This window comes from Etheostoma spectabile, unplaced genomic scaffold, assembly GCF_008692095.1.
Source record: "Etheostoma spectabile isolate EspeVRDwgs_2016 unplaced genomic scaffold, UIUC_Espe_1.0 scaffold00019106, whole genome shotgun sequence".
Taxonomy (NCBI): domain Eukaryota; kingdom Metazoa; phylum Chordata; class Actinopteri; order Perciformes; family Percidae; genus Etheostoma; species Etheostoma spectabile.
This window is the reverse complement of record NW_022604676.1, coordinates 21450-93538: the sequence shown is the minus strand read 5'-3', so window position 1 is coordinate 93538 and position 72089 is coordinate 21450. Positions and strand designations below refer to the sequence as shown.

General features: G+C 43.2%; 10 non-coding genes and 1 pseudogene across 10 annotated transcripts; 7 read left to right on the top strand and 4 right to left on the bottom strand.

Annotated features, from left to right (window-relative positions):
• Window positions 1-33087: 33087 nt before the first annotated feature.
• LOC116683770 (5S ribosomal RNA) lies at window positions 33088-33206 on the bottom strand. The gene has a single exon (XR_004330703.1). It is a non-coding gene; the product is annotated as a 5S ribosomal RNA (ribosomal RNA).
• A 5750-nt stretch (window positions 33207-38956) lies between these two features.
• LOC116683771 (uncharacterized) lies at window positions 38957-39065 on the top strand (annotated as a pseudogene).
• Window positions 39066-43855: 4790 nt separating this feature from the next.
• Window positions 43856-43927, top strand: trnaq-cug (transfer RNA glutamine (anticodon CUG)). Its single transcript has one exon. It is a non-coding gene; the product is annotated as a tRNA-Gln (tRNA).
• An 819-nt stretch (window positions 43928-44746) lies between these two features.
• On the top strand, window positions 44747-44818 carry trnaa-ugc (transfer RNA alanine (anticodon UGC)). The gene has a single exon. It is a non-coding gene; the product is annotated as a tRNA-Ala (tRNA).
• Window positions 44819-45804: 986 nt separating this feature from the next.
• Window positions 45805-45892, bottom strand: trnay-gua (transfer RNA tyrosine (anticodon GUA)). The gene is given in 2 exon segments: window positions 45805-45840; window positions 45856-45892. It is a non-coding gene; the product is annotated as a tRNA-Tyr (tRNA).
• Window positions 45893-46467: 575 nt separating this feature from the next.
• trnal-uag (transfer RNA leucine (anticodon UAG)) lies at window positions 46468-46549 on the bottom strand. The gene has a single exon. It is a non-coding gene; the product is annotated as a tRNA-Leu (tRNA).
• Window positions 46550-48862: 2313 nt separating this feature from the next.
• Window positions 48863-48934, bottom strand: trnac-gca (transfer RNA cysteine (anticodon GCA)). The gene has a single exon. It is a non-coding gene; the product is annotated as a tRNA-Cys (tRNA).
• Window positions 48935-53967: 5033 nt separating this feature from the next.
• trnac-gca (transfer RNA cysteine (anticodon GCA)) lies at window positions 53968-54039 on the top strand. The gene has a single exon. It is a non-coding gene; the product is annotated as a tRNA-Cys (tRNA).
• Window positions 54040-58607: 4568 nt separating this feature from the next.
• Window positions 58608-58689, top strand: trnas-uga (transfer RNA serine (anticodon UGA)). The gene has a single exon. It is a non-coding gene; the product is annotated as a tRNA-Ser (tRNA).
• Window positions 58690-62433: 3744 nt separating this feature from the next.
• trnaq-uug (transfer RNA glutamine (anticodon UUG)) lies at window positions 62434-62505 on the top strand. Its single transcript has one exon. It is a non-coding gene; the product is annotated as a tRNA-Gln (tRNA).
• An 8518-nt stretch (window positions 62506-71023) lies between these two features.
• trnat-agu (transfer RNA threonine (anticodon AGU)) lies at window positions 71024-71097 on the top strand. Its single transcript has one exon. It is a non-coding gene; the product is annotated as a tRNA-Thr (tRNA).
• Window positions 71098-72089: the final 992 nt, after the last annotated feature.

Sequence of the window (72089 nt, the reverse complement as noted above, 5' to 3'; positions counted from 1 at the left end):
TAGTGGCAATTACACACTACGTCAAAATATAAAATGCAGCATAGGAAGAAAAAACACCTGCTATTGTTGGTGAAGGAAGTCCATGTCCTTTTTCAACTGCTTGATTTGTCTTTTCAGCAAGCCTTTTTATCTTTGCCTTTTGGAGCAGCACGGAGGCTGTTGGAGACATATCGATGGCTGGAAATAAGAGAAATAAACTTAAGTGCATCCAAAAATCAAACATTAAACATGTCCTCTTTCAGTGAACTGCTGTTTAATAAACCTGGTGATTTTAAACCAGCTGTGTGTGAATACAAATGTTCCAACACGATTTTCACAGAAAATTTCAGAAATTTTAAACTTCTCAGTGAATTATTTTAGACCATATTTATTATTTATAATAGTTCCCTCAGAAAAACAGCATTGACTTATTGTGATCATTCAGTCTACACGATTATGCAGACATAAATTCATGCTTTCCTTACAGAAAACACAGTCCATTTAATTTATGATAACTCCATCACTGCATAACTCAGACAATCTTAATATTTGGTATTTGGTTACTTGTGATGCTATGTATATATAAAAACTAACAATATTTGACACATTTATTTCACACTTATTTAGTTTTTGATGTCTGGATTTGGTACAATTATAAATTATAAGGCACTTGGAGCAGAACTGTGGCAAACAGGCACGGAGCAGCTCTGCTAGAGTGTGTTAGGTCGCATGCGCTTCTTGCCTTGCCCTGCGCACTCACTATGTAACGTTACAGATTAAAAGTTAGCACAACTATCTAACTCCAAATGCCATGAACTGTGCTTAACGTTATATGATCAATATATGGACATTTAAGAATTGTGTATTTAAGAAAACAATATGGGAAATAGCCTGGAAGCTCAAATATTGTTCAATGCTATCCAGACCTGTAAATTAGTAAATGAAATTCCATATTTTTCCATAACGTTACTGTTTAGAAATCTTAGTGAGCAGCGAGGGCTAGCTACAATTACAGTGGGCTACATGCCAACAGGTTAACGTTATCAAACTCACCTGTACTCAGAGATTGGTGTTCACAGTCTGTGTCATCGCTGGTTTCAAATAAAATACTGCATTTATCCCTCTCAAAACCTTGACACTTCTTGTTTGCGGGGTAATCCTCATCGCTGGTAACTTTGGCATTAATGTTTTTGCTAACGGCAGGGTTCTCCGGGTTTTGCTGCCCATGTGTACTTCACCGATGTTAGCATCATCCATGCTGCTGATGGTAACGTCAGGTGCAGCCGTTTCTCTCGTCGACCGCGTTGGTGTCCCTAGTTTATTATCCATTTTAATGCTTTGCCAGATCTTGTAAAATGTATTTTCTTTGCCGACATGGTTAGTTAGAAATATCAGTACAGATACTCTGCAGCTAGCTAGTTTGAAACCTCTGATTTTAGCAATATTGCTAACGCTCCCTGGTTACGCTTAGACCCGCCCTACTCTGCCTCTGATTGGCTAGTAGTCATTACCTTCGGTTTGTTAGGTTGGTGTCTTTCTCTAGCTGTCACTCTGGTTCAGAGTCCGATATGCATGAGGAGTGAAATAGTTTGGTACGTTTAGAGCCAATCAGAGGCACAGAAAGGGCGGGTAAGAGCCATACCGGTGGCGGGCGGGCTGTGGGCATTTAGGCGCACTTTTGGCTGTAACAGGTCTGGTCTGAATAACTTTTCCGTGTTGAAGGTAGCTGATTGAAAAGAAAACACCATAAGCACCTAATAAAATGGCTAAAGAAAAGACAACTTCTAAACAGAAGATGAAATGCAACATTTGCCACCACAAAATTAAGATGAAGCCTTGCAGTCGTGGAGACCTCTATGAATGGTAGGTAGGCCTAACTAATATGGGCATATAGGCCTAAAGGTCTGATATTACTATAGAATTTTTTTTTGTTACTATAGCTTATTGGCCTAGTTTTCTTTTTTTACTGTATATAGCATTTATTTAACAGTATATTTATTAGACTATATGTTTTACTGTTTACTTAGGTATCTATGAATTTCTTTACTGATGCTTTTAAAGTGACCGGCCACTTTTCTAAGTAATTTCCCCTATTTAATTTACTTCATTAAGGTTTCAGTAAATCCTTAGCCTACATAATTTTAAGCCTGGAACCAAGTCAACCAACTACAAGATGAATAGTGGCCATACTACATTTCATTTAGCGCTAAAATGTTGTAAATGGAAAATAGCAAAGATGACGTTACAAGACTGTGTAGCTTACATAACTCTGGTAGACTTCAGTGTAGCATTTAGGAGTATAATATTAGTAAAAAGCATTCATTTTCATGTTACTTGTTACCCTGAAGTACCCAAAGGTTCCAGTCCATGCTTTAGGAAGCACCGACAAAAGACTGAACAAAACAATGACAATACAAATGTTGCCTTATGTTCAATTTTAAGTTTCCTACTCAAAATTTTTATTCTTAAAAAAATGGTCTTGCATTGAAGCAAAACAATTAAACAGAGATCATAACAATTATGGTATATCTTTGAATTCCATTGGATCTCAAGTTGTGCTATGTTCCATAGGGTATGTCAACAGAGGGCCAAACATAGAGCCGTTGTCAGAAAATCCATCCGACACCGGTCAATATTTAGCCAATCCAAGATATCCCTTTTCAACTGGATGCGATTTGTGTACAGGTATGGAAATCAAATTTAAGTTCAAGATTAAATGCTATACACCTACATGAATAATCAAAGTGCCTGTAATTTAGATAATATATTACGCTAAAACCAGTGGTAGGCTACAGGATACAGAAGTCAATATACATAATTTTATTGCTGCATATTCTAAAGGTGACATCTCTTTGAAAATCACAGTGAATTGTTGCATCCAAAGAGATACTGGCACTTTATATGCATTGGATAAATTGAACACACCTTCTGGGTTCTGTTGGGAAATCCTTCTATAAACTGACAACTGACTCCATGATGTATTAACACAGCGTTATTCTTGTGGTCAACAGATGAAATGCGTTTCCGAGCAGTTACACGTGCACGGACCTGATGGAGACTTGTCTAGTACAGAGGTCCCCCAAAAGGCACTTAGACAATATTGTGCTCAGGGTTATATTGGTTCCCTTGTGGGGCCTGATTGGTCAGCTATACTGTTGCTGGGTTACACTCTCTGCTCTGCCTCTTCCCTTTTTCTTCTTATTATTTTCAGTTATCATTTACCTCACCAGACAGCTATGTTCACTCCTTAGTTTGTATGTCCTGTTCTCTGAGTTATCAGACCGTCCTGAACTTCAGTGTCCTTGGCCTCACCATCTCCTCCTCCCGTGCTCACTGTAGCATATCTGACTAAGATAGCCCTGCCTGTTCTTTCCCTCCTTAGCTGTAACCCAGCTGCAAAGCATAATGTATAATATGTCACACATACACACACTCTTATTTAGTCTTTGGTTAATTCAGTATATACTGTAAGCCAGCTTTTACGTGGCCGTTCCTGAGTGCCCTGTTCATCACCACCTCAGTCATTGTATTATTTTCCCACAAATTCCCCCTTTTCGCACCTACTAGGTGCGAACACCTTTTACACTAACTGCAGTGCCTCAACGTCCTCCCCGTCCTCTGGCATGGTGAGTAATGGCAGCATCCCAGCGGAATAGGGAGGCGGCGCTTTTTCTTTGGACAAGGCAGTGGTGATGAGCCGGGATGTCATGGTCCGCAGGCAGGGCACACAGCAACACCCACAGGTAACTAGAATAGCGAGAAAAACAGCAATAGATGTCAAACAAGCAGTGATAAGATTCTTCCATTTGCCAAAAAAGGTTGTCATCCACCCCTCCAATGGATTTGATACACCTGAGGCGTCATGCATCTCCTGGGAAGGGCTCGAAGTTGGTTCAAAGCCCTGGTGACCTTCCCATCCGGGGCAGTGTTGTTAGGGATGACCGTACAGCACATCTCTCCGAACATGGAACAGACTCCTCCTTTTTCAGCCAACAGCATGTCCAGCGCCATCCTATTCTGGAGCGCCATGAGGGACGTTGGGGCCGTCTGCTCGGCCAGGCCTTCGATGGCATCCCTAGTTGCATTGCTCAAGCGTAAAACATTATAATGCACAAAATTTATCCTATCTACATTTTTGCTGGGAGTGACGGGGAAGATGGCTGAAAGCAGTGGTATATTCTCAAATCCTGCGGCTATTTGATCTGCCAATTTGTATTCATTCGGGACACCCCTAGGAACTCCTATGCTGTCTATATAGGTTGGGGTTCCCGCCCATGGATCAAAAGCCGGGCCTTGCATACTACGGGCCCTGCGCCTTCTCTTTACGGTCAGTTGCACAGCCTTATGGTGGGTATAGTGGACTCTACTCCCCACCAAAGATATGGGCATAGCTAATCTAACCATAGCACAAACTCCTGACGTTTGATTTGGGAACTTTATCTGGGAGTACAACCTAAGACCACCACAATAGTAGAATAGTCCTATTCTAGCCACTGGGCCTAGGGCTGTTTTGTTTTGTACAGTTGTATTACACCAGTCTGGGGGTATATCACCTAGTTTGATTGTGGGCTTGCTTGATCCGGTGAGATTGAAACAGTGATATCTTGCACCCTCCCCCTTTATGGCGGTAAAATACCCTGGTTTTTCAAAGCCTGGGGGAAAGAGGGATGCTAGGGTAGTACAATTGCGGGAAGCTGTCTTAGAGTGTGTGAAGTTCAACATGCATGCATATCCTGCTGGGTCCTCATTAGGAAACAACGGGGCCGGGTTAGTGAACATGACTGGTCTAGCTGTGGCACAGGCCACGCACCCTTCCATGTGTTGTTCTTTGGCATTCTGTATTAGCCACCTGATCCATAAATTGTCCTGGCCTGCACCTGCTGATAACTCTAACACATCTTCCACCCTCATTTTAGAGAAGTCCTGCACTATTACGTCTTCCTCCTTCAGAGGGGGTTTTACTGTAGTCTCTGCCATGTCAGTGTCATTCTGTGTGTGCGTGAGGGGATCCAAAATATTTATCTGCAGGGGGGTTATCTGGTCACTTCCTGCTATCCATACACCTATGGCTAACATCCACACATCCTGACCGTTCCTGCTCCCAATTGCTCTATTTACTGACAGGGTTATGGGATTTTTCGTGGGGTCTGAACTATAGTCCCGCTGTATAGATAATATCTCCCATTCATCTTGTTGTACCCACCAATCTCTTTTGTCTGTCAACCTCGCCCATGGTTTCCACCCTCCTGTTGTCCAACCCGCGTCATACCAGCTGTTACAGAGACTACCTTTCACCTGTCCGGAAGCGCTCCTTTCACAGTCCTCTACCTTTTGATAGTCGTCACAGATGTACACATCTGTGTTTTTGTAGAAACTATATACCCCCCGCAGTCTATAGCCTGACACAAATCAAAGGTAAATGACGTGGTTGAGTCTCTCACATAGGGGAGAGTCAATCTGGCACCGCACCTTGGGGATGGGCCCTTAGTGTGTTGCTTCACTACTGCCCAAACTGCTCTTCTTTCTCTCGTCTAGTTTCATTTCCTTTGTTACTGAGAGGTGGTTGGACACTACCGGGTAATTGTTCTTTGTGGTCTCGGTCCCCATACGCATGTTCCAACCCCAGAACTAATGCTGCAACTCCCACTACTACTACTACTGCTAGGACAACTGTTGTCTTTTTCCCAAACCCCATTGCCTTCCAAGTTATGGATGTACTATGTGGGGGCTGTTCCCCGCCAAAACATCTCTTCCATCTATACATTTTGGATTGCTTTTCTAATTTCTGCCAATGGGCGGCTAGGAGGTGCGGCTGGGGCACAATGTGTCAGGTGGTGCCAAGGTGCTCCTTTTTTACCTTTAACCTGGACCGAGTGTGAAGTAACCTCCCTTACTTCGTAAGGCCCGGACCACCTGGGGTCAGTCCACTTCCTCTTGTGAACTTTGACCCTGACCCAGTCGCCTACCTTGACAGGTAGTGTTGCTTCCTCCTGCGGTTTCCTGTTCGCCAACTGGACCTGCGTAGAAAGGGCTGAAACCAGAGATGTTAGCTTTCTCATATAGTCTGTCATTTCTATTTGCTGAACATCTAACATTGGCATGTGGCCTCCATCTAGTGGAGGTCCTGGCATTTTTCTCCCTGTCATTATTTCATGTGGGGTCAAATGTGTTTCTCGTCCTTCTGAGGACCTCATAGCCATGAGGGCCAATGGAGCGCTTCTACCCATGTTAACTTGCTTCCTGCACATGCCTTAGCTATCTTAGCCTTCAATGTCTGGTTTGCTCTTTCCACCATTCCCTGTGACTGTGGATGATAAACTGATCCGAAGGCATGAGTGATTCCCAGGGCCTGTTCTACTTCTCTTAGTAGTTTGTTGTTAAAATGTGTGCCATTATCTGACCTTATTCGCCTGGGGACCCCATACCTCGGGATGAGTTCAGTTTTGAGCCATTTCACCACTGTTTTTGCGTCCTCTTTTCCGGTGGGAATGGCTTCTACCCACCTAGAGAACCTGTCTACCATCACCAGAAGATACCTTTTTCCCCCTACCACATTTTCTGCGCCCATATCAGTATAATCTATACTGATATCTTGAAAACAAGCTGTGGGGACTGGGTACGCTCCTTTTAGTGTGGTGTATGGTTTCTGAACATTATGCTCTCCACACACCCTGCATTCCTGACAAAAATGTGTCACCATGTCCCTCAAATTGGGGTGCCACCACAGCTCAGACAGATTCAGGAGAGTCTGTTTTCTTCCTTCATGTGTTGGTCTGTGTGCCTCAGGTAGCAACATTCTGCACATCTCGGCTGATGCTGCTATCTTTCCTTGATGAGACCTCCATATCCCATCTTTGTCTTTTGTGGCGCCGCTCCGCTGCCACTGATTCCATTCATAGCTCCTGACTGTATCCAGCCTTGATGAGTGGTACATCAGTACATGTCTGTCTCCCCCTTTTTTTGAAATAAAATGGCATTGAGAAAGCCATTGTTTTCAGAAACATCCATATGAAATGGGAGTGAGTAGTCTGGGGAGGTGAGTGTCTCTGCCCTTGCTAGGGCACTTTTGAGGTCAGAGAAGGCGGCCTCGGCCTCTGTTGTCCATAGGAGGGGGGCGGTGAGACAGCGATGAGTTCTGTTGGTATAGTCAGGGATATGTGAGCGGCTGTATCCTGTGAGGCCCAGAAAAGACAGCATGTCTGCAACTGTGAGGGGCTTCTGACTGTTGGGGGTTCTGTGAGACTGTCATTTGTTTAGCTTTGCTGGGCTTGGGCTTGTTTAATTCTTCCAGTTGTTTCTTTAACAATTGAGTTTGTAGTCTTTTTAATTCATCTTCTTGTTGCTCTGCTCCTTTTTGGTGTTTTGACAGGAAATGACGCACATTCTCGCCCCATGTTGCATCGGTCATTGTTTGCAGGCCTACTACTCCTCCTAACTGTGTCTGAACTGCTGTGGGTAATCCCCCTAGTACCCCATGGCGGAACAGCGCCACTGTGGCGGCGGACTGGTCCCACGGTTCCCTCATAGCACGCTGCCAAATCTTTTTTGCTCTATCTGCATAGGCATCAAAATTTTCATCACTTAGTCTTTTTAAATCATGCCATGCTGCATGATCCCCAACTGTGGGATACATGCGGTGCAGCTCAGCCCAAATGCCAGGGGTTACTGCTGATGCAGGCACTGATGCGGGAACAGTGGGTCCAGCTCCCCCTCTGGTGAGGGCAGCACTAGCTTCATCTGCTCCCATTACTCTACCCAATACTGCTCTGAGATCTCCCAAACACAGCTGCACTCCTGCTGTAAGACTATTGAAAGCTGTGAGGAAATGCTCAGCCCCTCCTGTCAGGGAGGGGAGTTTTGCACACAGAGAATCTAAGTCACCAAAACTGTAAGGGGTGTACATCAACAGTCCTCCTCCTCCTCCTACTGGGCGGAGTGGGCATTGTAGCCCGCCTCTGGGTGTTGGGCGCGTCTGCTCTCCCTCACTGAGCTCATTTACTGTTAGACGCAGCTGCTCTTGCTGCTTTTTTATCTCTCTGAACTCTTTGTTAAGTTTTTCCCTTATTCTAGTTGATCTTCGCAGCATAACTTCGTCAGGGTCCTCGTTGGTAAATTTACCTTTAAATGTGCCTGCTACAAAAACGTCTTGAGGACTTTGTGATCTAGATCTGGGCCTGCGTTTATGTCGTTTTTTAGTCCTTTCCCTAGAGCTGGAGCTTCTGTCTGTTTGCTCACTTTCCCTGCTGCTGTCTGACTGTTCGCTATCTTCCTTACTTCCTGAGTCTTGTGGGGTACTATGGTGAGGTGGACTGGGTCCTTTTACTGACATGTGAAAATGCTCTGGATTTTGTTGGCAAAAAGACGCTGAATATGGGGTACTAGCTTTGCTTGGGCCGGCTGGGACTGTAGCCGCTGGTTGTGGTGGGGCCGCCGCTGCTCCCCCTGACGCTGACTGTACCATTAAATTTAGATAACATTCTAAATCCTGTACGCGGCCCTCTAATGCCGGTATCAATGGGTCCTGTGGTACGTCTATTTGTAATGCATTTGGCTGTAAATGGGCAGTTACCACTGGGGCTTGGACTGTGGGTTTTGATGCCGTTGGACCTGTATACGGCGGCGGTGGAGCGGAAATTCTTAGGTTTCTTATATCTGGATAAAAAGGGTTTGTTGGCGGGGGCGCCTCAGCGGGCAGCGGGTTTTCTCTGCGCTAGCGGTTTTATTCTGTTCGGCTTCTGTCTCAGTTTTTGGTGAACTTTTGTCATCTTGTTTTGTCAATCCCAATTGTTTCTGTATTGCATTTGTCATTTTCAACCCCACCCCATATTTCTCTTTCTGCGCTTCATACTCCTTCTGCTTTGGTTTAGTCAATTTAAACCATTTCTTTTCTTTTCCTCCTCTGCCTGCCTTTCCGCATACTCCAACTTACTTTTTTCATACTTCACTATTTCATTCACTTTCTCCGGGGACGGCGCCCCTTCTCCCTCAATCCATCCTCCTCTCTCCCATTCTTTCACAGTCTCTTTTGCTACTTTCTCCTCTCCTTTACTGCCATACTTTTTCACTGCCCCTACTAACACTTACCATAAGGGGTCGTCATTTTACAACAAATAAGCAGTGAGAAAAAATCCAACAAGCCAAACCACAACAAAAATCACACATGCAACAACGAACAACTTTTTCATTAAGACTCCATCTAGAGCCTTTTTATGTACATCTCTATAATCTTTACAACTTAAAAAGTGACCTCTCACTCCTTCGCACAAATACACTCGCGGTGGACTCGTAATATTACAATGACAATCTGTTAACTGCAACTCTTTTTCAGGATGTTCACACAGAACCAAGGGTGGCAATTCACAATCACTCATCTGAACTATCTGTCCTTAGCAGTCTCCTACCTCGTCAACCATCTGGACGTATTTCCTCTGACTATTTGTCCCTTTTCTCTCCTACCGCCACCCGTATTATTCAACAATTCTCTTACAACTCTCTAGTTGTTTTTCTCTGTTTAATCACATCACATGCCCCAACATTTCATCTGTTTATATCCCTTTAATTACAGCACATTCAATCAATACTTTTCGCTTAAAACAACACTTACGACAGTTGAAATGTGATCACATCAATTTAGTTTTCAGCCAATAACAGAATTTTGATTTTAAACAGGCTTCTGCTTACCTTTTTGTTGAGAGCTCTCAGTGATCACACCAACGAATCGCAGTATCGCCGCTCAGTCCCCTTCACGGGCTGCGGGATGTCAGTCCGGTGGCTGAGCTGAACCGGACCGTGGACACAATGCCAAGGTCCAGTTGGATTCCCCTGTCCAATTACGTTATCACGTCGGGGGTCACCAAATTTGTTGGGGAAATCCTTCTATAAACTGACAACTGACTCCATGATGTATTAACACAGCGTTTATTCTTGTGGTCAACAGATGAAATGCGTTTCCGAGCAGTTACACGTGCACGGACCTGATGGAGACTTGTCTAGTACAGAGGTCCCCCAAAAGGCACTTAGACAATATTGTGCTCGGGTTATATTGGTTCCCCTTGTGGGGCCTGATTGGTCAGCTATACTGTTGCTGGTTACACTCTCTGCTCTGCCTCTTCCTTTTTCTTCTTATTATTTTCAGTTATCATTTACCTCACCAGACAGCTATGTTCACTCCTTAGTTTGTATGTCCTGTTCTCTGAGTTATCAGACCGTCCTGAACTTCAGTGTCCTTGGCCTCACCATCTCCTCCTCCCGTGCTCACTGTAGCATATCTGACTAAGATAGCCCTGCCTGTTCTTTCCCTCCTTAGCTGTAACCCAGCTGCAAAGCATAATGTATAATATGTCACACATACACACACTCTTATTTAGTCTTTGGTTAATTCAGTATATACTGTAAGCCAGCTTTTACGTGGCCGTTCCTGAGTGCCCTGTTCATCACCACCTCAGTCATTGTATTATTTTCCCACAGTTCCATTAATGTAAGCTACTTTATAGTTAGTGGCAAATGGCGAAGCACATGTTAATTGTTGTCAGGCAGTGGATGGACACTACGTCTAATTTTTATTAGTATTACTCCCATTTTACATATCTTGAATCACTCTCATGCCCATAAGAATGCTGTGCCAGGTGTAATTACTGAAGTATTGTTTGCATAAGGCCACAACATTTTCACCATTAATTTTGTGTATTTCCAGGTTTGCACAAGGCCTACGATTAAGACAAGTTGACATGATAACTGATGACATTGCTGCAAGCACAACTACACTGTCAAAGATGGCAAAAAAGCTACAAGATGTCTGTGTTGAGGCAAGGGAGAGAAGAAAAAGAAGAAAAGGACAGAGGCTGGGAGGGCAGAACGAGATTGTGGTTATCGATGAAAGCCACTTCAGACACAAAAGAAAGGTTAATGTAAACACCATACAGCTAAACATTCTATGGGAATTCTCACAACAAGCCCAATACTTTCCAGCCATTCTATTCAAGTGACAGAACTTGCAATTCTTGCCATTTCAAGGTATGTCAGTGTATTTGTTTTTTTTCTTTTGCTTGACTTGGCATTGACAGCTATCAGGAGGAGGATTTTTCAGGAGGACTATGTCCTCTCGTATATACTGAATGCTTTGATTACTATAGGCTTTGCTTTTACCCACAAAGTTATAATAATATATAAAGGAATCAGAATGAATGAAACAGTTGCAAAACATAAACAATTACGTGCTACTTACCTACATGCCAGCTGTAAGGTTATTCAGCATTCTGTCCGGCGTTATAAATGAACAATTATTAGTTTTAAACTTTTTTATTAATCACAAATTGTGTGGCATGGTGTTATAACTTTATAATTACCAAACTTTTGATTTCATATTAACTGTCATTTAATTACATTTTGTTCTCTGTAACTGTGATGGATTACAGATATACAGTTGAACAACATAAAAAAACAACAAAAACAGAAAATCAGAATTTCCAGAATAGGTCATAATGACAAGTTATTGTCCATGTATAGATTTATCTTTAGGTTTCATCACTGCATGGCTGTAAGGAGATGAGGTAATTGCTACCACAAATAAAGTTATTCCCCAGGGTTACAAATAGTCACAGCCAATTATAAAAGACTGTATTGAAATCACCACCGGAAAGCATCTGTGGATGCAGTGGTGGGGGGTGAATCCAAACTTATGGGGATAGAATATTTTTATAACTCAGAAAAGTAAAACAATTGTCAGCATTCTGTGTTTCAATGGTCAAATAATTACAGTAAATATTAGTTATACATCACCATGCGAATAATTGCCGTTTCTAACGTGTCCAATTTTTAATATTTTGACAGTACGGACGTGGAAGAATGGCTGGTGGGTGAAAAAGGAAGAAGTGGGTGTTTGGGATGCTTGGCGTGAAGCACAGAGGACAGAGGACCATGCCTGTTCTCCGCCTGGTGGCAAGACGGACCAAACGAGAACTGGTCCCATTGATTCTTCACCACGTTTGTACTGGATCCACAATATTAAGTGATGAGTGGCGGGCCTACCGTCAGGCTCTGCCGGCATTTGGATACAAGCATTACACAGTTAACCACAGTGTGGCATATGTCAATGCTGAAACGGGCTGCCACACTCAACACATTAAGAGGGCCTGGAGGAGCTACAAGGAGACAATTGGTAGACTCCGAGGGAATCGCACGGAGGATCTGCTCAGAGACCATTTGATTGTGATCGAGTGGAATGAATGGTTGGGTAAAAAACACCATAATGGTCCACTAGGACGCCTGCTCCTATATAATATAATAATATATTATATCTTATATAAATAGAAATAATTGTGTCAAGTTTCTGGAGCTTGTAATGTTAATCGCTTTGTGTCTTTTATTGTTATTGTGGTCTCTAAAGTACCCCTACCCCACTATATAGATTATTGTGTTTTGTATGCTAATTCTTTGTACTAACTTGTTTTAGTAATCCCTTTGTTCTTGTCTACCCGTGTTTATCTGCGGTACATTGTTGCATGACAATTACTTTCTTCACAAATTGGTTCAATTTACTGATCCGACTGTATTATCACTGCACAAATAATCACAGTTTTATGGACCACTAATAAAAAATTGAAGTGTACCAAATAAAGTAACTTGATGCTTTATACACTTATTTATAATTAACTAATTATTATAAACCACCCACCAGTTGCGACTTTTAATAGGCATTCCAATAATTCTTATTGACATTTTATAAAGTATTAACTATTTAACAAGGTATTATAGTCATCTGTTGCAACTTTATAATAACATCCAGACACTGTTTATAGATTGTTTATAAAGTATTTATTAACTATTTAACAAGGTATTATAGTCATCTGTTGCAACTTTATAATAACCATCCAGACCCTGTTTATAGACGGTTTACACAACTAGTAACCATTAATAAAGTATTAATTATCGATCTAAATAATGTTTATAGATGGTTTATAAATTATTTATTAACTATTTAACAAGGTATTATAGTCATCTGTTGCAACTTTATAATAACCATCCAGACACTGTTTATAGATGGTTTACACAACTAGTAACCATTAATAAAGTATTAATTATCAATCTAAATAATGTTTATAGATGGTTTATAAAGTATTTATTAACTATTTAACAAGGTATTATAGTCATCTGTTGCAACTTTATAATAACCATCCAGACACTGTTTATAGACGGTTTACACAACAACTAGTAACCATTAACAAAGCACTTCTAATAATTAGTAATCATTATTAATTATAATTTAATGGTTTGTTAACAGTAAAGTGACTGTTTCCTAACAGTTAAATGATAATTAACTAAAGATTAAGTAACTATATATTTACCATCTATAAATGATGGTTATTATAAAGTGTTACCAGAGAAAGGTCTTCAGCCTCGATTTAAAAGAACAGAGTAGCAGCGGATCTACAGGTTTCTGGGAGTTTATTCCAGATATGAGGAGCATAGAAACTGAAAGCTGCTTCACCCTGTTTAGTTCTGACTCTGGGGACAGAAAGTAGACCTGTCCCAGATGACCTGAGAGGTCTGGGGGGTTCATAGTGTAGTAGCAGATCAGAAATATATTTTGGACCTGGGCACCCAGATAGCTCAGTTGGTAGAGCGGGTGCCCATGTTTAGAGGTTTACTCCTCGACGCAGCCGGCCCGGGTTCGAATCCGGCCTGCGGCCCTTTGCTGCATGTCACTCCCCCTCTCTCTCCCCTTTCACAAAACTTCACCTGTCCTGTCCATTAAAGGCCTAAAAATGCCCAAAAAAAAAATAATCTTAGAAATATATTTTGGACCTAAACCGTTAAGTGATTTATAAACTAGCAAGAGTACTTTGAAATCAATTCTTTGAGACACAGGAAGCCAGTGTAAAGACTTCAGAACTGGAGTGATGTGATCCAGTCTCTTGGTCTTAGTGAGGACTCGAGCAGCAGCGTTCTGAATCAGCTGCAGCTGTCTGATTGATTTTTTAGGGAGACCTGTAAAGACACCGTTACAGTAGTCAAGTCTACTGAAGATAAAGGCATGGACAAGTTTTTCCAAATCCTGTTGACACATAAGTCCTTTAACCCTTGTTATATTCTTAAGGTGATAGTAGGCTGACTTTGTAATTGTCTTAATGTGGCTGTTGAAGTTCAGGTCTGAGTCCATGACTACACCAAGATTTCTGGCTTTGTCTGTTGTTTTTAACATTGTTGTTTGAAGCTGAGCGCAGACTTTTAATCGTTCCTCTCTTGCTCCAAAAACAACCACCTCAGTTTTTCCTTCATTTAATTTCAGAAAGTTCTGGCACATCCAGCCATTAATTTGTTCGATGCACTTAGTCAGTTTTTGTATTGGACTATAGTCCCCTGGCGATAAGGTTATGTAAATTTGTGTGTCGTCCGCATAACTATGGTAACTTATTTTGTTGTTCTCCATAATCTGGGCCAGTGGGAGCATGTAGATGTTAAACAGAAGAGGCCCCAGAATAGAGCCTTGGGGAACTCCACACGTCATATTTGTATGCTCGGATGTATGATTACCTATTGTCACAAAGTAATCCCTATTCTGCAAGTAGGTTTCAAACCAGTTTAGTACTGAGCCAGAAAGTCCTACCCAGTTTTCCAATCGGTTTAGTAATATGTCGTGGTCAACCGTGTCAAACGCAGCACTGAGATCAAGTAGTACTAAGATTGAAATTTTGCCACTATCTGTGTTAAGGTGGATGTCATTAAAAACTTTGACGAGAGCCGTCTTAGTGCTGTGGTGTGGTCGGAAACCCGACTGAAAGGTATCAAAACTGTTGTTTAGTGACAGGAAATGGCTAAGTTGTAGAAAAACCGCTTTTTCAATGATTTTACTTAAAAACGGAAGGTTTGCTATCTGCCTATAGTTGCTCATTATTAATGTGTCTAGATTGTTCTTTTTTAATAGAGGCTTGATTACTGCAGTTTACAGATTACTGCGGCCTGTGGAAAGATTCCTGACAGAAGAGACGTGTTCACAATCTGTAGAAGATCAGAAGCCAAACAAGTCAAAACACTTTTGAAAACACCCGTTGGTAGAATATCAAGGCAACAGGCGGAGGATTTCAGATGTTGTATAATGTCCTCCAGGTTTTCATGGTTGATTATATGAAATTTTGTCATATTGGAAATAGTTTTGCTTGAACACTGTGACAACACATATCCTGAACTTGATATGGAGGCACTGACTGTTTGTCTAATCTTCTGAATTTTGTCTTTGAAGAAGGAGGCAAAGTCATTGCAGGCCTTGGTAGATAAAAGTTCAGATGCTACTGGCACTGGAGGGTTTGTTAATCTATCGACAGTAGCAAACAAAGCACGTGAATTATTATTGTTTCTAGAGATAATATCAGAGAAAAAGGACTGCCTTGCATTCCTCAGTTCCAAATTATAAATGCGAAGTCTCTCTTTATAGGTGTTATAATAGACCAGGAGATTTGTTTTTCGCCACCTTCGTTCAGCTTTCCTACACTCTCTTTTTTCTGTTCTCACCAGTAGGACATTTCTCCATGGAGATCTTTTCTTACCAGAGACAACTTTGACCTTAGCGGGAGCAATGGCATCAATAACATTTGTAATTTTACAGTTGAAATTATCTACAAGCTCAGTGACTGAGAGGCCAGAGAGGGCTGGTGTGGAGAAGAAAAGCTGTATAAATGTGTCACTGGTGTTTTCAGTGATATACCGTTTTCTGATTATCTTTGTTTGGACACTTTTGGGCACAGAAATAGTGCCGTTAAAGAAAACACAGGAATGATCTGAGAGAGCAACGTCAGTCACCAAAACCTTGGAAATGTTCTGACCCTTGGAGACAATCAAGTCAAGAGTGTGTCCCTTATTGTGAGTGGGCTCTGTCACATGCTGAGTCAGTCCATAGTTCTCAAAAACACAACACAGTTCTTTGGTCCCCCTGTCCTGGGGGTTGTCAACATGAATGTTAAAATCACCCGCAATGATTACACAATCAAAGTTAATACAGATTATAGACAGCAGTTCAGTGAAGTCATCAATGAAGGTTGCACAATATTTAGGTGGCCTGTAGATATTTAGAAATATTGCTTGAGGGGAAGATCTTAATTGAAGAGCAACATATTCAAAAGAAACAAAATTTCCATAACATATTTTCGTACAGTGGAATGAGTCATTAAACAAAATAGCGACTCCACCTCCTTTCTTATTCACTCTATTCTCACTCATAAAACTGAAGTTAGGAGGAGCTGACTCGATGAGAACAGCAGCACTGTTATTATGGTCTAACCAGGTTTCAGTTAAAAACATAAAATCTAGATTGTGCTTAATAATAAAATCATTGATTAAAAATGATTTTCCTGCCAAAGACCTGACGTTTAGTAAAGCTAGTGTTAGTGGGTTTTCATTTTTTGGGACAGGCTGTAGCTGACGAGGAATGGATGCTAAATTTGCTAAGTTTGCAGTTAAGTGCTTATTCACCATTCTTTTCCTATTAGCTATCACAACATAAATTGAGGAAGAATTGAATCCACAGCGCCCGGGCTTGTCTTGGAAAAAGTCATTAGTATCACTAGTCCTGCAGCCAAGGCCCGGCACATATCAAATGGTGCTTGCTAGATTTTGCACACAAGCGTGCGTCCTTATCAGTCTGGGGGGAAGGAGTTTTCTGACATCCTGGTAGTGGTGCTTGGCGTTTTACTTTTGCCCGGGGTTGAGGCATGGGGGTAGGAAGGGGTGTATAATTGATGGGGGAAATAAGGGAAAGGGTGTGTGGAGACATCAGTAGAGACAGCGATGAATCCTCAGAAGGTTTGGGGTTGGGAAGGTTTGAGGGGTGCTGGACGGGTGAAGAGGGGAGTGGAGGTTTTGTGTCTCTGCTCTCTGGTCTCCCATGGTCAAATCTTTGCACAGGTGGGGGCTGTGCTGGTTCACTGCCGCACTTTGTTGTGTCTTCCTTTTGTTTTGATTTGTCTTGTCTCGTGTCCTTGGCAGAGGGAGCAGATGTGTAGCGCAGAAAGTAAAGCAGATTAGAGGTGAACAGCTTTACTCCTGGGTTGTTAAGGGAAAGTCTATCTGCTTTAAAAAGATGTCTGCGCTCCCAGAAAATGTTAAAATTGTCAATGAACTGCAGAGAATGGACGGTACATTCAGTTGAAAGCCATTTGTTTAGTGCCAACAGTCGGCTGAATCTCTCATCTCCTCTTCTGACTGACGGTATAGGGCCACTGATGAACACATTTGCGTTTAGGGGGGTGACTGTGTCCAGCAGTTCCTTAAAGTCCAGTTTCTGCAATTCAGACTGTTGCTTTACAACATCACGTGACCCGATATGCAGTATAATGTTCTTCACAGTTGGGTGTGCTGCCACGATATTTGGGATTTTTTGGGTCAAGTCAGACACCGTGTCTTTGGGAAAACAGAGTATTTTGGTGTTTTTACTGTTTTTTAAATCTTTTACAGCAGAGTCACCCACAATCAGTTGTTAGCTTTTTACTTTTTGAATTGCACTCAGTCCTTACCCTGCTGTGTGGTGATGAGACGCAGTCCCGGTCATCAGATGTCTGTCCAGCGTCCTGCAGCAGAGGAGCAAATCTGTTATCCAGTTGCACACCAGGTTGTTGGGGGGGCATTTTGTTGCTTATTTTCCCTTTTGCAGCTGTCCACGGCTGTGTCCTACTAGGTAGAGGGGTTGAAGAGGCGCTCTGCCCGGATGATAATGCAGGCCAGCCGGTCATATCACAAATCTCAGGGCACTGTGCCCTGCCCGTTAGTCGTCCTCCCATTTCCCAGGAAAATGATTTAGTCTTAGGCTTCGCACCAGACGAGTTCCAGGGAGGACTGCCACTTGTTGATTTATTACCAGTTCCACCCTCCTGTTTCTTTGTAATCTTGTTGGTGCTAATTAGCCGTGTGTTAGCATGCTTCTGTCCATTGTTATGGGTCCATGGTAAAGTGGTGTCATTTCCACAAGATCCGTTAACTCCCACGTTTTTTTCTAGTAGGTGAACCTTGGCTTCCAGAAGTGCAATCTTCTGAAGGAGTTTGTAGTAGTCGTCCACGGAGAAAGGAGGCATCTTGCTGCTAATTAGCTTTAGCTACAATCACTGTAGGACAGTCTTAAGCTATTGGTAGGCCACGCTCACGCAGAAAAATGTTAAAATATGGCAATAGCCTACTATGTCTACCAAAAATGTATAGTCCAGTGTTTTTGAAGTGTTCAAGAGCCGCTGCTCATAGTTTCTCTCAGAGCAAAAGCACGATTATCAGCAAAAATATGCAAGCAGAGGCAGGAGCAAGCAGCAAAGCGTCTGCACTGTAAGAAGCAGGAATAAACAGGATAAAACTCTAATAGATCCAAGGGATATTAATGATGCTTTTAAGGATTACTATCAGAAATTATATGACTCTAAAGGAAAGTTAGACCAAGAGGAACTAGACAAGTTTTTGGATAGATTACATATCCCGGTCATTGCAGAGGAGAGTAGAGTAGACTTAAATATAGAAATAAATAAAGAGGAATTGGTACAAGCCATTAATGGAATGAAACCTGGTAAACAACCAGGACCCGATGGTATCCCCATCGACCTTTACAAAAAATTTAAGGACAAATTGCTCTCTCCCCTTTTAGAAATGTTCATGGAGTCATTTAAAAATGGCACATTGCCTCCATCTTTAAATCAGGCTCTAATTATTCAGCTGCCAAAACCGGGTAAACCTCCTAATAAATGTGAAAACTTGAGACCCATCAGTCTACTTAATTCTGATCTCAAAATCATCTGTAAACTTTTGGCATTACTAATCCAAAGAATCTTACCAGATATTATAAACAATTCAATTCAATTCAATTTTATTTATAGTATCAATTCATAACAAGAGTTATCTCAAGACACTTTACAGATAGACCACACTCCAGAATTTACAAGGACCCAACAGTTCTAGTAGTTTCCTCCAGAGCAAGCAACAGTGCGACAGTGGCGAGGAAAAACTTCCTTTTAGGCAGAAACCTCGGTCAGACCCAGGCTCTTGGTTGACGGGCCGGTTGGGGTTAGAATGAAGAGTGGCAATAACAAAAATAGAAAAAATTAGTAGTTTGTAGCAGTTCTTTGTAGTAGTTCATGGCATAGCAGGACGCTGTGCGGCATTACAAGGCACAGCAGGACGTAGCAGGACGTAGCAGGACGTAGCAGGGCACTGCAGTGTAGCAGTTGAACATGGCATCACAGAACGTGTAGCGGGACCATGGCGACAGCTGCTACCCTGATTTCGGAGCTTCTCTGATCCAAGGGAACATGCTGGGGAAAAAAGAACATAAGGACTCCGGGGAATGACTCCCCAGAGCTAGGTTAGTAACAAGCATTTCTGGTAAACAAAGATCAAAATGGGTTTGTAGTTGGGAGGCAAGGATATCACAATATTAGAAGGGTCCTGAATATTATTTGGTCCAAAAAGAATGCTAATGACACAGCTCTTCTTTCAATAGACACGGAGAAAGCTTTTGATAGAATCAAATGGCCCTATCTTTTTAGCATATTGGAAAAACTGAATTGCGGTAACAACTTTATTAAATGGGTTAAAATGTTATATAGTAATCCAACTGCAGAAATAGTATCAAACAAAATATTCTCAAAGGCGATCCAAATTAGGAAGGGTTGTCGCCAGGGATGCCCTCTCTCTCCCTTACTATTTACACTAGCAATCGAGCCCTTGGCGTCAGCTATTCGTCTCCATCCACGAATCTCTGGGATCACGGTGGGACCCACAGAGCACAGAATTTCTCTATTCGCTGACGATGTTATTTTATATCTAACAGATCTGGAAAATTCAATCCCGGCGGTGATGGAAGTGATCCAGGAATTTGGGAGAATCTCAGGCTACAAAGTAAATAATACAAAATCCTCTATTATGGTATTACATATTGGTGAAAGGATTAACCCCATTAGTGAGATTAAGCAATTTAAAGTAGTGGAACATTTTGTATATTTGGGTGTTCAGATTTTCCCAGAACTACAACAGGTGATCAAATCCAATTACAAACTCATAATGAAAACAATAGCTGCGTCAATCGACAGCTGGACATCTCTACCTATTTCTATACTGGGAAGAGTTAATGTCCTGAAAATGAATATACTTCCAAAGCTATTGTACCTTTTCCAAAGCATCCCTCTGCCGTCCCCTCCTGAATTATTCAACTGGTTGAAAAAAATCATCTTAGGTTTTGTGTGGAAAAACGGAAGATCAAGGCTTCGCCTCTCGTTGCATTATTTACCATTTGATAGAGGGGGATTAAAGTGCCCCAACTTTAAACTTTACTATTGGGCCACTCAATTAAGGACTATTATGTTCTATTTTACAGATAAATTTAAGCCTCACTTGGTAGAAATGGAGTCTCACAATCTAAGTTTAGCTCTCCCACTGTTCATATACTGACACACCGAAGAAGATACAGAAACACACTACTAATCCTCCCATCCTGAAGAACATGATAAAAATTTGGCAGGATGTAAGAAAATACCTCGGGGTGACAAACGATATATCCCAATTTAGCCCTATATGGGGTAATCAGTTATTTGCTCCAGGTAGAGCTGATTGAACCTTTAAACTATGGGCACTGCAAGGTTTAAAAAGTATTGGTGACCTTTACTCATCAAATTCTGATATATTTCTGTCATTTCGAGAGCTACAAACCAAATTTAAGCTGGATAAAAAGCATTATTTCAAATTTCTCCAGAGAAGAAGCTTTGTTAAAGCAAATCACAACAGTCTTAATAAGCCCCCTCTTACGATACTCGAAAAGTTAATGATTCGGAATGAATCAAGGGAAGGCATCATTTCAGATTTTTATAATGTGCTGATCTCTAACTCACTAGAGAACTCAAATAATAAGCTTATAAACTGGAATTTGGACCTATCAGCAAACATCAGTGAACAGGACTGGGAAAGGGCTTGCACTAAAGCTCATACAATATCCATAAATAGCCGCTTTAGAATTCTAAGATATCAATGGCTAATGCGTATATTTGTTACGCCTGTACAATTAAATAAATACAATAATAACACCCCAGATCTTTGTGTAAAATGTAATTCTAAAGGGACTTTAATACATTGCATGTGGGAATGCAAACACATCAAAGCATTTTGGACAGAGGTGAAAAATTATAATTGAAAAAATTATTTTACTTTTTACTATTTCACTGGATCCTAAATTGTTCCTGTTAGCCCTATACCCTGGAGAACAAGACTTTAGTAAATCAGAACGTACTTTTATAGATATAAGCTCGTTGGCAGCAAAAAAATGTATTGCTTTGGCCTGGAAAAATGTCAGTAGGCCTAGTGCCACACAATGGCTTAAACAAATGTTAGAAAGAATAACATGTATTAGGAAATCCAAACGTTACCTTTTCAAAAGGATTTGGGGACCTTTTATTAATTTTGTTAAGGACGTAGACCTGACAGAAGATTTGTACAAAGTACAAAGAGAACTTATTCTGATATTTACATGTTTGTGTTTCCAAATGAAAAATCTCAATAAAATATATATTGGTAAAAAAAAAAATTGGTACTACTTGTTGCACTTTTATCCCAGATAATGACAAAGATGCAGGAATCATTCAGCAAGCCATCCTCAATTTGACTGCTCTTAGAGATGCTGCTGAGGCAGATAATGTGGTTAAAGGAGATTTCCTCTCCTGGTTGACTTCAGGACCATGGTATGGATTATTGCTTAAAATTGTTACTCCCCTTGTAGCAGTACTGGTAATAATCTTCATAGTGCTAGGATGTGTAATGCCTTGTGTTCATACTCTGATACAACGTACTATGTCTCAAGCATTGACTAACTATGCACATGTTTCATACCAACAACTCTCTGCCAATTCTGACCAGTATAAATGTGGTCCAATGCAAAACGATGATGTATTAAACCACCTGTAAACAATACTTTTGAACTTATCTTGGCCAAAAGGGCGACCGCTCCTAAGGGAGGGTCGAGAAGGAATTTTCCCCTTTCAACAGAAAGGTTTTCGCCTTCTCCCTGATAAGAGTACAACCTTCCTGTGAGTACATGTGATGATGTGATTATTGAAAAACATATTCTGGAGTTAATTACTGATGTGTTTGTTAAATGTACAACAGGAGGGAAATGATAGAGAATTCATTTTTATAAAGTCTTTTATTTCTTATTTCTCTGTAGTAGTGTCTTAAAGTAGTGTAACTTTCATGCTTATTATATGCACATTTAACAAACTGTGTTTCTCTAGTTGCTGCTGTCTATCATACGTCTCGCTGCTGTATATCATAGAGGTAGTAACTGTCTTAGTTTTGAGGTCACTCAAAGTACACGTCCCCAAGCGGCCTGCACTTTGCCCTGGTTCTCTTAGCGTAGGCATAATACAAATAACAGCTGCCATCCTTGTAACAACAACTGTGAATCCTTGCGTGTGTGTGTGTTTTAATAAAAAGACTGAGCCACAGAGAAATTGTTGCTCTTGTGTGTTCTTCCCTCTTGTAACAGTCTATTAACTGCTCATTGCAGTCTGCGTCTCGTTTTCTTGCTTGACCGTCTTTGATTTAATAAGTTTAAGTGTCCTGAACCTGACACACCCCACAGGACTGGTTACGACCATTGCACAGAAAAAGTTGACTTGGCTCACTTCTGCGCCTCATCCCACTTAGGCTGTGTCTCAAATCGCGCACTTCTGTACTAAATACTAACTATTTGAGTACATAGTGCGTTCACATTGTCGAAGTGCGTCAAATGCAGTGCACTTAAAATACCCGGATGGTGCACTCAAAACGTCCAGACAGTTGAGTGTAGATCGCTGGACACTTTCCACACTCAACGGTCGCCATCTTGGCTACGTAGCGGAAGGGGCGGAGCAAAAAACTGTTGCACAACTTTCGATAATGACGGCCGAAGAAGCGATGGACAACCCCACGGAGCAATACAAATGTAAGTTGAAATGTTATAGCTATACTAATGACATTTAAGCCACCTGTATATGTATATTAGTTTTATGTTACACTTGAGGATTATTTTTCATCGCGAATTATAATGTTTATTGGTACCGTAATTTGACGTGCTAGCAAACTAATATTAGCTAGATAACAGCGGCACAGTTTAAGCATACATGGCAAATTATTTATAAGCTAACGTTACATGTGTTCTGGTAAATCGTTTGTGTTAAACTATCGTCCCACTGTAGACGATTTCAGCGTTAGATGTATGATCTTGTAAATATAGCTACATACAACTGCAAGCGTTAGCAGTAACGTTACAGTACGTTAATTAATGGATGATAACAGTGGTGTTTCTGCCCTGATCGGATTTATGTCATCGTTAGGGACAGACGAGGACACGAGGTCCCTCATTCAGTGGAGGACGGAGAACGCCTCCAGCTTCACAGGGAAGCGGAATGCAGCCCTGAATGGATACGAGTAAGTAAATGTATATCATATCTTGCTGTCGTTATACATTGATCTATGGACCTATATTTTACATTGCTAGCTACATAAAATTTGTATTTTTGTTAGGGCTTACATTGAAAGTCGAGGGCTGCAGGCAAGGGTTACCCCCGTTTTCCTAAAAAAAAAGTGGGAAAACCTTAAACAAAAATACAAGGTTGGTTAACTGTTACACTCATTGTGAATCAGGCCCAATATTGGGAACATTGAATTTTAGGAAAAAATATGTAGTTGACGTTTGATCTTAAACTGGAGTGTTTTCCGTTGTCCATAGGATCTGAAGTGCCCCAGAACTGGGGTCAGCACTGAGGGGGGCGAGGCAACCGCTGCGTCCTGGAAGTGGTATACTGTGATGGATGAGGCAATTGGGGGCAGGCCGTCAGTTACACCGCCTGTCCTCATTGCCTCATCTTGCCAGGACGTGGCGGCTGTCGAGCCCCCCTCAGTGGTGACCCCAGAGCGGGACCTAGCCACGGCTTCTGCGGCATCCACTCCGAAACGGAGGAGGGTGGATGTTGCACAGGCCCTCAAAGACCTCCAAGAAAAGGAGGAGATTTTTGAGAGAGACATGCAGAAAATGGAGGCACAGGCAAGAGAGAGAGAGGAGAGGTGGCATCAGGAAGCAGTGGAGAGAGAGGAAGCAAGAGATGAGAGAGAGGAGAGGCGACACCGGGAGGCAGTGGAGAGAGAGAAAGCAAGAGATGAGAGAGAGGAGAGGCGACACCGGGAGGCAGTGGAGAGAGAAGAACGGCATTTCAGAGAAATAAGGGAGAGGGATGATAGGAGAGAAAGGGAGGTGAGGGAGAGAGAGGAGAGAAGAGACAGGGAGGTAGGCATGAGGGAGGAGCGTTTTTTGTCTGTGCTCGAAAAACTTCTGAATAAATAAATAAGTATGTGATCTGTCATTACTGTTGCTGATTAGTGATCTGTTATATGTACAGTAGGTAGGCAGCTGAATAGTATTGATGTCAGCCACGGTACACAATCTACTTTATCACATGGGGAAATACTAACAATGAAACTTACATACACTACAGCAAATCCTTTATCACTACATTTATACTAAATAATGAAAACACATGCATTTGGATTGCTTAAATGTGATTTTTTTTTAACAGATTACATTACACAAATGAACAGCAGCAGAATATATATTTACAATAATCAACAAATACAACAACAGCAGAACAACAATACATTTACTATAATCATGAACTACAAATACAACAGCAGAACAACAATACATTTACTATAATCATGAACTACAAACACAACAGCAGAACAACAATACATTTACAATAATTACATCAAAGCATAATTATGGTCAGGCACCAGGCACATCATGGCCATCCTTTGCCTGTCTTCAGCTCCACAGATGGCGCCTTGAAGAGCTGGCTGTGGGTGGTCCTCTGCTTCTCCCTCCGCATCAGCTTCTGGTTCCAACAGGTCCCCATTGGTCAGGCAGATGTTGTGGAGGACTGTGCAGCAGGCAATGACCTCCGGGACATAGAGGACATCCACTTCCAGTGCCTTCAAAAATATCGACCTCCATCTGGTCTTCAGAATACCAAAGGCCCTCTCAACAACACACCTTGCTCTTGAAAGGTGAGCGTTGAAGCGGACCTGGAGGTTATTGTGGACAGGCTGCCTAAAGGGCGTCATGAGGGCGATGGGTTGCCTGAGGCAGGGGTAGCCACCGTCCCCGATGAGGCAGAAACCAGGAGGAGGGTACCGGTGCTGGTAGTACAGGGGGCTGTGCTTTAAAACCCTCGCGTCATGAGCCGACCCGGGGAAGCCAACAAACACATCAATGAACTTTGCTGTGTGGTCACACACAGCCTGAAGTTGAACTGAATAAAAAATCTTTCTGTTCAGGTAACAGGCTGCGTCCTCTGCTGGGGGGGTCACACGGACGTGGCAGCCGTCGATGCTGCCCACAACCCTGTGGAAGGCCGCTGACCCGGCCAACCTAGCAAAGCCTGCTCCTATTTCAGGCAAGTCGTCTTCTGTTGGAAGTCGAACGACCTTGGGGAGGACAGAGAGGATTTTTCGGCTTGTCTTATGGACAACACGATGCACCGTGGCCCGGGGCATGGCAAAGGCCCTGGCTACCACACGGTAGGAGCTAGCACTGGCGAGCCAAAACAGGAAGACCAGGGCCTCAATGGCAGGTCCCCAGCCATGGTCACACGCTGTGCCGAGGATGGCCATCAAACCGTGGAAAGATCTTCTCGAGAGTCTGAAGTCCACCCTCATGTCGCTCTCCCCGTCAAAATACAGTGCCAGCAATGGCACTGTATTGTTCACCTGACAATACTGCCTGGGGTTTGGTGCCTGTAGAAGTAACACCTTCTTTTAAAATAAAAACTTTACAGAATGTGTTAAATGTTGTGTTCTTTACCGTTGCGTTTTGCTTGACTTTAGCAAGTATTCATGAAATGAACAATGAATAAAACAATGGGATCTATTTAAATGTCTATTGGGTTGCCGCTGCTTGTACTGTAGTATTGTCACTGTAATTATTAGATTAATAAGTCATTTATCAAGCTAAAACAAACAAAATTCACTAGTTCCACCTTCTGAAATGTGAAATCCACACGTGGAAATATCTGTCATACAGCAGCTCAAAGCAAATACATCAGTACAACAAGTAGAAAAAATGGAAATAGTTATGATTATAATTGTAATAAATCAAACATTTATACAAACACCCATATATAAACATATTCTTTAACTTAACATTATATGTCAGTTTTAGAAACATAGAATTACTCCACTTTTGCTGAAAGAAGTCATACAGGCTAGTTTGGGGTATTTCTAATATTTTTTTAACAGCAAAACTATGAACATCAACATACCGGCATGTTTTCCGTTAAAAGGAGGCGGATGATACGACGGCGGCGTCGCAATCCTCTCATCCTCGCGAAAAAAAGAGGGCAGATACAGGCAATAAACACAATCAAATTCATCTTCATGAACAATGCAGAAATGTATTTTTCGCGGGTGACAATAGGTGGCGGGAATGCTCAGTTTGTGTGGAAATAACTATTTCACAGAAGAAGAAGGAGGAGGAGGGTGGAGCTGTGATCGTCAGTTCCGGTAAGTACATCAGTGAAGTGCGCGATTTGAGACAACACTCAACAGTCAAATTTTACGCACTATGCAAGTAAGTACGTAGTGTACAAAGTGCACTTCAGTTAGTGCACTAAGGGAAGTGCGCGATTTGAGACACAGCCTTAGTCTCTTGGACACATAAAATGTCAAAAGACAAAGAGTCCAATAAGGCGCAACACTTTGCCGGGGAGCACAGACCGTTCGCGTTTAGGGAAGTTAAAAAAAACATGATGGGGGACCAGTCAGTGTGCTTAATGTTACCTCGTACCTGTTAAAACCCAGCTTTCTACAGCCCATCAAACCCCTACACAATTGCCTAACAGTTTTCATGAGCTCGATAGTTGCCATCTCCTCCTCCGACACAACAGTCACATGCACCGTCAAACCTTTCTCATACCGTCTTGAAGGAGCCATCGGCGCTGCCGCGCTCCCACCACCAAAAACCGATGTACGCACAGCTGCTGTCACAGCCACAGACGGAGCCGCCACAGATGGAGCCGCCGAAACAAGCTGTCCTCCATCCCGTATCGTCTCCGCCACTGTCTGCCGCTGCTCCGCTGCTGCCGCTGCATGCTGCCATCTGCTCCCCTTGTCACCACCTCTCTCCCTTGTTACTGCCTCTTCAACATCACCACACTCACCGCCAGGTATCTGCGCCAGGACAGCCCGCGCGCTCCGCTTCTGCAGAGCTGCCGTCCTCAATGAAAAGCCGCTCCCTTGCATCCTCTCACCGACAGCAGGCAGCGTTTCATCCACCAGCCATGCAGACCCTCCACTCATATCCTCGCACGCATCAAAGCTGTTACGCCGTAATGTAGCAGGTGTCCCTCCATCTTGTCCAAACTCTGCAGACACTCTGCATCTTCTCCTCCCCAGTCCGTTCAAAGCTGCCTGCTCCTTGCCTCGCATGCCATCCTCCATCTTGCTCTCAGATGTACTTGTGGCACTCTGCGCACAAGCAAATAGAAGAAACAAAGTTTCCCCCTCACAGCCAAAAAAGCTGCGGGGGGCTATAAAACAAAAAACAAAAAGCGCACCTCAGTCGGCAGACAAAAAGACGGCTATGTTCATTAAACAAAAGAAATAAACCAGCAATAAATCACAAGACAAACGCTTCCACACGAAACTCCACTCCGCTCCTCTCACTCCTAACGCTCTAAAGCCTTGCACACTCTCCAAACTCACGCGTTCAGGGTGGTATGGCCGTAAGCAAGTGCAGAGGGCGAAATCCAGCTATTTCTAGATGTGAAAACCTAAAGGTTCTCAAAACTGTTGAAGAAAGCTTGGGGTTGAGAAATACTGAAGTACATGTAATCAAACCATTAGTTCACGCATACATTTTGCCGTAGCTTGCTAGTAGTTCAACTACATTCACCTTGGAATCAAGGAGTTGACTTGCTTTTTGCTCTTTTTTGCACTATAATTAACACTTCTGAATTTTTAAGACTTCCTTGATTTGTTTTGTTTCACATTGATTCATTTATTTAGCCTGTTGCTACACTTATAAATACTTTCATGTATTTCCATGTTTCTATTTGTCACTACTAGGGATGAGCGAGTACAGCATTATCTGTATCTGTATCTGTTTACCACATGAATTATCTGTATCCGTATCTGTACTCGGACTGGGCGGGGCCTAACCCGGAAATGGGCGGGGTTTACCCCAGAAATGGGTCAGGTTACCTTGAAATGGGCGGGGCTTTAACCAGTATGCTATTTTAAGCATGCAATTGATATGGGTTGATCATAAATAGTTATATTTATTGCTGATTAGAAAACTATTTAGAGGACAGCATCAGCATTGAGCTTCAGATCAATGGTGTTGTCATGGTAACAAAAACTATATACAGAACAAGTTTTGCAACAAGAAATATAACACATGCGGTTGCAATTAAGTAAAATGTAATGAACAAGAGTTTTCATACTCAATATAACTTTCTTTTTTTAACTTTTAATTTTTTTATAATTTTTTTTTGTTTTTGGTTCTTTTTTTCTTTTTTTTAATTTCCACACCAGGTATATGTGAGTGTGTGTGTGTGTGTGTGTCTGTCTGTGAGTGAGTAAGAGATACACAGAGAGAGAGAGATAGAGAAAGAGGGGGCGGGGGGGGGACTGTGTTCTACAGATCAAATTGGCCGATGCTGTTTTTCAGATCTGCATTGACATTAATACCAATACCATCACATTTACCATGTAGGCGCTGTGGAAGACGGCTGCCTCTCCAGTAGCTCTCCGGTTTTCTTGCTCTTTTTACTTACTCGAGTGCAGTCTCTCTCTTACTCTCCCCTACTATCTCCTATTTTTGTCTACTTTGTTGTGTGGAGACTTTCTTTCTCTCTCCCACCTGCCTGCTGTTTTCCTGGGAAACTTTCAAAATGGAATTGATCATGCGGTCACTCAGCGCTATTGGCAAGTTTTTGTCACCCAAGTGCGCTTCACCGGGTGGAACATACGCTGCGGGCTACGCGCGCGATTCTTATGAAAATTGGCAAGCTGTCTGCTTGGATGTTCTGAACGTGGGAGCTGTAGAAGATTTGTGGATAATTGGAATTCTGCTGGGAGGTTATCTAGCCATGGGACTTCTTGAATCATCTTCCTGAATCATCGTGAAATTGGTAGGGCAGCAGCCACTAAATTTGCCTCAATGCTGTCTGGGGAATTAAAAAAGGGTTTGAATGTATTGGACGAGGAGCTGAAGGTTTTACATCAGAGGGCTGACCAGACCGGTGAACTGTCTCATAACATCTCAGACTGGGCTGTGGAAGCGCAGAGATGGATGGATGGCATCGGGGCTCAGTCGGTGGACCTGCTTTGTGCAACCACCGGACTGACAATGAAGATAGGGGATGACCCCCCGTGCTCCGGATTTCCTTCTGTCCCCTAGTTTCTCCGTCCCTTGGACCCCTCTTTTCCAGTGTCTTCCGCCCTTACTGGGTTGTTTTTTGTTCTCTTTTGGGTTTTTGTTTGGGGTTTTGGACATCTGGTATCTGTCTTTGGGGGGGGGGGGTTCTGTTGTGGGTTGGGGTTTTTGTTTGGTTTTATTTTCCCATTTGGCCTTCCCGGTGTTTTTGTCCCGGTTTTCTCCCTAGTCTGGTGTCATAGATTCTGTCTTATGTTTCCCTGTGTGTGTTTGTTATGCTTTCTGCTTTATTTTGGTAGTCAACTTCCTGTCTTGTCCTGTCTTGTCTAGTCTAGCTTTACTTTGTTTGTCTGATCGTCCAGCCCCGCCCTAATGTGATTCACCTGTTGTCTCATCTGTTCCCTATTGCCTCATTACCTCATGTATTTAACCCCAGTGTTTCCTTTGCCTCTCGTTAGATCCTTTTGTTCTCCAGCGTGTCGTCACCTCTCCTCTGTTCCAGCTCCAGTAAGACTTCCCCGTGATATTTTTGCCTGTTTACCTTCCCCTGTGAGTTTCCAGCCCTTGTGCTTCGGTTTTTGGTTTTTCTCTGGCTCCCTGTGTTTTGACGTTTTTTGGTATCCGTTGCTGCTGTGTTTTCCCCCAATAAACGCTTTTTGCCTTCCACCTGCTACACTGCGTTTGGGTCCTCCTTCCGCCCCGATCACAACAGGGGAACTGTTGAAATCAATACATGAATTGGATGCACGGATGACGCTGAGGATGAGAGAATTTGATGGACACAGATTCGGACAAACGCCACCGAATCGACCTAAATTGGATTTAAACTGACTGTCCTTTATAGCCGACTTCTTTCTCTGCAGGAAAGACAAGACAGAAGTGCTGCTGGTGGCAAGTGTCTCTTCTGTGTTTCTTGCAGGTGTAGCCACAGGGTCACAGAGCTCCATCCTGAGGAGTAATGTCCTCTTCACTGCCTCCACATCAACATTGTTTGGAAAACAGCTGGCCTTATATCTAGGGTCAAGGAGAGTGGCAAGCAGAAATGTGGAGTTTGCAAAAATTGGTTCAAAACGCCATCCTAGTTCTTTGCTCAGATTGGCTGCCAGTTTCCTTGCTGCTGTGCCTAACCTTTCCCTGGACTCAGCCACAACATCTTTGCCCAGCCCCACTGTGGCATCCTGATCATCATCACCAGCCAGGAACTGATCTGATTCATCCTCAGATTCCTCACCAGCATGCAGTGACCTGATGATGGCGCAAAGGCCATGCAGGAGGGGGATGACCTCAGAGATGGAGGCGCTGTGTTTTGAGAGCGCCCGTGTGACCTCCTCAAATGGACTAAGAACAGTGAGCATGTCTGATGCTAACCCCCACTCATTTGGATAGATGATTGTTGGAGCTTTACCCATGTTGGACTCCTGTGTCATAATCTGCACAGCCCTGCGCTGCTCCACCAGCCGCTGGAGTATGTAGAACGTATAGTTCCACCTTGTTTTAACATCTGTTATGAGCGTGTGCTGGGGGAGGTTCAACTGTGTTTGCAACTCATGTAGTCTGTTGCTAGCTTTGCTTGAGCGATGAACATGGCCAGATATGATCCTGGCTTTAGAGAGAAGGGATGTCACAACCCTGTCCTTCTCCAGTGCTTTGATCACCACCAAGTGAAGCGTGTGGGACACGCAACGGATGTGCCCAAATTCAGTCAAAGCTTTCACCATGTTTGCTGCATTGTCTGAAACAACAAACCGTATTGTGACAGACTGACCAACAGACTCTTCCCACTCTCTCATCTTTTCCTTAAGACAGCACAGAATGTTGTTTGATGTGTGCTCAATGTCTAGCACACCAACATTTAGCAGCCCTGCTTTCCTCTGTACTGAAGCTTCCCCTACACGTTCACACCAGTGCCCAGTAAGACAGAGATATGCATGTGCGTTGTGATTGCTGGTCCAGAGATCTGTAGTGAGGTTGATAACACCTCCTTCAGCTGCCTTAAGTGACTGGACCATCTCCCCTCTCATTGCCTCATACAGCTCAGGCACTACAGTTCGACTGAAATAATGCCTCGATGGGATCTTATACTTGGGCTCTAAAAAGCCAACAAGTGTCTTGAAGCCTCTCCTCTCCACCACAGAGAAAGGTTCAAGATCAGTGCAGATCATTTTACCAATCATCTCTGTAATTTGTTTTGACCGGGGATGGTTTGCTGGGAACATCTGCTTTGCTGCAAATGCAGTGAGTATTGGTGAAGAGGAAGATGAATGTGAGCCCTTAGCAGCACCCAGCTGAACACCAGTGACCCGAGAAGGAAGAGGAGAGGAGGAGGAGGTGGCTGATACAGTGGGCTTCCTCATGTGATGAACATATAGCAGATGGTTATGTAGAGATGTTGTGTTGTAATGTTTTGCATCTCTACCTCTGCTTAGCTTGGCCTTGCAAAGCTTGCAAATGGCTTTGGAGGGATCATTTTCAGAAACAGTGAAAAAGTTCCACACTGCAGAAGTCCTCTTGGCCTTTGGTGGAGGAGGACCTCCATCCCCAGATGCAATATTGGTCTCAGTGGGGGAAAGGTGGGTGCTACTGCCACTGTTTTCATTGTCACTGAATTGACCCTCACTGTCCTGCAAGGTTAAGCAAACTCTATCTGGTAGTGCAGTGTCAGCTGAAGTACTCTCTGTATCACTCATTATTCTGTATCGCTGATCATGGGGGGGGGGGGGGCGTGTTTGTGTGAGTATCTTAATTTGTAATATTATTTATTTATACCACAACTCCCTTTTATGTTTTTTTTATAAAATACAGCAAGAATGTTTCAGACAGTCAAAAAATAACTAGTTACAGCCATCAGGCGGTTTAAAAAAAAAAAAAAAAAAACTCCGGCGAAACGCGAGTTGCAGTCTAACAAGCACTGAGTCCGAACAAACCCCAAGTTTAGCAGAAATCTACTGGTTACTAAGTAAGTACTAGTTTGAACCGAAGTAAGAAAAACAAAACCTGAAGCTGAAGAAAGCCTAAATGTTACCGGAAAAAACCTGCAACCCTGAGTGACTGAGTGAAAGAACTGTTCACTGCTCCGTGATCAGAGTGTGTGCGAGCGAGAGTGAGCAGCAGAGCGGCACACAGCAACACAAGGAATCTGTATGTGTGTAGAGAGGGGCGCTGTGACTAGCCTATCACAGAGTAGTGTAGGGGAGGGACGCTGTGACTAGCCTATCACAGAGTAGTGTAGGGGAGGGACGCTGTGACTGGCGCTGTGACTAGCCTATCACAGAACGCAGACACAGTCAGTTTACCCAATGAGGAGTTTTATTCAATCCGAGTACAGATATTGACTCGCATTACTCGGATAATACTTGTACTCGGCAAAAGTGCTTTATCCGTACCTGATACTCGTTTCAGCCGGATACTCGGCTCATCCCTAGTCATTACTGTAATTAATTCTCAATTTTCTTACCTCTGTCTTCACTTATACTTGAGTGACTTGTCTTCCAGAAGATATTATTTTTTACGATGTGGTCAAACTGCAAGTATTTTGAACTCCTACTTGAATTGTTGAACACTGTGAAATTGTTTATTTTAATTCTAAATAAGAAAGGTGCTTCATAAAGAAAAAAGTTGCGTCCTCTATACAGTTTCCTTGTTAGCTCTGCGTCCAGCAAAGAAGTAGCAGCGCCTTTTGCTAATGAAAAAGCTTACAGCACCAGAGATTCCCAGGCGGTCTACCATCCAAGTACTAAGCCAGCCCAACCCTGCTTGGCTTCCGAGATCAGACGAGAGCGGGCTTTTTCAGGGTGGTATGGCCGTAAGCAAGTGCAGAGGGCAAAATCCAGCTATTTCTAGACGTGAAAACCTGAAGGTTCTCAAAACTGTTGAAGAAACAGCTTGGGTTTGAGGAATACTGAACTACATGTAATCAAACTATTAGTTCACATATACATTTTACTGTAGCTTGCTAGTAGTTCAACTACATTAACCTTGGAATCTATTGGCGGTTTTCCACTGCGTGGTATCTACTCGACTCGCCTCGACTCTACTTGCCTTTTTTGGTTTTCCATTACGAAACAAAGTCCCTGGGACCTGCTACCAGGTACTTTTTTTAGTACTACCTCAGTCGAGGTTCCAAGCGAGCTGAGGCGATACCAAAAGGTGACGTGGAAACCTGCAGACTACTGGTTCAGGGCTGCCAACTTTTCCAAAAACCTTGGAGTGAGATTTGGGGGGGGCCGACCCATATTTTGCCGCGTACAAAGCAATTTCTTTTGGTCTTTATCCTTTAGGGTTTAAATTGGGATTTGGTATATGTGGGTGGATGGGGGACTCCCTAGGGGGGTCTGGGGGTATGCCCCCCCAGGGAAAAAATTTGAAAAATAAACCATTAAATGGCACTTTCTGGAGAGTTTTTTTGCAAAAAAATGGAGAAATCAAGTCTTACATGATATGTGCAAAACTGTAGGGTTAGGAGCCTTTGTGTTGTTGTATCAACAGGTTTTAGGGCATTCAGCATTTACATTATTAACTTCTTATGATATAAGAACTGACCCAGACAATGTGCCACACATAATGAACCACATGAAGAGACAGTAGCATATGTCAGCAACAGCTGAGAAGATTTGGGTCTGTGGGGAACAGGTCCAGGGGTCCCTGGTGTAGGGACCAGGGACCCAAAGTTAAATTAATGTTGAGGGATCAACTAAGACCACTGAAATTCTAAAGAATGAGAACCACTAAGTTACATAAATTCTAATCCTTTAACCTTTGTGCCAATGTTCAGTAATATTTGGCTTTCATCCTCTGGCCCCACTTACTGTTTTTACTTTTTTGTGAAAATAAAGACTATTTGTTCATTTTAAAAAACATCAAATTAATTATTTACAGTTACATTTAGAGATGCAGAGGTTAGAGATGCACAATAGTGGCCAACGTTGCAGTATCATATATATATATATTATAGTATATATAGGCTAGTATAGCTCAGGTGTGTTTCACCAGATTTCTGCTCATATTTACAACTTTGTGCACATAACTCCTCCCATCTCTGTGTCCGAGATGTGGAGAGTTGTAATATAGTCTGCTGTGCATGTCATTCCTCCGCTGATATGGTAGATCTCATTCAGACCGTCTGACAGACGCAGAGGCCCATTTGAGTCTCTGGTCTCTGACAGAGTTTAGAGGTGGCCGTACGCTGCTCTTTATCGGAGGACTACACGGATGCAACGCCTCACTGCCCCCAGCAGAGCGGGTCCACTACAATGAACTGAAGTTGCTACACTACCAGCCGCGCTGCTCACCCATCTTTACAGAGACAGTGGACACGAAGCGACGGACGGTCTGTGATAATCAGAGCTCATACCTGAAGCGCCGGACGGGTCTGTAATACTCAGAGCACATACCTGAAGCCGGGGAAATGCACCTGGGATGGCTCGTGAAAAAAATGTTCTCATTTTGCGACAATTTGAAAATTCCACAGACAGGGAGCGCTCTTGAACCCCCTCACAGTCTCTGAAAGCACAACTAGTCGATCACAAGTGGCTCAACAGGTAAAAACATAGATAAACTCATCTTTCATAAATTTGACCGCGGGTTGACACTTCAGCGTGAGAAATCGGGGGTGTGGCGTGTGAGCGTGTGAAACCAGTCAAATGCGTGTGTCTCACGGCCAATGCGTGAGAGTTGGCAGCCCTGCTGGTTGGTCGGATCACTACGTTTTTAGCAAACAAGAGTGCGGAGTGTGTGTTCTAGCCAGATACCGACACCGACAGATTATCTACTCTCTGCACTATTCTCATTTATCAACTGTTCAATATTAAGTGCTATTAGGAGCTTTATGTCGTTTCCAATATTGCACATTGTCACTTTAAAAAAACAAGACAATACACATAAAAGAAAAATTTTTATTTAGCTTTTCAAGTAGCACATCAAACCCTCCCGTACATCCCGGCCTTCTTCTTCTGCACCCTGTGACAGTGTCTCCACCGGCTCTACTGTCCCAAATGCATCCCAGTCACAAGCCTCTCCATGAATCTCATAAAGAGTATACGAAGCACAGCAGGTCAGAACCAGAGATTTCACAAGTCGGACATCGAACGCCCACCAGACGGTCTGCGGCGGCGATTTTGCAAAGCGTGAATGCTCTGAAACACAAACGGTACACAACATACATATTTTGGTGTGTAATCATGGTTGCTAAAGTTCATGTACTTTATATAGTGTATAGTAAATACTGACCGGGGCCCCTAACACATGCAAATGTTAGCTTACGTTACTAGGAAACTTAACTTACCTTTTTGTGTTGGCGAACAACCGCCATGTCGACGTCTAAACTCCGTTGAAATTCCCAAACTCCTGTTTTTTTAGCGGTGATTTTTGTTGCTTCTTTTAGCTTTTTTTGAAACAAAATATTTCTTCTGGCTGGGGGAAGTAGCCGACGTGCTGTTGTGAGTCACGTTGAAAATTTTGAAAAGTTCTCAATTTTCTTACCTCTGTCTTCACTTATACTTAGGTGACTTGTCTTCCAGAAGATATTATTTATTTACGATGTGGTCAGAGTGCAAGTATTTTGAACTCCTACTTGAATTGTCAAACACTGTGAGATTGTTTATTTTAATTCTAAATGAGAAAGTTCCTTCAAGTTGGGTTGGGCCGGCTTAGTACTTGGATGGGAGACTGCCTGGGAATCTCTGGTCCTGTAAGCTTTTTCATTGGCAAAAGGCGCTGCTACTTCTTTGCTGGACGCAGAGCTAACAAGGAAACCGTATAGAGGATGCAACTTTTTTTTTTCAAAGCACCTTTCTTATTTAGAATCAAAATAAACAATCTCACAGTGTTCAACAATTCAAGTACATGCAGTTTGACCACATCATTAATGAATAATATCTTCTGGAAGACAAGTCACCCAAGTGTAAGTAAAGATAGAGGTAAGAAAATTGAGAATTAATTACAGTAATGAAAAATAGAAACATGGAAATACATGAAAGTATTTATAAGTGTAGCAACAGGCTGAATAAATGAATCAATGTAGAACAAAACAAATCAAAGAACTCTTAAAAATTCAGAAGTGTTAATTATAGTGCAAAAAAGAGCAAAAAGCAAGTCAACTCCTTGATTCCAAGGTGAATGTAGTTGAACATTCACAAGGACATTCACTGGATTTAATCTGCTGCTCTGGCTTAATCCCCTCCAGCTGTTCTGCTGATGATGTTCACATTTCGGATCATTTTCTTTTGTCCTTCAATATCTCTTTGTCTCTCTCTGTAATCAAGCCAGTCCGCCAGATCTCTTTTCGTAATATCAAAAACATAAATACAGACATCCTATCCTCCCACATTGACAATTTGCCTATTCCTGATTTTTCCTCTCCAGACCACCTTGTCACCCATTATAATTCTGGACTTTGCAATATTCTCAACTTCCTTGCCCCTCTCAAAACCCGATCTGTGTCCTTTTCCCGCTCTGCCCCTTGGTTTTCACCTGAGCTCCGCCTCATGAAAGCCAAGGGTCGCCAACTTGAACGCCTCTATAAAAAAACTGGTCTCTCCATTCACAAAGAAATGTTTAAATCTCATCTTCTTCATTACTCAAACTCAATAGCCGTAACTAAATCAATCTTCTATTCTGACCTCATCTGCTCCAACGAAGGAAACTCCAGGTCTCTCTTTTCAATAATCCATAAGACCTTTAATCCCCCTGATTCCCTGCCTTCTCACATGTACTCAGTTGAAACTTGTAATTCACTGGTTGTCTTTTTTAATGAAAAAATCAACTCCATTCACCAGCAATTACATTTGACCCCCTTGCCTTCCCCTCCACCTTTGCTCCTCCCAATAGCCAGTCATTTTGTTGCTTTCTACTGCCCACCCCCTCCGAAATTTCTGATCTCATTCGTAAATCCAAGTCCTCAACCTGTTCTCTTGACCCCCTCCCCACAGCTCTGGTCAAAACCTGTCTCACTTCCCTCATCTCCTTCATAACTACCATTATTCATTCTTCTCTCTCCTCTGGTATTGTCCCCTCACTTTTCAAAACAGCATCCGTCTCACCGATTCTGAAAAAACCTGGCTCAGACCCAACCAACTATAATAATCTTCGTCCTATCTCAAATCTTCCCTTTATTTCTAAAATTCTTGAAAAAATAGTGTCTGTTCAACTCCATGCTTTTCTTACCCTTAACTGTCTTTATGAACCTTTCCAGTCTGGTTTTCGCCCCTCCCATAGTACTGAAACTGCCCTTATAAAAATCACCAATGATCTCCTCACAGCTGCTGATTCCGGACTCATCTCCATCCTCATCCTCCTCGATCTCAGTGCGGCCTTTGATACCATTTCTCACTCCATTCTCCTCAATAGACTTTCTTCCCTCGGCATCTCTCACACCCCTCTTGACTGGTTCCGCTCATATCTCTCCGACCGCACTCAGTTTATTCAACTCAAATCTTTCACATCCCACCCTTCCCCTGTTACTACTGGCGTCCCTCAAGGTTCAGTTCTTGGCCCCCTCCTTTTCATCACCTACCTACTTCCCCTTGGCAATATCTTCCGCAAATTCAACATTCATTTTCATTGTTACGCAGATGACACCCAGCTCTACTTATCCAGCAAACCCACCTCCTCGCTCCCCCCCTTGTCCCTTACTAACTGCTTACTTGAAATAAAAGACTGGTTCACCTCAAACTTCCTTAAACTAAACAGTGATAAAACCGAACTCCTCCTCGTAGCCACCAAGCCCACCCTATCCAAAATCAATAGTTTCTCTCTACCAATCGACAACTCCTTGGTCTCCCCTTCCCTCAGGTCAAGAGTCTGGGCGTCATCCTCGATTCCTCCCTCTCCTTTCACTCACACATAAATAATATCTGCCGGTCTGCATACTTCCACCTACGCAACATAAACCGCCTCCGACCGTCCCTTACCCCTCACACTGCCTCCATCCTTATCCACAGCCTCGTCACCTCCCGCCTTGACTACTGTAACTCTCTCCTTTTGGCCTTCCTCAAAAATCCCTCCATAAACTTCAACTTCTTCAGAACTCAGCAGCTCGTGTCATCACCAGAACCCCCTCATTTCATCATATAAACCCCGGTTCTTCAGCAGCTCCATTGGCTCCCGGTTCAATTCAGAATACAATTTAAAATCCTTCTCCATACTTTCAAAGCCATCCATAACCTTGCCCCTCCATATCTATCAGAACTCCTACACATCGCCGTCCCCTCCCGCTCCCTCAGATCTTCCTCCTCTATCCACCTCACTGTCCCCCATGCTCGACTCATCACCGTGGGGAGCAGAGCCTTCAGCCGCTCTGCTCCCCAGCTCTGGAACTCACTCCCACCCGACCTCCGCAACATCAACTCTCTCCCTCTGTTCAAAAATAGACTAAAAACCCATCTGTTCCAGCTCGCTTATCTGTAAATACACTGTTCCTGTTTTGTTCTGTTTTTGTTTGTTTGTTTTGTTTGTTTTTTGTTTTATTTGTTTTGTTATTACTACTTACACTTTTATGTTCCCTGTATCTGTCTCTTATTCTCTGTAAAGCGTCCTTGAGTGTTAGAAAGGCGCTGTTAAATGGCTTACGGCCATACCACCCTGAAAAAGCCTGATCTCGGAAGCCAAGCAGGGTTGGGCCGGCTTAGTACTTGGATTGGAGACTGCCTGAGAATCTCTGGTGCTGTAAGCTTTTTCATTGGCAAAAGGCGCTGCTACTTCTTTGCTGGACGCAGAGCTAAAAAGGACACCATGGAGAGGACGCAACTTTTTTTTTTTTTTTTAAGCACCTTTCTAATTTAGAATTACAACGTCAAGGGTCTTCGGGTCCCAGGGAACCGGAGGACAATGCCCTGGGTCCCAGGTACCCGAAGGACAATGCCCTGGGTCCCAGGGACCAAAAGGACAATGTCAAGGGTCCCAGGGACCCGTAGGACAACGTCAAGGGTCCCGGTGACCCAAAAGGACAACATCAAGGGTCCCTGTGACCCAAAAGGACAATGCCCTGGGTCCCCGGTACCCGAAGGACAATTTCATGGGTCCCAGGGACCCGAAGGACAACGTCAAGGGTCCTTGTGACCCAAAAGGACAACGTCAAGGGTCCCGGGGACCCAAAAGGACAACGTCAAGGGTCCCGGGGACCCGTAGGACAACGTCAAGGGTCCCGGGGACCCGTAGGACAACGTCAAGGGTCCCAGGGACCCGAAGGACAATGCCATGGCTCCCAGGGACCCAAAGGACTACGTCAAGGGTCCTTGTGACTCAAAAGGACAACGTCAAGGGTCCCAGGGACCCGAAAGGACAATGCCATGGGTCCCTAGGACCCGTAGGACAACGTCAACCCGAAGAACAATGCCCTGGGTCCCAGGTACCCGAAGGACAATGCCCTGGGTCCCAGGGACCCAAAGGACAACGTCAAGGGTCCCAGGGACCTGTAGGACAACATCAAGGGTCTCTGTGACCCAAAAGGACAATGCCCTGGGTCCCCGGTACCCGAAGGACAATTTCATGGGTCCCAGGGACCCGAAGGACAACGTCAAGGGTCCTTGTGACCCAAAAGGACAACGTCAAGGGTCCCAGGGACCCGAAGGACAATGCCCTGGGTCCCAGGGACCCAAAGGACAACGTCAAGGGTCCCAGGGACCCGTAGGACAACGTCAAGGGTCCCTGTGACCCAAAAGGACAACATCAAGGGTCTCTGTGACCCAAAAGGACAATGCCCTGGGTCCCCGCTACCCGAAGGACAATTTCATGGGTCCCAGGGACCCGAAGGACAACGTCAAGGGTCCTTGTGACCCAAAAGGACAACGTCAAGGGTCCCGGGGACCCGTAGGACAACGTCAAGGGTCCCAGGGACCCGAAGGACAATGCCATGGCTCCCAGGGACCCAAAGGACTACGTCAAGGGTCCTTGTGACTCAAAAGGACAACGTCAAGGACAATGCCCTGGGTCCCAGGGACCCGAAGGACAATGCCCTGGGTCCCAGGGACCCAAAGGACAATGTCAAGGGTCCCAGGGACCTGTAGGACAACATCAAGGGTCCCGGTGACCCAAAAGGACAATGCCCTGGGTCCCCGGTACCCGAAGGACAATTTCATGGGTCCCAGGGACCCGAAGGACAACGTCAAGGGTCCTTGTGACCCAAAAGGACAACGTCAAGGATCCCGGGGACCCGAAGGACAATGCCATGGGTCCAATGGACCCAAAGGACTACGTCAAGGGTCCTTGTGACCCAAAAGGACAACGTCAAGGGTCCCAGGGACCCGAAAGGACAATGCCATGGGTCCCTAGGACCCGTAGGACAACGTCAAGGGTCTTCGGGTGCCAGGGACCCGTAGGGCAATGCCATGGGTCCCAGGGACCCGAAGGACAACGTCAAGGGTCCTTGTGACCCAAAAGGACAACGTCAAGGGTCCCGGGGACCCAAAAGGACAACGTCAAGGGTCCCAGGGACCCGAAGGACAATGCCATGGGTCCCAGGGACCCGAAGGACTACGTCAAGGGTCCTTGTGACCCAAAAGGACAACGTCAAGGGTCCCAGGGACCCGAAAGGACAATGCCATGGGTCCTTAGGACCCGTAGGACAACGTCAAGGGTCTTCGGGTCCCAGGGACCCGTAGGACAATGGCATGGGTCCCAGGGACCCGTAGGACAACGTCAAGGGTCTTCGGGTCCCAGGGACCCGTAGGACAAAGCCATGGGTCCCAGGGACCCGAAGGACAATAACATGGGTCCCAGGGACCCGTAGGACAATGCCGTGGGTCCCAGGGACCCGAAGGACAACACAAGGGTTAAAACAACACTGTAGCTACATGTAATGTCTCGCTAAATGTGTAGGATTTTGTAATCTCTATTGGTAAAGGCCATTTTATTGAAATGGGGTTTCCCTCAGTTGTTTTAGTAACTATGCCTGTGTTTTAGCACCATGGACAGTTCCCCCTGTCTTTTAGTGTCAAGTGAGTCAGAAAACTCAGCTGCAGTACACAGAGCTTTCCAGTTTCACTTCTGAACGCTTGTACAGGGGTTTGTTCAGATGTCATTCATAGCCTAATTTGTGTAGCATTTTATACCTAGAAACGTGGCCAAAATTGATTATTTTTATGGCTGTTGACACCATATTCTGATTAATGTAGTGATAAAAGGACACATCTAAAATAAAAAAAACCTCTGTAACACCCACTGACTAAAAGTCTGTCAACAAAATAAAAAATTTTTTGAATCTGACTTCGACTTTGTGTACATTTTTTTCTAGGCATACTTACGTCAAATTACACGTATATCTGGAATGATTATTTGACTTTGTTGAACACACACTGGATTGAACTGCTGCCACTTCAAGTCGAGTCAAATTTATTTGTCAAATCTACAATATGTGCCAGACATACAGAACATTTGAAAATACTTTTCTCTCCGACCCACGGTGCAATATATGCACTAGTCTTATCTGGATGAATGAGTAGGCATAATAAATATTGCCAGTAGCTTTTAATTTAACACATCTACGTAGCCTGCAGAAATATAATACATTTCTATTTGAATTGCCTATAGATGTTTAGACTCACACGTTAATCTGAGTGGATCCCACTGTCCCTCAGCAGACAGCTGTCTCCAAGCTTACTGTCCCTCAGCAGACAGCTGTCTCCGAGCTAACTGTCCCTCACTAGACACATGCCTCCAAGCCCACTGTCCCTCAGCAGACACATGCCTCCAAGCCCACTGTCCCTCAGCAGACACATGCCTCCAAGCCCAATGTCCCTCAGCAGACACATGCCTCCAAGCCCACTGTCCCTCAGCAGACAGCTGTCTCCAAGCCCACTGTCCCTCAGCAGACAGCTGTCTCCAAGCCCACTGTCCCTCAGCAGACGCACGGGTCCCTGGGACCCGAAGGACAACGCCATGGGTCCCAGGGACCCGAAGGAAAACGTCAAGGGTCCCAGGGACCCAAAGGACAATGCCATGGGTCCCAGGGACCTGTAGGACAAAGCCAAGGGTCCTTGTGACCCAAAAGGACACCGTCAAGGGTCCCAGGGACCCAAAGGACAATGCCACGGGTCCCAGGGACCCGAAGGACAATGCCATGGGTCCCATTGACCCGTAGGACAATGCCGAAGGACAACACGATGGGTAAAACTGCACGGGTCCCGGGGACCCGAAGGACAACACAAGGGTTAAACCACAGCACAGGTGAAAAAGATCAACCTTTCAACTTTACACATCTAGTTTACAGTAAGCTTACAGGTTTAACATCCTTGGCCATTTAGACTGTAAACAGTACGTTGGTGGGGCCGTGTTGAGGAGTCACCTGGTTGTTAATGTAACTTGAAGGACCTCCAAATTTGACAGTATTGACTGGAAGTGATAGGCTTTGAGATACATGGGGGATACACACTTTGCATTCAGTCTTGTAATCACCATATAAATTTGGTATCACTGAAATTTGAACTTGTGTTGCTGCAGTCAGAGTATACAGTGCTCATCCTGAATGGGCCAGTATAGTGCATCAGAACTGCTTGTTGAATGGTCTATTAGCTTTGGAACCCCCCTTTCCCCACAGCTTTCAATTGTCAGATATGTGTGGGTAAGTGGTCTCAGTGTCAGACCCTTTGTGTAAAAAAAAACAACGAAAGAAGTCTCTTGGATGAGAGACAAAACTTCTGCAAAGTACGGCAATATTTGACACGTTTAGACCATGAAGACAGTTATCAGTCTACTTCCCGTCTGGCAGGGACATTTCTGGATTCAGGTGGACATTATGGACAGAAACATTGGTTGATCTTGATTCCCACCATAGGATTTGGCCTGTATTGCACATTCCCTTCACATCCCGTGCAATGTATTGCCATTGTCAAGCACATTGCCACCCTGGTGACTTTCTTCCATGTCTCCATGAATGCCCATATATTTGGGCTGACAGTTGAGAAACTTTCCCTTGTTAACTATGACATGGATGACTGACAACCTACTATAGCATGACATGTTTAATTTACTATATCATAATTTTTAAGACAAGTCCTACTGAACACCTCTTGGATAAGTCAGGATGACCGAGCGGTCCAAGGCGCTGCGTTCAGGTTGCAGTCTCCACTGGAGGCGTGGGTTCAAATCACTCTTCTGACAACTAGTGTTTTCATTTTTGGAACTAATGTCTGAGACATGATATTGGGAATAAATAACTTAGCAGTTCTTTGTATGTAAGAGGACATGAATGTGCGCAAGAAACTCAATTGCAATGAAGTGTTTTGTGAGCATCTTTACTGTCAGCACATGTAAAGTTACCATGTGTTTGTACACAGTAGACATATCTACTGCTGTATTCACTGTCTGTGGCAAGTCCTTTGAAACCTGTTCTTGACTTGCTTAGCTAACTAAATGACCTAAGTTGGCCAATAATTGTTGCTTCATTGTGATTGCTGTGTGCCTTCAATATCATACATGTGGGTATTATGAAAGAAACTGCCTAGCAAACCCTTCCAATGCTTTAAAGGTTCTATGGTGTAATGGTTAGCACTCTGGACTCTGAATCCAGTGATCTGAGTTCAAATCTCGGTGGAACCTGTTTTTAAGTTGTATGTATGCATTAGCTTAAGTTAAGTGTAATGTCTTGTTTGTGTTGTAGTATCTATAGAGATTTGTGATGTAGTATGCAACCATTGTCCTGTCTTTTATGTATTATGAAACTTATTGCCGTCTGTCTTGGCAGAACTCCCAGAAAGAATAGTTACTGTAGCTCAATGGGATTGTTCCTGGTTAAATAAAGGTTAAATAAAAATAAAATTAATCTGTAAGATGTATAAACATTCCTCTCTTCATTACCAACATACTGGAAGTCGGCCATGTTTAATTGGATACTCTCCAGTTATTGTTGTTTGGTAGATTAACATTATATTTTCCTACTTTGGGTACTTTTCATTTCATATTCTTTGTCTGACATTTTCTATTCCCTGTTTGTATTTTCTGTGACTGCATTTGGTTTTAAATCTGTTGGAGTTTCTTCAGACTAAAGCAAAGACACTGATGATGTCATCCAAAAGAAACATAAAGAACAGCAACCTGTTTCCAGAGGAGACTAAAGAATGATGGAGCAGCAGGAAACAGAGCAGCTCAAATAGCAAACAGCTGATTTATTCATCTGACTCGTAGAATAACGCCAATGATTGACTTGTTTTACATGCCACATGCTGATTATTGGGGACTTGATTTGATGGATTTACTCTTCCTGTTGTGTCTCTGTTTAAACTCCTAACTAACCTAAAGAACACTCAAAAGCTTCAAGATAAAACTTACTTAAGAAGCTTCTTCATGTTCAAGAGAAGGCCTGTTTCCAGCCAGACTATGAATTTATTCATGAAATCCCTATTATTAATACGTGTTCAGTCCCATATGGTCTAGCGGTTAGGATTCCTTGTTTGCACCCAGGTGGCCCGGGTTCAGCTCCCGGTATGGGAATTGGTATCTTGCTGGTGAAGGTCCGCAGCAAGATCTGTATGATCTCCGGCATTGTATTAGTATTAAATCAGAGCTGTAGTTACGTACATACCTTACACTGTTAGACTTTGCTGTATTTCTACAGTTATCACAAAATACCATGACTTTCTTTTCCAGTTCATTACTGTAATAAACATTGCATTATGGGTAGTAACATTTCATTTACAGTGATTTACTGTATTTTTTGAATTTGCGGTAGTCTGCTGTAAAACCACAGCACTAGTGCTACTGTAGTAAAATAAGGGGGGGCTGTGGCTCAGTGGTAGAGCGGTTGCCTGCCAATCGGAAGGTTGGTGGTCCGATCCCCGCAGTCATTGTCGAAGTGTCCTTGTAATGGAAATTTACATTTAACCAATGATTTTCATATTAATTATTCATGATAAGATTTCCAATGCCTTTCAGAGTATATGACTTCTCTATCTTTCCTCAATGTCTTCTCCTTGTAGGGGACAACTGAATTTGTTATGTCTTTGCATTTTCCCACCAAGGAGGGCTCGCTGATTCCACTCTGGAATCCAAACGACAAGGAAGCAAATTCAAACAGCGGGGGTAAAGTTAAAATTTCAATAAAAGTTTCAATTCATTTGGATAAATTATTTAAATTGGACATTGAGATGGTTTGTGAGACAAATATTGACTGTGATTCAACTGAGGGATTTGGGGAAAGTTATATTTTGTTTTGTAAAACTTTGGGTTGCGTACAAAACAGGAGAGAAGAGAAGCTAGTTTTTTTGCAATTCTTCTGGTCGCACTTGGCACTATTTCACATCTCACATCGTCTGTAGTTCTCTATTCTGTCAGGACTTAACTCTATCTCCCCCACCTCTTCTTTTTTTTCTTGTTCTGTCTTGGCAAGAAGTAATATGCTTTTAGGTCATCTGTCCATCTCTACATCAGAATCAGAAACACTTTATTGATCTGTGAAGGGAAACTCTTGAAAAGAGTGCTCCTTCGAGCCGGATTTGAACCAGCGACCTAAGGATTTCAGATATATACTTCTACAGTCCTCCGCTCTACCAACTGAGCTATCGAAGGACAACAATGTATATAAACACACTTCCCATTCATGTGAATGTGATAACACAGGGCCCCCTGGAGGGATTTTCTGCCTGGGCCTGTAGCTCAGTGATAGAGCGCACTTCACAGTCTCAATGCCCAGATGTATCACAAGATTTGAAGTGAACTTTGCATTGCACAGCGATGGTGGTATATTAGTGAGCATAGCTGCCTTCCAAGCAGTTGACCTGGGTTTGATTCCCAGCCATCGCAGTAGCTTTCTTTGAGTGATGTTACTTGCTTTATTTTACAAGAAGTCAGCAGAAAGGTTACTTGCCCAACCTGGTTTGATAAAACATCAGATCTCTTTGGGCTGGACGATTATGGCAAAAGTGATAATCACGATTAGTTTGATCAATATGGAGATTATCACAATTATTTGTTGATTTTCTACGCCAAAGTGCTGGAAAGGAAGATTTCACCATCGTTGAACCTCAGGTTAACAAGGAACAATCTCAGCAAGGTGATAAATGATTCTTCACCAAGTTCAGGCCAAATGACACAGTTGTAAGAGACCACATTGGTTTGGCTTCCAGCTATGTAATATATGCAAATGGCAGTGGTGGGATTTGAACCCACGCCTCCAGAGAGACTGGAGCCTAAAGCCAGCGCCTTAGACTGCTCGGCCACACTACCTGCAAACATCAGCTCTCCACATTGTGACAAACACCGGCATCGTAACTAAAGTTATGCTTGGTAATGGTATTGGAAAAAAAAAACTTTGCAAGGAAATAGCCAATACTTATTAAAAACTGCCAATACTTTATTAAAAAATGTTATCACACTTTGTCATTTTTCTCTGGCATTGTTGATATTAGAATATTGTAACCAGCATTAAGTGAGGAGGTTTAGGTCTGTGTGAATATGGGCTGAGCATTTACCTGGGCTGAATTTGTGAACATCTTCTTCTGCATATTCACTGTAAAGAGACATTACTCCTCCAACTGCCAACTATTGTTCCAGAGACAATAGGCTATACAGTTTTAGATTGCAAGGTAACTGTCCAAGACCAAAGACTACACGGAAATTCCTCAAGTGATCAAAACAGTTTGTCAAAATTCGCAGCACAGATATAAAACCACTCTTTAAAATGTGTACATGTACCATTCAAAAACAAAAGTACAATCATGGAACACATACTACGTAGATATTGCAGCCATCCTGATCACAGCCACGAGGGGATCTGCATGTGCTTCATTACAAGCAAGTTTCTGGAGGTTCAAATGGCATCTTTGATGGCGGCCAGGGTGAGATACTGATTTGCAAAGTGTATAGCTGTAAATCTGCTTCCTAAAAACAATAACAGGTCCGGCACTCCTTTCCCTATTTTCTCTTTTGGCTTCTTCATCACTCTTTTGTGCCTTACCTCTATTAGAAAGTACAGTTCTGCAAACCATGTACATATTAATCTTTGCGGTCATTGGTATGCAGGTCACTTGATGCAATACAACCAAATACATAAGGCCCCACCCAACAGTTTTGTGATACGTGGCGTGCAACTGTATGTCAATGATCAAGCTTGTTGCTGTGACCAAGAAACCACCAAAAAAATGACTGATACATCATCAGTTCAAAAATTTTCTTGGATGCCAAATATTTGAATTCAAAGTCAGAATCCAATTGACATTTAAGAACAAGACAATGCACATCCAGCTTCTATCATCAGTCAGCCATTGCACCCACACTGCTGCTGTATGTGGACTGTGGCTTCTGCGTCAGTGAGGGGTCCAGCAAGCTGCAGACAAAGTTTGGGGAGTGGCCAGACCAAAGGAGGCCACTATCAGCCTCATTGAGCGGCTGCTGCAGGAGCTAGGAGTGGCAAACGGGAGGGACCTCATGGGGTTGCCACTGGACCAGTTGCACATGGAGCAATCTGGCGTGTGCCTCAACGCCACGTCAAGTGCAGGACCTGCCTGGTGTGCAGCTTTATATAGAGACGGGTACCATCAAGAAGGGGGGTGTTGTCTTGACCAAGTATTGCTGTGCCAGAGGGTTCCACGTCTCTGGAATCATATCATTGCCATCTGAACAGGTTCATTCCAGGTTGGTGTCTCCCTTACGGTATTTTCTTAATTCCTTACAGTTTATTATAAACACCCAGTATAGTCTTTTATTAAAAAAATCATTAGATTGGAAAGCTAGACCTTTTTAATGGACTATTAAATTGTTATTGTTTTTTCAGGAACCAGTGCAAATGCGCTGAATTTCCATCTTTACCTCCTGGAAGGAGGAGGTGAACAGGTGGAACCAGGATCGGGGGAGTGCGGCGGTGACCAGTAGGCCATCATCTCTGCTCACCTACGCCGGGCATGTGACCCAGTGAGTCAACACCAGCAGCTTGAAGGTGTTTGGCCGGCCATTTGTGCCAAACTTCAGGCCACCCTCCAAATACACTGGTATGCTAATGTAATAATAACTGTCTACCTAGTACAGTGAGGAAAATAAGTATTTGAACACCCTGCTATTTTGCAAGTTCTCCAACTTAGAAATCATGGAGGGGTCTGAAATTGTCATTGTAGGTGCATGTCCACTGTGAGAGACATAATCTAAAAAAATATATTCAGAAATCACAATGTATGGCTTTTAAACTATTTATTTGAGAAGTGGGAGAACTCGCAAAATAGCAGGGTGTTCAAATACTTATTTTCCTCACTGTATGAGGAAAAATGTATTTTTAACAGGCAGAAACCTCAGACTAAAACTGGCTCATGGAGGGCAGTCATCTGACACAACCAGCTGGGGGAGAGGGGGAGAGAGAGAGAGAGAGAATGGAATGAAAAGATGACCACGACAGCCGCTGCATCCACTACTCAGGTGCCACCACAATCCAAGGAAATCTGAGAGTGGAGAAAGCACAAGGGCTTCTGGAAAGAAGCAACATTAGTTACATGCATGCTTTTTCAAGTATCAACAACAATCATAAAGATGATAGCCTACACACATCATTGCAGGGGGCACCCAGATTTGAACTGGGGACCTCTTGATCTGCAGTCAAATGCTCTACCCCTGAGCTATACCCCCACATACTCTATGTTGGATATGCTTATGGTGCATCAAAACAATGGCTGGGCCTCCACCATGTGGTTACCTTCACAGTCTGAGAAAGTATCCAAATCTCATCTACTGTATGAAAGGGAGTTACAGTTTTTTACAATTGCTATGAAAGAATTTTCAATACTTTTAACAAATTTCCAAAATTATTAACACAGTTAACACTACATCCGCATGTGTAAGCTATACTATTACTGTTTTTTACAATTCCTATGACAGATTTTTCAATACATTTAACAAGTGTCCTAAACTCTTAACACACCAACACACCCAAAACACACAACTGGCAAAACTGGCAAAATTAATTTCATGCTCAAAATCACACATTGTAAACTAAACTCCAAAACTAATTTTCAAAATACAATAATACACTAACACAACACACTATGTCTAACAAAACACTGCAAACATGTTTCAAAATCAAATAATTACTCCAAACACTAACACATGTTCTCTTCCAACAGGAACATTTAGTCAATCATAACACAATGACAAAAGAAAACACTATCATCAGCTGACATTACAAAATCTGTTTTATTTCAGATGTGTCAGGTATGCCCTTATACAATAGACAGTATATTGTATTGATTATAGATTGTGTTTTGCACATGCATTTTGTTTCTTTTGTTGAAGAAATTCAATACAAAAAATGAATGACCATCTCAGAGTAGCTTTATAGAATGCACAGTTTCTGAAAAAAAAGACAAAGACAGAATTGCAGCCGTAAAGACTATATTTGCAGAAGGACATTACTGCAAGATATACAAACAGAACACCGGAATAATTTTTAACAAAAATAATCTTCTAATCTGCTCGGTCTTCTGCATTTGGCCACATGTTCTCATCCACATCACATAGCTCAGTCCGTGGGGAGTAAGGACCAGAGTCTGGTGGTGGACTGGTAGCTGGAGAGGTGCTAGGTCCACCTCCTGGGCACTGCCAAGGTGCTCTGGAGCAAGGCACCGAACCCCCAACTGCTCGGGGTGTCTTTCCATGGGCAGCCCCCCCCACTCTGACATCTCTCCATTAGTGCATGTATAGGTACTGAGCATGTGTGTGTAGTTCAGGCCTTTGTGTAATGTGTGTAATAACAACAGAGTGTAAATTGTAATTTAACTAATAAAGTATACTTCAGTTGCATAACAGGGAAACACACATAAATAAAGACCTTATAAATGAATGAAAGTAAATACAACAACAAAACCAACTGTCACACCAGACTCCATGTAAATAATCACTACTTTTATCATCGTAAAATACACTTCATTAAAAGTGGACAGAAACTAAATAAATCTACCAAAAGCCGTCTTGGTTCATCTTTCCACTGTTCCAACAATCACCACTCTGGTCTGGTTGGAATAGACTCTTAATTCACGCATTTACATGTGGAGATATGCTGCTCTATACACGCTAAAAGTAGTGATTATTTACATGGAGTCTGGTGGAGATATGCTGCTCTATACACGTTAAAAGTAGTAATTATTTCAGAGCTGCCAACTTTTCCAAGAACCTTGGAGTGAGATTTGGGGGGGACCAACCCATATTTTGCCACGTACAAAGCCATTTCTTTGGCTCTTTCAGCATCATTATACTTCAGGGTTTAATTTGGGATTTGTTATATGTGGGGGATGGGGCTCTCCCTAGGGGGTCTGGGGGTATGCCCCCCCCGGGAAAAAATTTGACAAATAAACCATTAAATGGCACTTTCTGGAGAGTTTTGGGCAAAAAAATGGAGAAATCAAGTCTTGCATGACATGTGCGAAACTGTAGGGTTAAGAGCCTTTGTGTTGGTGTAGTATTAACAGGTATTAGAGCATTCAGCATTTACATTATTTACATTATTAACTCCTTATGATATAAGAACTGACCCAGACAATGTGCCAAACATAATGAACCACATGAAGAGACAGTAGCATATGTCAGCAACAGCTGAGAAGATTTGGGTCTGTGGTTAACAGGTCCAGGGGTCCCTGGTGCAGGGACCAGGGACCCAAAGTTAAATTATTGTTGAGGGATCAACTAAGACCACGGAAATTCTAAAGAATGAGAACCACTGAGTTACATAAGTTCTAATCCTTTAACCTTTGTGCCAAGGTTCAGTAATGTTTGGCCCTCATCCTCTGTACCCCACTTACTGTTTTTACTTTTTTGGGAAAATAAAGACTATTTGTTCATTTTATGAAACGTTGCATGAATTATTAATTTCCATCTCTGTTGTCCGAGATTTGGAGAGTTGTAATTTAGTCTGCTGTGCATGTTATTGATATGGTAGTATCTTACTCAGATCGTCTGACAGACACAAAGGCCCATTTGGGTCTCTGGTCTCTGACAAAGTTTGGAGGAGGCTGTACACTGCTCTTCATCGCAGGACTACACGGATTTAACGCGTCACTGTCCACAGCAGAGCGAGTCCACTACAATGAACTGAAGTTGCTATGCTACCAGCCGTGCTGCTCACCTCTATTGTTACAGAGAGAGTGAACACGAAGCGACGGACGGGTGTGCTGTGATACTCAGAGCTCATACCTGGAGCCGGGGAAATGCACCTGGGATGGATCGTGGACAAAATGTTCTCAGTTTGCGACAATTCGAAAATTCCACAGACAGGGAGCGCTCTTGAACCCCCTCACAGTCTCTGAAAGCACGACTAGTCGATCACGAGTGGCTCAATAGGTAGATCTACAGATAAACTCATCTTTCAGAAATTTGACCGACCGGGTTGACACTTCAGCGTGAGAAATCAGGGGTGTGGCGTGTGAGCGTGTGAAACCAGTCAAATGCGTGTGTTTCACGGCCAACGCGTGAGAGTTGGCAGCCCTGTAGAGGTCATGACACTTCGGCTGCTTAGGGGCTGGTCCTTTGCCTCCAGAAGGCCAAACCCCTGAGCCGGCATATGCCCTCAACCTTGCCATCCACTCTCCTTCCCCCATGCTCATCTAAAGGCAACATGAATATGGACAACAATATACAATGAGCATCCTTTGGACAACACACTGACACTACAGCACAAACGCACACCTACTATGACAGCTGCATTATAAAATCAATCAAGTTACTTTTAAATGGGTAGTAATCTACCTAGATGATTAGCATAGAGTAGGCTATGTCATAGCAAGTTAGTTACATATTGTTTCTCTATTCTATTCATATTGAGAGTATAATATGTAGATCGTAACATCAGTTTGTTTACATGACACAAACTAGCCATAATACAGTAGTTAACCTGCAGCTTGCAATTTACCCAGGGGAGCTCGATTTTAACGCCACAAGCATTTGCTTTATGGCTTTTTAACGTTGAGCTGCACATGTATGCTTATCAGGCTATTTTCCTGTTACTCAGGAAGCTGGCTCATGCGGAAATGTAGAAGCTGTATGTGCATTGTATTGTTCTTACATGTCAATTGGATTCTGACTTTGAATTCAAATATTTGGCAGAACTGTACCTTCTGATAGAGGCCACTTGGGTTTTCTTCGGGCTGCTCTATGGTCTTCTGCAGAAGAGAGGCTCACTCCAGGTTATGTAAACAACAAACGTCCCTGGGTGGATTTGAACCACCATCCTTTCGGTTAACAGCCAACTACGCTGACCTATTGCGCCACAGAGACTGTACCTGTCTGATGTTTTAAGGGCCGGGCACTAGATCTTTAAGCCACAAGCATTTGCTCTATGGCTTTTTGAGGTTGAGCTTCACATGGTTTGCAGAACTGTACCTTCTAATGGTGCTTTTCCACTGCGTGGTATCTACTCGACTCGCCTCGACTCTACTCGCCTTTTTTGGTTTTCCATTACGAAAAAAGTCCCTGGGACCTGCTACCAGGTACTTTTTTTAGTCCTACCTCAGTCGAGGTCCCAAGCGAGCCGAGGCGATACCAAAAGGTGACGTGGAAACCTGCAGACTGCTGGTTGGTCGGATCATTTAAAAAAAAAAATCTAGCCAGACAACGACTGATCTACTCTCTGCACTATTCTTACTTTTCAACTGTTCAATATTAAGGGCTATTAGGGGCTTTATGTCGTTTCCAATATTGCACACTGTTACTTTAAAAAAACAATATATCAAAAAAAGTTTTTATTTAGCTTTTCAAGTAGCGCATCAAACCCTCCCGTACATCCTGGTCTTCTTCCTCTGCACCCTGTGACAGTGTCCCCCCCGGCTCTGCTGTCCCAGATGCATGGCCATCGTTGTAATAAGCCTCTCCATGACTCTCATAAAGATTATACGAAGCCCAGTAGGTCAGAACCAGAGATTTCACCGGTCGGACATCAAACGCCCACCAGACGGTCTGCGGCGGCGATTTTGCAAAGCGTGAATGCTCTGAAACACAAACAGTACACAGCATACGTATTTTGGTGTGTAATCGTGGTTGCTAAAGTTCATGTACTTCATATAGCGTATAGTAAATAATGACCGGGGCCCCTAACACATGCAAATGTTAGCTAACGTTACCAGGAAACTTAAGTTACCCTTTTGTGTCGGCGAACAACCGTCATGTTGATGTCTGAACTCCGTCGGAACTCCGTCGGAATTCCCAAACTCTTGTTTTTTTCAGCGATGATTTTTGTTGCTTCCTTCAGTTTTGTTTGAAACAAAACATTTCTTCTGGCTGCGGCAACTAGCCGACGTGCTGTTGTGGGTCGCGTTGAAAATTACATCATCACGCGTAGCTATGGTGACCAGCCACGCTGAGGCGTTACTCAATATGCAATGGAAAACGGACGTAGAATGCGCCGAGTCGAGTAGAGGCGAGTCATGGCGATTCGAGTTGAGCTGTTACCAGCAGTGGAAAAACGCCATTTGAGCAATGCAGGATCCTTGTGTGGACCACATTTCTGCGCTTAGTGTCGACATCTATTGTAATTAACATAAATTCCGCTGGGCCTTTATAGAAGATTACACTGTTTTCTTTCTTTTAACTCCCTTTCATAGAGTATAAGACAACCACATGGTGGAGGCCCAGCCATTGTTTTGCTGCATGATAAGCATATCCAACATAGAGAGTGTGGGGGTGTAGCTCAGTGGTAGAGCATTTGACTGCAGATCAAGAGGTCTCCAGTTCAAATCTGGGTGCCCCCTGCAAGGATGTGTGTAGCCTATGTAGATAGTTGTTGTTGATACTTGAAAAAAGCATGCATGTAACTAATTTTGCTTCTTTCCATAAGTCCTTGTGCTTTGTCCCCTCTAAGACTTCCTTGGATTGTGGTGGCACCTGAGTAGTGGATGCAGCTGCTGCCGTGGTCCTGCTGGACGCCCTGCTACGCCCTGCACTACTACTGCTACTTATATTAGTAATAGTTCTGTTATTTTTACTGCTCCCATAATTACCACTGGTCATCTTTTCATTCCATTCTCTCTCTCTCTCTCTCTCTCTCATCCTCTCCCCCAACGGATTGTGTCAGATGACTGCCCACCATGAGCCAGTTTTAGTCTGAGGTTTCTGCCTGTTAAAAAGACATTTTTCCTCATACAGTGAGGAAAATAAGTATTTGAATACCCTGCTATTTTGCAAGTTCTCCCACTTCTCAAATAAATAGTTTAAAAACCATACATTGTGATTTCTGGATATTTTTTTTTAGATAATGTCTCTCACAGTGGACAGGCACCTACGATGACAATTTCAGACCCCTCCATGGTTTCTAAGTTGGAGAACTTACAAAATAGCAGGGTGTTCAAATACTTATTTTCCTCACTGTACTAGGTAGACAGTTATTATTACATTAACATACCAGTGTATTTGGAGGGTGGCCTGAAGTTTGGCACAAATGGCCGGCCAAACACCTTCAAGCTGCTGGTGTTGACTCACTGGGTCACATGCCCGGCGTAGGTGAGCAGAGACGATGGCCTACTGGTCACCGCCGCACTCCCCCGATCCTGGTTCCACCTGTTCAGGCCTTCCAGGAGGTAAAGATGGAAATTCAGCGCATTTGCACTGGTTCCTGACAAAAAAATAAAATATGAATAGTCCATTAAAAAGGTCTAGCTTTCCAATCTAATGATTTTTTTAATAAAAGACTATACTGGGTGTTTATGATATACTGTAAGAAATTAAGAAAATACTGTAAGGGAGACACCAACCTGAAATGAACCTGTTCAGATGGCAATGATATGATTCCAGAGACATGGACCCTCTGGCACAGCGATACTTGTTCAGGACAACACCCCCCTTCTTGATGGTCCTCGTCTCTGTATAAAGCTGCACACCAGGCAGGTCCTGCACTTGACGTGGTGTTGCTGCACACGCCAGATGGCTCCATGCGCACCTGGTCCTGCAGTGGCACCCCCATGAGGTCCCTCCCGTTTGCCACTCCTAGCAGCAGCCGCTCAATGAGGCTGATGGTGGCCTTCTTTGGTCTGGCCACTCCCCAAACTTTGTCTGCAGCTTGCTGGACCCCTCACTGACGCAGAAGCCACAGTCCACATATAGCAGCAGTGTGGGTGCAATGGCTGACTGGTGATAGAAGCTGGACGTGCATTGTCTTGTTCTTACATGTCAATTGGATTTTGACTTTGAATTCAAATATTTGGCATCCAAGAAAATGTTGGAACTGATGATGCATCAGTCATTTTTTGGGTGGTTTCTTGGTCACAGCAACAAGCTTGATCATTGACATACAGTTGCACGCCACGTATCACAAAACTGTTGGGTGGGGCCTTATGTATTTGCTTGTATTACATCAAGTGACCTGCATACCTATGACCGCAAAGATTAATATGTACATGGTTTGCAGAACTGTACTTTCTAATAGAGGTAAGGCAAAAAAGAGTGAAAGCCAAAAGAGAAAATGGGGAAAGGAGTACTGGATCTCTTATTGTTTTTAGGAAGCAGATTTACAGCTATACACTTTGCAAATCAGTGTCTCACCCTGGCCGCCATCAAAGATCTGTGCTGCAAATTTTAACACACTGTTTTGATCCCTTGAGGTATTCCCGTGTAGTCTTTGGTCTTGGACAGTTACCTTGCAATCTAAAACTGTATATCCTATTGTCTCTGGAACAATAGTTGGCAGCTGGAGGAGTAATGGCTCTTTACAGTGAATATGCAAAAGAAGATGTTCACAAGTTCAGCCCAGGTAAATGCTCAGCCAATATTCACACAGACCTAAACCTACTCACTTAATGCTGGTTATAATATTCTAAAATCAATGCAAGAGAAAAATGACAAAGTGTAATAACATATTTTAATAAAGTCTTGGTAGTTTTTAATAAAGTATTGGCTTTTTCCTTGCAAAGGTTTTTTTCCAATAAAATTAACACGCATACCATTAGTTAGGGTGCCTGTGTTTTTCACGATGTGGAGAATTGAAATTTGAAGGTATTGTGGCCAAGTGGTCTAAGGCGCTGGATTAAGGCTCCAGTCTCGTGTTCAAAACCCAAATCTGACTAGCTCCAGTCTACAGCACTGATCTGTTGAAGCCACATGCTCCTTCAAGGTAATTAAGGTCTGCAAACCTTAATTGAGAAATACGTATGTCGGTACACGATCCGTCCTGCCTCCATGATCCGTTCTGCGCATGTGCAATTAATTCGCGCACGCGCAGATGATAATCATGATGTAAGAGGATCTACCAGGGATTTACGGCACTGCACGATCTGTTCCATAGCAGCGGTCTGCTGTTAGCCTCCACCAGAAAGCTAACGACGTTAGTTTAGCTAACAGCTAATTCGGCTAGGCAATACAGCTGGTGTCCTGAAAAGTTGGATTTTTCTTTTTTATTAAATTATGCAATTAAGATCAATTTCCAAAAGATTATTTTTTTAATTCCTCTTTTAGTCAACTTCAGCATGGGTTCCTAAATGCATACATACCACTGTATGCATGTATACCTGCATGCATTTCAAAATGTAGGCCAAGTAAGTACCAAGAAAGTGAGATTATTCACATGCTAAACACTCCGCTTGAGTCAACAGTCACTCTGAAGGAGCTGCAGGTAGTCTCAGAACAGGATCCAGTCAGGTCTCCCAGCTCTCCACTTCCATTCATCAGGGATGGCAAAGCGAGCTACCAGAGGAGCTTTTAGCCTTATCTTGCGTCAAGCAAGTTGGAATGACACATGCGTGGCGCATGGGCTTTGCACTGTGATTCCGGGGGCCCGTGTGCTGGCCATGGCACATGAGGGCCACCTGGGCATAGTGAAGCTAAAACAGAGATGCTGCAACCCAGTGTGGTGGCCAGGCATAGACAAAGACATTGACGCCCTCGTTAAGGAATGTCCAGCATGCCTGGTTAGTGGGAAAACCGGCCACCGACCCCCACCACCTCTGGCCTGGCCCTCAAAGCCATGGGAGCATCTGCAGTTAGAAATAATGTGGCGAGATCCACGGCCCCCCCACTATCAACTGTTTTTGTTCGTAGTATATGACTTATACTCAAAATGTCCTGAGCTGACCACCACCGGCTCTGCCACTTTCTAGAGTCACACTTCTCCTGCTGGGGTCTTCCACAGACCATTACCATTGACAATGGTCCACAGTTTATTTCTGTGGAGTTTACTTCGTATCTGAAGAGCAGGGGGATTCGACACTTCTGCACAGCCCTGTATCACCCACAGGCAAATAGGGGGGTGGAACACTTTCATCAGTTCCTGAAAAAGGACATCAGAGCACATCAGGCCTGGGGCTGCTCCTTTAAAAAAGCCATACGTCTAATACTGCTACACTACAACGCAACCAAGCACACAAGATACCAGAAATCACTGTAGCGGACTGGGTGAGAGCTTGCCGACCCCACGGGGAACAAGATGGCGTCATTTTGGTCCACTCCACAGCAAGTGGCCCGCCGACTGGGACCATCCACATAACTCCTAGATGACGGCACCCGCTGGCACGCTAGCTGCCTTCAGAAGGTGCCAGCACCTACTGCAACGTCAACTCAGAGCAGCGGGGAGATACTGCCACCCAGAGCGGAGCAGAAGGTCTCCATGTCTCAATCAGCCGCACAGCCTGAGGATACTCCCTCGGTGTTACACACAGTGCCCCCATCACCATCGCTGCTGCCCCGGCCCGCAGACTCTACACCACGGGCCGTTTCACCTTCAGCTGTATGTTCACCATGGCCAGTGTGCACGAGGGCACAGTCTGATTATTTGAAGGACTTTGTACCCTGATTACCTCGATGACTGTGTTTCTGATTTCCTGAAGAATGTAGTGTTTACTTTCAGGTTTAAACCCCCCAGAGAGAGGAACATGTTATGTCCGTTCAGGACAAATTGATCTGTGTTCGTTTGGATATGCCTAAACCTGTGTTAGTTTGTAGCGCCTCAGCGCACCAGTGATATACAGTTGATTTGGTCTGAAATGGGCAGTTCCGCATTTCTAAAAGTTAAGTAAGCAGCACGCTTAAACAGCTCGTCCAGCGTCCTTATTAAACATAACCGTATCCCCACGAAGCTCCAAAAGAGTTATGGTACTTGCTTTATTTGTCAAGAAGTAACCAGAAAGGTTACTTGCCCAACCTGGTTTGATAAAACATTAGATCTCTGTCATGGCACTAATAAGGGAGCATATCAATCAATCAAGCTGCCTCCACGAGGATCCACAGACACAGGCAGTACACTACGATTTGCACTTTGCCCGTGTCTGTTACTACTAAGCCAAATGAAAAGTTTATGAACATTTGGGCAAACAGGTAAAACGCTGCTGTTCAGGTTGTCATGGCCGAGAGGTTAAGGCGATGGACTTGAAATCCATTGGGGTCTCCCCGCGGGGGTTTGAATCCTGCTGACAACGATGGGTACTGGTGGTAGCAAACCAATGACACATTGTCATAGTATACCAAATTGCAGATGTTTGTTCAAGAACATTATTGCATCATCTCATAGGTTCTGGAAGCTCTAATTTCAGTCTTAATGCCATGGGGTGTTACAAGATTTGCAGTAAACGTTGTATTGTCCAGCAGAAAGGCAACAGGTGTGTTACTTTTTGACTATGATTTACACTCACCTAAAGGATTATTAGGAACACCTGTTCAATTTCTCATTAATGCAATTATCTAATCAATTAATCACATGACAGTTGCTTAAATACATTTAGGGGTGTGGCCCTGGTCAAGACAATCTCCTGAACTCCAAACTGAATGTCAGAATGGGAAAGAAAGGGGATTTAAGCAATTTTCAGCATGGCATGGTTGTTGGTGCTAGACGGGCCGGTCTGAGTATTTCACAATCTGCTCAGTTACTGGGATTTTCACGCAAAACCATTTCTAGGGTTTGTAAAGAATGGTGTGAAAAGGGAAAAACATCCAATATGCGGCAGTCCTGTGGGCGAAAATGCCTTGTTGATGCTGGAGGTCAGAGGAGAATGGGCTGACTGATTCAAGCTGATAGAAGAGCAATTTTGACTGAAATAACCACTCGATACAACCGAGGTATGCAGCAAAGCATTTGTGAAGCCACAACACGCCCAACCTTGAGGCGGATGGGCTACAACAGCAGTAGACCCCACCGGGTACCACTCATCTTCACTACAAATAGGAAAAAGAGGCTACAATTTGCAGGAGCCCACCAAATAGGACAATTGAAGACTGGAAAAATGTTGCCTGTTCTGATGAGTCTGGACTTCGGTTGAGACATTCAGATGGTAGAGTCAGAATTTGGTGTAAACAGAATGAGAACATGGATCCATCATGCGTTGTTACCACCGTGCAGGCTGGTGGTGGTGGCGTAATGGTGTGGGGGATGTTTTCTTGGCACCCTTTAGGCCCCTTAATGCCTAATTGGGCATTGTTTAAATGCCAGGGCCTACCTGAGCATTGTTTCTGACCATGTCCATCCCTTTATGACACCATGAACCAATCCTCTGATGGCTACTTCCAGCAGGATAATGCACCATGTCACAAAGCTTGAATCATTTTAAATTGGTTTCTTGAACAAGACAATGAGTTCACTGTACTAAAATGGCCCCCACAGTTACCAGATCTCAACCAAATAGAGCATCTTTGGGATGTGGTGGAATGGGAGCTTTGTTCCCTGGATATGCATTCCACTCTCCACTGGAGGCATGGGTTTGAATCCCACTTCTGATGTGAAGTTTTTCCATCTGGACCTAATGTCTCAGACATGATATTTGGAAAAAAGAACTAAGCAATTCTTTAAATTTTAGTGGACATGAATTTGCACAAGATACTGAATTGCAAGTACAGCAGCACCTTTTGTGACTATCTGCATTATAAACCCACGTAAACTTTCCATGTGTAGACCTATCTACTGCTGTATTCATTGTTTGTGGCAAGTCCTTTAAAACCTTTTCTTGACTTGCCTTTTTCCACATCCTGTGTGAACGCTTTGCTTACTAAATGACTTAAGTTAGCCAGTAATCGCTGCGTTTTCATCAAATCTTCTTTCTGATTGTTGTGTGCCTTCAATCATAATAAGTGTTGATATTATGAAAGAAGCTGCCTGACAAACCAATGTTGCATTTTAAAGCACTGGTTCCATGGTGTAATGGTAAGCACTCTAGACTTTGAATCCACTGAGCCAAGTTCAAGTCTCGATGGAGCCTCATTTTAAGCCAGAGTACTGGTGAAATTAAAAAAATCCACCTATATAGTCTCCACTTGTAGTTTAAACTAGGCTAACGGATAAAATATCCTTTTTTCCGACATTTCTGGACACAGGTTGAAATTTTGGACAGAAAACATTGGTGGATCTTGATTCACACCACAGGATTCAGCCTGCATTGCACATTGGTGTACAGAGTCGGTAAGATGCCTTCACATCCCGCGCAAAGTATTGCCATTGTCAAGCACATTGCCACACTGGTGACTTTCTTCCATGTCCCCATAAACGCCCATATATTTGGGCCGGCAATTGGGAAACCTTCCCTTGATAACTATGACCTGGATGACTAACAACCTACTTTATCATGAGACAGTTGAGGTACCGTATTACTATTTCTGTGAGAGATCATAATAAATTTTCGGCTTTTCAGACAGGATGGCCGAGCGGTCCAAGGCGCTCCGTTCAGGTCGCAGTCTCCACTGGAGGCTTAGGTTCAAATCCCACTTCTGACATGAATTATTTCCGTCTAGAGCTACTTTCTCAGACATGGTGTTGGGGAGCTTGAGCTCAGCTGTACTTTACAATTATAGTGGACATGCATTTGTGCAAGCTATTGAATTGCAAATGCAGCTGCACCATTTGTGAGCATTTGCATTATCAACCCAACTAAAGTTATCATCTGTTTGTCACTGTAGATCTATCTACTGCTGTATTCATTGTTTGTGGCAAGTCCTTTAAAACCTTTTCTTGACTTGCATTTTTCCACATCCTGTGTGAACGCTTAGCTTACTAAATGATTTAAGTTAGCCAGTAATTGTTGTGTGCCTTCAACAGAGATGGGAAGTAACGAAGTACAAATACTTCGTTACTGTACTCAAGTAGAATTTTCTGATATTTTTACTTTACTTTACTATTTATTTTTGTGGCAACTTTTTACTTCTACTCCTTACATTTTAACACAAATATCGGTAGCCTACTTTCTACTCCTTACATTTTACAAAATGGCTTGCTGCTTTAGTTTTGTACAAGACGTTGTCATATCGGAGAATAGCGCGGACACGCGGCTCACACCGCGAGCGGGTGCGCGCGCCACACGGTGAAAAAAGTGAGAGAAATGAAAAGGAGACTAGCTGTCCCGAGGATAATCATCTGAGATTGTGTGTGAGAGTCTTTGAGAACTGTAAGTCGTCTAACTCATGTTGTCAGTTCACTTAAGCCTGTTATTGGTCTATAATTCTTCACATTTAAAGTAAGTTAGCTAGTGGTTTTGGTGTGGTCTTCACTTGTTAGCTAGGTTGCACGTTGATCTTAATGAAGCATCAACACTTTCAACTTTCACATCATTTCACTGGAGTTATCCTTATTATTGTTTACGTCATCAATACCATATTCAATCTAAATGGATGGTAATACATCTACTGTACGTTGCATTTGACGCACGACTAAGACAACTCAACCGATTCAGCACTCTGCATTAATTCACAGCAAATCATTGAGGCTTGATGGCGCTAACGTTAGCACACACAACTGAATTCATATCTTGCTAATGAGTCAGAATCTTATTAACCTGGAGTCCCAGTTTCTGTCATAATAACCATATATGTTATGTTTTAGGCCTATTGGCAGACAGCCATTTAAAATGTAACCATTGCCATATAAAGACATGTCCTCCATGTCCACTGGAGTTCCTCAGCGTCTCTCTGGTAACATTTGTGTGCTCCAGGTAGCTTTCGCAAGGCTACTTTTACTTTTATACTTTAAGTAAATTTCCAAGCCTGTACTTAGTTACTTTTACTTGAGTAAAGAAGTTTAATCAGTACTTCCACTTTTACCGGAGTATTTTTTAACACAAGTATCTGTACTTCTACTTAAGTACGGAAAGTGAGTACTTTTGCCATCTCTGGCCTTCAATAGCGTAAGTGTTGATACTATGAAAGAAGCTGCCTGGGAAACCCATGTGGTCTTTCAGAGCCGTGGTTCCACGGTGTAATGGTGAGCACTCTGGACTTTGAATCCAGTGATTTGAGTTCAAGTCTCAGTGGAACCTAATATTAAGCTAGAGTATTGGTGAAATTAAAAAAATCAACCTCTACACTATCCACTTCTACTTTAAAGTAAGCTAAGGGGTAAAATAGCCTTGGATGTTGGACTGTAAAGCAGTATTTTGGTGGAGGCATGTTGAGCAGTCACCTGTACTTCATGTTAACTTAAAGGAGCTTTTATGTATGGGGAACATGCATGAGTGTATTGTTGTTTTTCCCATGTCTATAACAATTTTAATGTGTGGGATTCTTTGAGTGCTTTAACATGTTTGTATAGAGTGGGTGTGTCCGATGTTTAATTAGTTGTGTCTATAATACACGCAGTTACACTTACACTCACCGGCCACTTTGTTAGGTACCCCATGCTAGTAACGGGTTGGACCCCCTTTTGCCTTCAGAACTGCCTCAATTCTTCGTGGCATAGATTCAACAAGGTGCTGGAAGCATTCCTCAGGGAGTTTGGTCCATATTGACATGATGGCATCACACAGTTGCCGCAGATTTGTCGGCTGCACATCCATGATGCGAATCTCCCGTTCCACCAAATCCCAAAGATGCTCTATTGGATTGAGATCTGGTGACTGTGGAGGCCATTTGAGTACAGCGAACTCATTGTCATGTTCAAGAAACCAGTCTGTGATGATTCCAGCTTTATGACATGGCGCATTATCCTGCTGAAAGTAGCCATCAGAAGTTGGGTACATTATGGTCATAAAGGGATGGACATGGTCAGCAACAATACTCGGGTAGGCTGTGGCGTTGCAACGATGCTCAATTGGTACCAAGGGGCCCAAAGAGTGCCAAGAAAATATTCCCCACACCATGACACCACCACCACCAGCCTGAACCGTTGATACAAGGCAGGATGGATCCATGCTTTCATGTTGTAGACGCCAAATTCTGACCCTACCATCCGACTGTCGCAGCAGAAATCGAGACTCATCAGACCAGGCAACGTTTTTCCAATCTTCTATTGTCCAATTTCGATGAGCTTGTGCAAATTGTAGTCTCAGTTTCCTGTTCTTAGCTGAAAGGAGTGGCACCCGATGTGGTCTTCTGCTGCTGTAGCCCATCTGCCTCAAAGTTCGACGTACTGTGCGTTCAGAGATGCTCTTCTGCCCACCTTGGTTGTAACGGGTGGTTATTTGAGTCACTGTTGCCCTTCTATCAGCTCGAACCAGTCTGGCCATTCTCCTCTGACCTCTGGCATCAACAAGGCATTTCCGCCCACAGAACTGCCGCTCACTGGATGTTTTTTTCTTTTTCGGACAATTCTCTGTAAACCCTAGAGATGGTTGTGCGTGAAAATCCCAGTAGATTAGCAATTTCTGAAATACTCAGACCAGCCCTTCTGGCACCAACAATCATGCCACGTTTAAAGTCACTCAAATCACCTTTCTTCCCCATACTGATGCTCGGTTTGAACTGCAGGAGATTCTCTTGACCATGTCTACATGCCTAAATGCACTGAGTTGCCGCCATGTGATTGGCTGCTTAGAAATTAAGTGTTAGGGACTTCCGGTTTGACGAACCAGGAGATGGCGGCTTAGAGAAAGTGCTCCCGACAATTTCGGACAAAATTACCCACTACAACACGATTATTTAGAAACAAACTTAGTTTTCAGGGTGGTTTAAGACAGTGGGTTTTGAGAATGCCCAAAGGGAAAAATAAAAAGTCAAAGCAGACAGAGTTACTCGACGTCGAAGGAGCTAGCCAAACTTCATCGCCTAGCAGCGTAATGTTAATGGAGGAGGACGATGATGAAACGCATACGCAACTCGGAGCGGGTCAAAGTGAGACCGGGGACTTTGGCCTCATACTTAAAGAGCTGAGAGAGTTCAGAAAAGACAGCAGTCAGCAGCTGAATGCGATTCGGGAAGAAATTAATAAATCCAATACTAGGATCGAAGAGGCGGAGAGGAGGATTGACGCGACTGAAACGCGGTTACAAGTGGCTGAGGATACCGTGCAGGAGTTGCTACACCTTCAGATACACCTAGACGCTAAGCTGACTGACTTAGAGGGCCACTCCAGGCGAGAAAATATCAGAATTCACGGAGTTAAAGAGGGTGCGGAGGAAAATTCCACATCGATGGTGATGTATGTGGAGAGCTTGCTGCGGGAGGGCTTGGAGCTTCCAGCTACATTTGAACTTCGAGTGGAAAGAGCTCACCGCGCCTTGATGCCGAGGCCGCCCGGGGAAGCCACGCCGAGGTCCATCGTTGTCAAGATGTCAAGCTACAGGATGAAAGAAGAGCTGTTGAGAATGGCTTGGCAAAAGCGAGGATTTCAACATTTTGGGAAAAGAGTCAATCTCGATCACGATTACGCGCCGGATGTCTTGAAAAAGCGAAGGGAGTATGCCGAAGCAAAAGCGGTGTTGAAGGAGAAGAAAATCCGATTTCAGACGCCATTCCCCGCCAGGCTTAGAGTTTTCTACCAGGAAGGAACTGTGATGTATGGTTCGGCGGAGGAGGCTACGGAGGATATGGCGAAGAGGGGGTTCCCGGTGTCGGTAATTAAACACCCGGACTCGCTGTTGGAGCGGATCCAGCGGTTCACGTGGCATACCGTCAAGAGACCAGGGAACCGGCATAGAGCTGGCAGAGCTTCGGATTTCAAGGAAAAATTACAGGCTTTTAGACACCAGGATTCAGGTTGACTGTTAGTTAACTGAAAATCGCTGTGTGCGAGTTAGCTGAAAGTATAACGGGTGAGTCCGTTGAGTCGTTATTTTCTTTTTCATTTTTCGCTCGGGACTCCCAGTAGAGAGAGGAATTACGTCCTTTAACACGTCCTGCTTATTAAAGAGGCATTGAACGGGCTGCATAACCAGGATTATAATGTAAACGTCGGGGGGATTTTCTTTTATATTTTGCCAAGACAGAGTCGATACCATGCATGAAGGCCCTCTCCCATTTGTTAGGGGGGAGGCTCTACCTCAGAGCCCTTTTTCCATCAGGGCTTCACCAGGGTCAATATTAAGACCCCACAGTTGGAAGTCTTTTTATTTCTATCTTTTTTGTTCTTATTGTGTTCTCTGTGTTGCAGCAGTTCTTGCTGCCATTCTATGTTGTTTGCGGGGTATATCCTGGGATTCTTTTTGTTACTCATGGTCAATTAGGGGGATGATTTATTTATCTATTTTTCTCTTTTCCTTACTGAATGCAATCAGTTAAAATAGCAACTTATAATGTGAATGGCCTTGTCAACCCCATCAAGAGAAGTAAGATATTAACTAAACTAAAGAGAGAGAGAGTTGAGGTTGCGTTTTTACAGGAAACGCATCTTTCGGATACAGAACATGTTAAATTAAAACGATTGGGCTTTAAGCATCAGTACTCATCATCGTATAAGGCGGGGCACAGGAGGGGGGTGGCAGTATTGATATCTAACAAGACTAGTTTCGAACCCATTTTTGAAAAAAAGGACACAGAGGGAAGATTTATTCTAGTGAGGGGAAATTTAGGGGGCTCATTGGTTACTTTATTTAACATCTACGCTCCTCCTAACTCTGACTGGAAGTTTTTTAAACAGATATTTGATTTGATAACAGCAGAGACCCATGGAGTCCTAATCTGTGGGGGGGATCTCAACATTAGACTAATCCCAAACTGGACTCCTCAAATACACACACAGTCCAGCCCAATTTGATAAGTAAAAAGTTCAATTTGTCTATGAAAGAAATCGGATTAATTGATATCTGGAGAGAATTAAACCCTTCAAAGAGAGACTACACCTTTTTTTCAAATCCACACTTGGCATACTCGAGGATTGATTATTTTCTTACTTTTGCTCAAGACCTAAACAGGGTAGTAGGCTGCGATGTGGGGAACATGGACCTTTCGGATCATAGCCCCATTTATTTAGAACTGAATCTGGACCAGTACCGGAAAGACACCTTATGGAGGTTAAATACATTTGTACTGATTCAGATGAAGGAACAAATTAAGAGGGATATTGCTGAATACTTAGACCAGAATGACAATGGTGAAGTCCCCCCTACAATATTATGGGATGCATGTAAAGCTGTGCTTCGAGGCAAGATAATTGGATACAGTGCTCACCTTAAGAGAGTAAGACAAAAAGAGTTAATTCAGTTGGAAGTAGAATTAAAACAATTGGAACAAAAACACAAAGATACAAATGATAAAAAAGATAGAGAGCTACTTAGGAAGAAAAAGAACGAAATAAATGAGATTTATACAAAGGATATACAAAAAAAGTTAATTTTTACAAAACAGAAATATTATGAAGGGGGTGGGAAAGCCAGCAAATTGTTAGCTTATAGGCTGAAAAAACAACAAGCAGAGAATTCAATTCATAAAATAAAAAATCCTATTACTAATTCTATGCATTACAAATTAAACGAAATACAAGATTGTTTTGAAAATTATTATAAAAAACTATACTCCCAGCCTCAAATAGATGGAGAGAAAATGGAAGATTTCTTTCAGAAAATTCATCTGCCTAAATTGAATAGTGAGCAAAGTAGGATTCTTGTAGCAGAAATAACAGAGAAAGAAATTCGCTCAGCCATATCGCATCTTAAACCAAATAAGGCTCCAGGTCCGGACGGGTTCCCTTCCGAATGGTACAGAGTCATGGAGGGTTCTTTGACCTCTGTGCTGCAGTCCACCTTTAACTGGGTTCTTAAAGAGAACAGTATACCTCCCTCTTGGAGGGAGGCGGTAATATCTTTAATTCCGAAGGAGGGGAAGGACAAGTCGGAATGCGGTAATTATAGACCAGTAAGCGTGTTGAACCAGGATTATAAAATATTTACTCATATACTAACCAAACGATTAGAGGGACTGCTACCATTAATTATTAGTCTTGACCAGACGGGTTTTATTCGCGGAAGACAAACTCAAGATAGTATTAGAAGGACTTTACATGTAATTAACCATATAACAGAAAATAATTTGGATGCAGTACTAGTGGGGCTGGACGCAGAAAAAGCGTTTGACTGTGTAAATTGGTCTTTTTTGTACAAAATTTTGGATAATTTTGGATTTCATAGTACCTTTATTAAAACATTACGAGCTCTCTACGATAGCCCAAGGGCAAGAATTAAAATAAATGGGGCTGTCTCTAGCCCCTTTTCATTAGAAAGAGGAACAAGACAGGGCTGCCCAATTAGCCCCCTCCTGTTTGCAATCTTTATTGAGCCCCTGAGTCAATGGATCATTCAGGACAACAATATTAAAGGAATCGTTATGTATGGGGGAGAACAAATTATTTCGCTGTTCGCTGATGATGTACTGGTGTATTTAACTGACCCTGAACAGTCTTTGGCACGGCTATTGGAATTATTGGAGCAATACGGATCTTTCTCTGGATACAAGCTGAATGTTCCTAAAACACAAATTCTATGTTTTAACTACAGCCCTTCTGTAAATTTGAAAAATAAGTATAATTTGAAATGGGACTCGGGTTCAATTAGATATTTGGGGGTGAACATTCCAATAGACTTGACAACTTTGTTCTCACTTAACTACCTTCCCTTGAACAAAAAGATTAGGGAAGACATAAGGAGATGGGATCTTTTACCTTTTCTTAATTTCGGATCACGAGTGGAATCGGTCAAAATGGTTATTTTGCCGAAATTGATGTATCTCTTTCAATCTCTTCCAATAGATATACCCGACCAACAATTTCAGGAGTGGGACAAGCTTATTTCAAGGTTCATTTGGCAGGGACGAAGGCCAAGAATTAGATACCAGAGATTACAATTGACAAAAATCAAGGGCGGGGTTTCTCTCCCATGCTTAAATGACTACTATACCGCTGCTCAACTGAGGCCATTAATATGCTGGTGCAACCCAGATTATCGTGCTAGATGGAAGGAGATTGAGGGTGCTATGTCAGATAAATTTCCAATTCAGGCTGCAATTGGGGACAAGGATTTGTTATATAATTTAAAGGAATTGGGAAACCCATGGATCTGTTTGTCACTTAAGATATGGAACAAGGTAATAGCTCAAAGTAACCTGAAGGATGGGGTAAAGGTCTTGAGATGGTGTGCGTTTGATACAGATTTTTTGCCTAATAGATGGGACGCAAGATTTAAGAGATGGACTTCGCAAGGCTTAACAGCATACTGTACATTTTTGCATAAGGGGACTATGAATAGCTTTCAAAATCTGAGGAGGCAATTTGGCTTAGATAAGGATGATTTTACAGATTCCTTCAGGTCCGGCATTATATTGACCAAATGCAGAAGAGGTGTACAATAGTAGGCGGGGATAACATTCTGTTAAAAGTGTTTATAGAGGCTTATCTTGTTGGCTCTAACCGGAAGCTCATCTCAAGAATATACAAGGGGCTACAACAAACAAAAGGTAGTTCAATGTCTGTAAAGCAAAAATGGGAACAGGAAGGAAATTTTGTCTTAAATGAAGAAGATTGGGAGAACTTATGTGAGATACAGTGGAAAACTTCCAGTTCATCTTTATGGCAAGAGTTTTGCTGGAAAAACCTTATAAGGTTTTTCATTACTCCAGCTCAAAAGAAGCACTACACCAATTCTTCGGCATGTTGGCGACAATGTGGGTGCCTCGAAGCAAATCATTTTCACATTTTCTGGTCCTGTACATTATTGATTCCATTTTGGAGGGAGGTTTATAAAGCTTTGCAAAGTATTTTTCAGGTGGACATTCAATTTAAATTTGAGTCTTTATATTTAGGTGCCTTAACAACAAAAAATGTTTCTTCTCATGTCAAATACTTGTTTCAGATCTTAAGTGCTGCTAGTAGAAAAGCTATTACTAGAAGGTGGTTAAAACCAGGAAAACCCACCATGGAGGAATGGATTGACATTATCTACGATATTTTCAAGATGGAAAGGATTACTTTTGCTTTGAGACTGCAACAGGGAACTTTTTTGAAAAGATGGGAAAGATGGATAACATACATCACTCCATTACGCCCTTCATTTGTTTAAAGTAGATTTGGGTGTCCTTTTTTTTAATTTGTTATTATTCCCCCTCGGAAGAGGGCTTTTTGAGTCATTGAGGTTTACCCCAACATGTTTGTTCAGTTTTCATTCTGATTTTACTAGGTCTAAAAATGGTTATGAGTATGTAATGTAGAATGAATGTCTAAAGGGTCCTGGCTTACTTTAGTACTGTCTACCGAGCCGGTGATGCTTTTGTTTGTGTGGGTTATTATTGTATAATTGCAAATGGCTCAATGAGAAGTATGTCAGGTAGTGTCATGGACTATATTGTATGGACATGTAAGATCAAAATAAAAAAAGAATATAAAAAAAAAAGAAATTAAGTGTTAACGAGCAGTTGGACAGGTGTACCTAATAAAGTGGCCGGTGAGTGTATATTCCATGATCTTCTTTTTATTTTATTAGCATGTTTATTGAGCCAAATTAGAGGCAAGTAGGGTGTTTATGGGGGTGAGGGTATTCTGGGGTTGTGTAAATAAAGTAGGCAGGACTAGATTATAGCCGATAGATATCAGAGATCCACCCATTACCTTAATTTATATGCGTTGTACTTTTCCCTTGCCGGGTGAGTGTGAAGAGATTTCTCTCTTCACGTTTAAGATGGCTCAAGAGATGACACGGGACAACCGAGCTACTTTGTACAAAGGGCAACCTGCTGGGCTGAACACCCAAGAGAGAGTCGCGCCAAGGCAGTCCCTTGTTCCTTTATTTATAGGTTGATACAAACAATAATAGTGTGTGAGTGTGTAATCATGTGGTTGGGTTATAGGTTGATACAAACAGCATAGTGTGTGTGTGTGTGATGTGGTTGGGCCTCCGTCCTTGGTTAGTGAGATACATGTTTCAATAAGAGAACGTGAGATACATGTTTCAACAAAAAGAACATTTTGTGAAATGCTTGCATAAGCTTTTATGAGAACAGAGTGTGACAATCACCCATATATCGCTACAAAGCCAAGCAGTTGAATATAGTACATCGAATATATCTTAAAACAGTGAGTTAGGGAAACTGTTACAGCATAGCGGCGTATTCTGTCGAACTTCACACGCGTAGTCTTCTCTTCAAGCAGACTTACTGCCTCCTGGTCTTATCTTGACCTGGTTACCACTTTCTTATTTTGTATGGCAGCACATCCAGCTGCTAGAGGTTTTCAACAATCTGGAAAAGCTCCATGTTGGAAGGAACAGTGGACTTGAGAAGGCACTGTTGCGGCCGTAGCTGTTGCTCCACGATCCGTGCTGGGCCCTGAAACGTTCCCCCCCAGTCTGGTTCGAATGGTGACTGGTCCACCTGGTGGACCGAGCTTCACTGGCTCTATGAGGGTGAGATGTGGATGATCAGCACCAATGGGAAGGAGTGGGCTGGCGTTCTTAAACTGCTGAAGGGAGAGACCTGTCAGGTACTTATACCTCTTCTGCAGACTATCTACTGGATAGGATTGATCCGCCAAGCCTAAGCGAGCTAAGCCGTTACTCCCAATACTGCCAGTCAGTATACTGTATGTTTAGCTTGTACAAGGTAAAAGACAAATCAAGACTTAACAGGACAGTTATTTGTGGAGGTGCTGTGGCTTAGTTGGTTAAAGTGCTTGTCTAGTAAACAGGAGATCCTGGGTTCAAGTCCCAGCAGCACTTTGTTGTTGGAGAGATGACCTCTTTTTGGCGTGTCATCATCATGTCAACCCAATCCTTGTGAAAGTACCCTGGTAGCAAATGAAAATGGCATGTTACATTTACACAGAAACACTAATAACATGCCAACAAGGTGTTCTATTTGCCTGACAACTAATGAAATTAATTAATAAATGCGCTACTTTGGCTCCACTACAGTTCTGTGTCAGTCAACTGCTCCATTTCCCTCGCCACTGAGTCAGACTTAATGCCCCATCCACAACAACATCTGATTAGCAGGCAACTTAAAAACATGTACAGGTAATCTCTGCAACAACAAGGTGCTGCTGGGATTTGAACTCAGGAACGTCTGCTGATTAGACAGGCACTTTAACCAACTAAGCCACAGCACCTCTGGGGATGACCACAGATGCATGGATGCATTATGGAGGTACTCGTTGTAAACAACTGAGGTGGTTGGGTCATCTGGTAAGGATGCCTCCTGGGGTTCTCCGTAGAGAGCTGGTCCAGGCCCGTCCAGCTGGGAGGAGGCCTCGGGGAAGACCCAGAACTAGGTGGAGAGAGTACATCTCCAACCTGGCCTGGGAAAGCCTCAGGATCCCCCAGTTGGAGCTGGTTTATGTGGCTCGGCAAAGGGCAGTTTGGGTCCCCTGCTGGAGCTGCTGGACAAAGATGGATGGATGGAGGGAACCCTTTTCACTAGGTCATTATATTTTTGCAAGACAGACTTCACTGTAGGAGGCGCTGTAGCTTAGTGGTTAAAGTGCCTGTCTTTTCAAAAATTAAGATCGAGTGGGAAGGGGAGTTGTTGGTTGAGTTGTCGGGCAGACTTTGGGAGGATGCGCTACAAAGGATTAACTCATCCTCATCATGTGCACGCTTGGGCTCATTCAGTTTAAAGTAGTGCATAGGGCTCATTTCAGTAAGGCTAGGTTGGCAGATATATATCCGGGAACGGACGGGAGTTGTAATAGATGTTCCCTCTCTCCTGCCGA